Below are 72,089 nucleotides of genomic sequence, written 5' to 3'. Positions count from 1 at the left end.
TTGGGCCCCTAGGAGGTGAATTTGATGGGGGGTCTCACATTGATTGAAGAAATGAACGAGTGCTAGCGAGGACGCACAAGGAGGTTGAGTCCCGAAGGAGAGTGGACATGAGGCAGTGTGGCGACAAGGACGCTAACCCTAAAGGGGTGGATTTGGTGGGGAATCTCACATCGAGAGGAGGTTGAGCCCCGAAGAGGAGTGGACATGAGGCGGTGTGGCAACAAGGACGCTAGGCTCGAAAGGAACGAGTGTCAGTGAAGACGCGCGAAGAGGCTGAGTCATGAAGGGGGTAGACACGAGGTAGTGGATAGATTGTGACATCCCACGGTGAAGGAGGAGAAGAAATTCATCATTTTACACACATGTTTACCTGTCAATACAAATATTCGAAATTATGTTGTCACAACGATTTTTGTTATCTTGTGAAAATTTAAAGACAAAAATAAAAATATTCGAAAATGAAATTAAAAAAAATATATATATATATATAAAACACATCCTTATCGAACTTATATATAGAAGATTCAAATTAAGCCGTGTGGGAAAGGACGAGACCCTTTGTCTTTTTAACCTCGAGAAAATAACTACTTAAATTTAAATTTGGTCCCTATAATTTTGAAAATTTTAGAATTAGTTCGGATGAAATTTTACGAATTATAAAAATAAAATTTTAATTTTTAAAATTATAGACTTCATTCTAACTTTCTTTGAAGTACAAGAATCACTAGAATTTATTTTGCTCGGGTTTTCCTAGAATTGGATTACTTGAGACGAAAAACTTAACTGCATGGAGGGGTATTTATAACAGAGTCCAAATAATATAGACCAGATTTATCCTTAAAATACCGAAATCATTTTCCTAAAATATCTAGAAAATGTGTATATATCGAGCTTGACCTAGTTAATTAGTGATGATATTTTAATCTCTATAGGTTTGTTACTCTTAAGTTGAATCTCAATTTTAGACTGAATATCCATTCGGGTTTCATGGGTTGAATATCCATTAGATAAACATTAGATTTCATTTTAAATCCATTTGACGTGGAAAAATTTGAGATCCCACATCGGGTTGAGAGAAGAACGAATCATTCTTTATAAGGGTGTGAAAATTTCTTCCTAGTAGACACGTTTTTTAAATTGGGAGCGGACGGTTGTTATGAATATGGATTTTTATTTTTATACAATAATTCTTATTATTTATTTTTAGAACAAAACTTTGGAGAGATAGAAGAAAAAGAAAGGAAAAAGAATACAAAGTTGTGGTCACAAACTATTGTTTAGAAAAGATGTTGATCAACTAGAATATATTTGGTATCTTCCCTACAAAGTTGAAACTAAAAGGGATGACTTTTTTGCTCCTTTTATTTGGATCATTTTATAAATTTTTAACGTTCTCGAAAAGATGATGTGAAAATTTCGAAGGAGAACGAAACACCTTTTATAAGGGTGTGGAAACCTTTCCGTAGTAGACATGTTTTAAAAACTTTTAGGGGAACCCCGAGAGGGAAAGCACAAAGAGACAATATATGCTACTGTTATAAATGATATCAGAGCTAGACACCAAACGATGTGCTAGCGAGAAGGCTATTCTTCGAAGGGGGTAGACACGAGGCGGTGTGCTAGTAATGATGCTAGGCTCTGAATATGGGTGGATTTGATGGGGGTCCCACATTGATTGGAGAAAGAAACGAGTGTCAGCGAGAACGCTGGTCCTGGAAGGGGTGGATTGTGAGAATCCCACGTTGGTTGGGGAGCAGAACCAAACATCTTTTGTAAGGGTGTGGAAACCTTTCCCTCCCTAATAGACACCTTTTATAAGTGTGTAGAAATCTTTCCCTCCCTAATAGACGCGTTTTAAAAACTTTAAGGGAAAGTCCAAATAGGATAACATTGATCGGAGAAAGAAACGAGTGTCAATAAGGACGCTGGGCCCCGAAGGGGTGTGGATTGTGAGAATCCCACATTGATTTGGGAGCAGAACAAAACACCATTTATAAGGGTGTGGAAACCTTTCCCTTCCTAATAGACGCGTTTTACATTGATTGGAGAAAGAAACGAGTGCCAACGAGAATGCTGGACCTCAAAGGGGGGGTGGATTGTGAGAATCTCACATTGATTGAGGAGCAGAACGAAACACGGTTGTGCATAAGTGAGAGTCCTACGAAATTTTACCCTAACTGATGTGAATCGACACCTAGTCAATACAATACTGCCTAGCCTCACCCTTTATACCGCTTCATAAAATTAAATGTTTAATTGTCTCACTCTCGTGATTTATGTAAAAGTTCGGGATCTTATAAAAAAAAAAATATGTTAAAACTATAAGCGAAAATTTTATGATTTTACATTGAAATATTCGTAAGATTATTCGCATCAAAGCTACTTTAACATGAAACAATATTCTCGACTATCTCTATCTCTATAGTCTCTTTGCTTTGAAACGGCCTCATCACGCTCCAAATGTTATGGATTCCGTTACTTTTAAATATCATGGGTTCTTATCACTTAATACTTAGTGTGCCCTAGACGTTTGTTCACAACGACCTTGTAAAATAAATGCCATATTTCTTGACTTAGCTATATTAGGTATGCAATCTTATACGATATATACGTGGGCCAATCATAATAAACTACCGTTACAGGAGTTAGCTGGCGGCTCGTAAGTAGCTCCCACATAGTATCCTGATAATATCATGAACACATGAAACTACCCATGCTTGAACCACGTACAATACATATGTGGGCCAGTCATAATAACTCGTCACTACAAAGAGGCGCATGCATGGTCGATCAACGTTATATGCATGAAACATCAATCTATACCATAAATAGTTAGATACGTTCATTCATAATCACCATACATGCCATGATGGATGACAGTCAATGACGTTATGGCGGTTTTTTATAACTGCATTTTTCGGTCATTGTTGTTGGTCGTTTTTTTTTCTTTTGGCTAAAAAATATTTATATATTTTAGTTTTAACAAAACATATTCATATTATAAAAGTCAAATTGAAAATAAATGCAAATAAATGTGTTTATACTAATTATTGCAACCACTAGGTCAAACTATTATTTTCTAGTTGACTATTCTTAAGAATGTTCCAAATTTTATACCAATCATTTAAATTACTATATTTCTTAAATTATATTAATTTTTTTAAAAAATAATTTTGACACTAATTTTTATATGAATGAAAATTTAAAATTTTCTAAATTCGATCAAATTTTCAAATTTGTTATTTATTTATGTGTAAGATTTTGTCGGTTTACTCGTGTAATGGCCCGAGGCAACTGCTAGTAAATATTGTCTACTTTGACCTGTACCATCATTAGCTTCACAATTTTTAAAACGTGTATGCTAACGAGAGGTTTCCACATCTTTATAAGGAATGTTTCGTTCCATTTTTCAATCACAAGATCTTATAATCCACCCCCTTAGGAGCCAACGTCCTCACTAGCACACACTTCATGTATGGCTCTGATACAATTTGTAATATTAGTGGGTTAGGAAACTATTAATTATATATATATTAAATAAAAAATTGGAATTGAAAAATTATTTAAAAAAACAAAACTAACACATAATAAAATTAGGGTGGAATTTAGGAAGATGCGTTTATTATTATTTTTATTTATTTTCCGCTGTTTTTTTTTTTTTTTTTTTTTTTTTTTTTTTTTTTTTTTTTTTTTTTTTTTTTTTTTTTTTTTTTTTTTTTTTTGTTTTTCGATTTTATCATTTAAAAAAAAAATTGATTTTGCGATTTACTGCTATAAACTTCTTAATCACTTCGGATCCGCCCCCATCATCACCTGCTTCAGAGACTCTCCTCGTTTGCAATCGGTTTCATCCATCCTTCCGGCCGCCGTTAATCGGTTCTTATTCCATCTCGCCGTCTCGCAAATCGGTTGTCATAGGATCAAAATTCCACTCCAGATCACCACCATCACTTCCAAACTTCGATTTTCTCTCCTAATTTGCACCACCATGGTTGCACCATCGATTTCTGCTGCGCCGGCCTCCGGAACCGTCGGTCGATGTCGGCTGTGACCAATTCAGGTTTCGTATCGTCGCTGAAGCTTTAGTTCTTTCATGGGCGATCTTCGGTTTTGGTCGCTTGAACAAAATGGTCCCGTAGCAGAAGACAAACCGTCCTCTTCCTCATCGTTTTCATCGTTACTCCCGTCGAATCCGGTGGCTATTGGTGCTGATTACTGGCGGAGAGCCGAGGAAGTCACGCAGGCTATAATCTGGCAGGTTCAGCCTACTGTCGTATCGGAAAGGAGAAGGGAAGCGGTTATAGATTACGTGCAAAGACTCCTTAGAGGTCATCTTCAATGCGAGGTGAGCTTGAAGTTTTATGTAGTATGTGCATCGCAATCTTAATCGCCACACTAGTAGTTTGAGAATTCTGGAATTTTTATATCAGTGTTTATAATTACTGATGTTGTGAGTATTACGGCTAAGCATTGGCTTTCTTCATGAAAATTAATCTGGACAGTGTTTGCAATGTTTCTCTTTTGTTGAAGTAGCAATAGCACATAGGAAACAGTGTTATGATTCGACGTTGGGATTTTATCCCAATTTGTGCTTCTGTTCATTGTTTTTCAAGTGCTCGAAGGTTTTATGCATTCTGTTCATTCGTTGATGCCGACTATATTGACGAATAAAAGGTGGAAATATTGGTTTAAACTACATGGCTGTATTGCAGTAGACGTGGTTTTAGGTCATGATTTTCATTCATGCAAGTTTTTTTTACTCTGTCTCTCTCCAATGGTATATTTTATTTTTTTCTTTTTTTGGTAAGAGACGAGGCTTTTAATTGGATGAACAATTTTTGGCGTGGTTGTTCAGTTTCATCTTCACATATTTTTGTCAAATATATTACTCCATTGATTAATCAGGCATGGCCTCGTGGAAAGGTTTACTTTTTATACTAGATTACCTAATGTTGTGCATTTGTACTTTTTGCGAAGGTCAATCCAATTTCAACTTAAATCAACATCGACCTGCTACTTTCTTCATCTTCTATTAATTAGTTTTATTAATTTTTATTTTTACGAGAAATAGATCTTTCATTAGTTTGATGAAATATACAGAAAAATGGGATAATGTTTATCTACTTTCAAGATACCTAGTTTATTTTATGCCTGTGGGTACCCATTTCCCCCTTATGATACCATATTAAGTAATAATATTCAGTTCCATAAACTCTATATATGCACTTCCAACAAATGATAGTATCCTTGATAGCTTAGCAGTTTTGGGTTTTCAAGAACATCTGATATGGGAGTTCGTGATGCTAGATTTTTCAAGAAATATGAGAAATAAATGGACAAGTGGTCCTGTGAAAACATTTAAATTGAGGCAGTCATCGATGCTTGATGATTTTAATATAAATTTGAAGTTGTAATGTATGGGTTCTTGAGAACCATGATTTAGATAAGCGGATGGTACTTTTGACAAGTCCAAACATTTGCAGCGGATATTAATGTTTTTGGAAATTTACCGATACACTAATCTTATGGTTTTATTTTTCCCTTCAATCTGCCGACTACTTGTTGGTGTACCTGCTATGGTTGTATTCAATGACTATGGCTTGCCTTTGTAAACTAGTTTCAATGGCTGTGTCGCGAAAGCATTGTACAAGTTGAATCTTGTAAGTTAGTGTATGGTGTAATCCTAATATCATGGGGTCCATTAAAGTGTCTGGCATTGGCCTTGAATGTAGTTGGGCGGAGGCAAAAACTTTCGCTTTCTTTTGGTTTTAATCACGTCCAGATGTTCACTATTGGCCTGGAAGCTATATGCATTTCTACCATTTTTCTTCTAGAAACTTGTGCTCACATTCTGAAAATTCGATTGAAATTACAGATTTAATTGCAGATTTCTCACTAATTTATGATGGTACAGGTTTTCCCATTTGGGTCAGTGCCATTAAAGACCTACTTGCCTGATGGAGATATTGATTTGACGGCCCTTGTGGGTCCAAATTTAGAGGACACTTTGGCCAGTGATGTATGTTCGGTCCTCAATAGTGAAGAACAGAATGGGGCAGCTGAGTTTGTTGTAAAGGATGTGCAATTAATTCGAGCTGAGGTCCTGGCTTTAAATATTCTTTTCTTCTCTTTTAGAAGTTATTCTACTTGCAAACTATGCAAACTTTTTTAGTTACCACCAATGAGCTCAAGACATCTCTTCTTACAGTAGATGTTTGAAATTTTGGTTCTTCGTGGTCATCTTCCCATTTTTTGATGGATGGCTCATGATAATTGCTATGGTATCCTAGAATCCTAATTTCTTGCTTTCAGTTGGCAATTGGTCTTGGTAACGTAAAAGGAAAAGAAGATATAGGCAATAACTATAATATTTTGAAGGAATTGACTGAAGCTAGCCATTTTTTATATCTTTTATCGTTGCTACTAGTTTTTCTCATGTACTTCTTCCTGAAGTCTTGCATATCTCTGGAACTTCTGAGATTTATTGCAGGTTATTGTTGCCTTTCGTATAATGTGTGTTTTGGTAGAGTTCGAAACCTTGATTTCTGAAAATGACTTAGAGTTCCTGTTTCCAAGTCTTAATTTTCCATTTCTGTTGACATTTTCTTACGTATGGACTTTGTCTCTATGACTTCCCTGTGTCTTCCAATGAATCTTTTCCTCTGTATTGCTTGTGATTTGTTAGTTTATCTGTGAATCAATGATGACCTGGCTGATGAAACTGAAATTTTCTTACAGGTGGCTATTATGCCTAGTATATTTTTTGGATAATTTTACAGGATATTTGGGATTGTGTCATTTGTAGGTTCATTAAACAGGTGGTTGAACTATTTATGAACGAGTCTAATGAGTGATCTTTTGTGATTACACGCTGTGAATTGTGTTTACTTTATATTTGTTGTTTGTGTAGCATTGCAGAGTGCTACATGATCTTCTTGCAGTTAATATAATAGCCTGATATGTTTTTTCTTGTAATGTTTGATTTTTTAGAGTGTTCTGTTTGCAGGTTAAGCTTGTAAAATGCCTTGTACAGAATATAGTTGTTGATATTTCGTTCAATCAATTGGGAGGGCTTTCCACCTTGTGCTTCCTTGAGAAGGTATATTTTTTTTTTTTAAATTTTTAAATTTTTTTTTTTTTTTCAGTGAACTACATGCCTAAGTTTAGATTAAGTTGCATATGTATGAATTTGTGCATATATATCAACGATTGCATAATTCTGTAGTAACCTACCTTTTGATTATCCTGTTTACTTCATATGGTTCCGAACTCAATCATGGTTCTTGGTATCACTTAAAGCAAATTTCTAAATTGTAGAGCTTCCTGATATCTTGATTCCACATCCCGATGGATCATCTTCCATCTTCAATTGGTTTATTTCTTTGTGTGATTTAAAGCAAGAATGAAAATCTTGGGGATCTTGGTCGATCATTCTTCCATTCTTTTCTTGGCCCATAACTTTCCCTCTCTTCTAGCCTTCATAATATATATTTTAAATTTGGATCACTTGTTTCCGCCGTAATATATTTTTTTGTCCCTCTTATATGTATATACACACACATATGCCCTTGTATTAACAAATATATTTATCACAGAACCATCCAATTTTCTTTTATTTTCAGTCTTCAATAATATTTTTCTATTGTACAAAATGCACATTTTTTATTTGTTAGTTATACATGTACGTACATAAATTGGTAGTTCGTATCTTAAATAACCTAGTTTCAAGTTTCGTTTAGAAGTTCACAATATTTCTACAAGTATTCAAGATTTGCCTGGAATATTCTTTGATATCCAAATATGTGGGGAGATATTCGTAACTCTTGTATTGACATTGATATCAACATTTGCATCATTGATCCAAAGTAAATGAATCAGGAAATTGTGGCGTTCGTCTTATTTTTTGTATTTTCTTGAAGTAATTTAAACTTTAAATCTGTATGGGAATTCTTTGTTTCCCACTCTTTACTTGTAGTTTATCAAAATACTATGATTTACAGTTGTCTGTAGAAGAAGAAATAATGTTGGGGAGAATTTTTGTTCAATAAAGAATAAACACGACAGTGAGTGTGAATACTTTTGAGAGTCTTGGCCTTAGACTACGCCTGCCTTTCTCCTGCTTGCACACATTTGCATAGATAATAGCATGTGGTTGACTTGTCTTTGGCCCATGCATCCTTTACCAGATTGGTTATAACTGGCCATTCTTTTGGATCAAATTACACACTTTTTTAAAATAATTGACCAAATGTTTTTTTAAAAATAACTTTGCACCAGAGGTTCTTTTTCATTTAACATGATTCACCAAATGTTTGCTCACTGGTTCTAATTGACATTCTTTTATAAAATGTTGGGATCAAAACTTCTGCCTCTCTTCTTCTACATGTAAAAATGGCATATCATAAATGATGGTTTTAGTCCTACTATCTCTGACAGATTGATCGTCATATTGGCAAAGATAATCTTTTTAAGCGCAGCATTATACTGATTAAAGCTTGGTGCTATTATGAGAGCCGCATTCTTGGAGCTCATCATGGCTTGATATCAACATATGCTTTGGAGACTTTGGTTCTATATATTTTTCATCTCTTCCATTCGGCCTTAAATGGTCCTCTAGAGGTTAGTAGTTTGAGGAGCTACTCTTCTTTAACTCCTTCCTTCGAATATATATATATATATATATATATAGATATATATATATATATATATATGTCTTGCACATGCTTTATATATAACTATTGTATCATACATGTAACTTTCAGGTGCTGTACAAGTTTCTAGACTATTTTAGCAAATTTGATTGGGATAATTACTGCATAAGCTTGAATGGTCCAGTTCGGCTATCCTCACTGCCAGAGTTTGTTGGTGAGCGGCTTCTTTTGGCATACCTGAACCTTTTGAAGTACCTACATGCCTCCTTCTATTTGGAGTTCTAAATGTTTTTGCTTTCTTCTGGCAGTTGAGACACCTGAAAATGGTGGGAGTGATCTGTTGCTTGGCGCTGATTTTCTTAACAACTGTTTAGAAAGGTTGTCAGTGCCTGCAAGGGGGAACGAGGCAAACTCAAGGGCATTTCCCATAAAGCATCTCAACATTGTTGATCCACTGAAAGAAAATAACAACCTTGGTCGCAGTGTTAGCAAAGGCAAGCAACTATTCTCCTATATATGGTTTGATTGTCTGCCATTTTTTTTCCATCTATAAAGATGTGATCAGGTTATCCTAAAACTATGGTGAAGTGTTTTATCTTTGTGAAGAGCTATTATCTTTTCAATAATTTAGAAATTACTCGTAGCTTTCAGTTCCTTGAGCATGCACACTAGACGGGGAGAGGTCTTTTATTATGACATGGAGTAATAAATGTTTATTATGGAAATAAGTTATAATAACACGACTAAATCCTAAGTCTTATGCTTACTTTGTCTTGATCTTTAGACATCCAAATGATATCTGAACTGTATAACTTTGTCTTTAAAAAACCATTTTGGTGCTTAATTTTCTAATTTCGTTTTAACCAAAACTTGTTGAAAATGCCTTTAATTCGTTGTCTCCATTGACAAATCGTTGAAGCAACAAATTAAGTGTCCAATCATGATAAGGGGCTCAAGGGCATTTCCCATAGAAATACAGATAAAGTGTAGTTCTTTGGTGGATGAGCTCCTTTATCCGTTCTATTGTGATATGGGGCGCCTCATGTGGTTTTCGGGGGTTTGCATGATTTTATGGGGCCGTGAGAGGAACAATAGAATTTTAGAGGAGTTAGAGAGGTCTAAGTAGGATATGTGTGATTCCTTGGCAGATTTCACGTCTCTTTGGACTTCCCTACATTTTATTTTGGATGATTGAAGCCCCTTCTTATCTTGGTTTGACTCCTCCTGATTGGAGCTTTCCTTTTTGCATGCCTCTTGTATTCTTTTGTTCTCAATGAAAGTTTAGATATTCATTAAAAAAATCAAAATTTAGTGTCCAAGTTTTGAACTGAATCTAGGTTGCTATTAGTATGATGGTTGGAAAATTGACTGTAAGGACTAAAGCAAACTTTTATGTAAAGTATACAGACTAAACTTGAATATTTAAATACTAAGGGATCAAAATAAAAGATTTGAGAGTTGGATAGAATGGAATTAGGATAAAAGTTCAGACTAGAATGGGATTTAAACCTTAGAAATGATCCAATCTAGTTAACAACTAGCTTTTTGTGTCCTAGGTGGTACCCCTTAAAATATTTGACAGGCACTCCATAACGTGCAGGAAACTTCTACAGGATTAGAAGTGCTTTCAGTTTTGGTGCTCGGAAGCTAGGGTTCATCCTTTCCCGTCCTGAAGAAAATATAGTGGATGAAGTTTGCAACTTTTTTTTTAATACTTTGGATAGGCACGGAGGTGGGCAGCGGCCTGATGTCCAAGATTCTGTTCCAGTGTCTGGAGGCTATGAATCTTGTACAGCTTTACTCGCATCTGGTACAGAAACCCAAGAAGAAACCAATAATAGTAATTCAGGCTCTGTGTGTGACAGTGAAACTACTGGAGAATATAGCTGGAGTCGGGAAATATCAACTCATGGGGTAAATGGCAATGATAAGGCATCAGGTAAATATGATCACATTGGCAGTATCATGACTGAATCATCTCGAAGAAGATCTGTCCAAGTGGGACCACTATCAGTTCCTTCAGGTGTTGATAGTCTTGCAAATGCCATTGGTGTTTCAGATTATCGTCTTTCTGGGGATGCAAATGATCTTGCTAGTCTGAGAATTGAAGGTGTTACTATTTCTCACGATGCAAATAAGTCATCCCCTTCAAGTTTTGGGGAGGGTATACTGCCATTAGGTCATCAATCTCATCGTGCTCCTCATCGTTATTGCTCAAGACCGATCATGGAAAACGGGGAGCTAAAAGATGAACACACAAATAAATCTACTCCAGAGAACTCTGAGTTAATGGAAAAGGACTCATCTTGCCAGCATCTGCAATCACCTACTGTGTCAACAGTGTCTTCTGCACAAGTTAAGCAGGATGAGAACCACGTGATTGATGACGACGACGTGGCAAACAAATTTGAAACAAAACAATGTTCTCCATCTTCAAATTCAATTTCTTTCTCATCTGAAGACTTCTATCCTCGATCTTGTCGTTATCGGTTCCTGACTAGACCTCCAGAAACTAATGCCTTGTCAGATCTTAATGGTGATTATGAAAGTCATTTCAACAGTTTGCAAATTGGCCGGTGGTACTACGATTATGCCTCGAGTGCGCCCCTTTCGCCTATTCCTCCACCTTTGCCTTCGCAATATCCAAGCAAGAATGCATGGGATATAATTCGACTCTCAGTGCAGGTAAAGCAGAATCCATTTGCCCAGATAAACAGTAATGGACTTCTTCCAAGAACAGCATTCTATCCCATACGATCACCAATATTAACAGGGGGTGCAACATTGGGTATGGAAGAGATGTCGAAGCCACGAGGAACGGGGACATACTTTCCCAACATGGTATGCTCCTCATATTTTTAAAATTTACATTGAAATTGGTGACAAGTACTTGAGAACTGCTAATAAACGTGTGCATTGTTTCGGTCGTTGAAGATTTGTTTCTTCTCCTCATTGAGTATTTTTCTCTTTCCAGAACCATTACAGAGACAGACCACCATCAGCCAGGGGAAGGAACCAAGTGCCAGTGAGGTCACCTCGAAACAACGGCCAATCACTGACCCCCTTGGAAACAACTGTGCCTGAGAAAAGTGGTCAAGACTTGCACCAAGTACCAACTGCCAATCATGGTGGTGGTATATTGATTTCCTCTGGATCTCCTGTAAGGAGAGCTAACCATAATGGTAATGTTGCAATGCCTAGGCCAGACAGAGCTGTAGAATTCGGGTCATTTGGGCATCTTCAATTAGAGTCACCCGTAGATTGCATCGGGGAACCTAGTCAAGTATCTGCACTCTTACAAAACTCCGCAGCAGCTTTGAACGTATCAAGTCCCAAGATGCAGAAAGCCAAACAGACGTCGATTACCGACCAAGATAGGTACATACACTTCATAATCCTTCCAGGTACTTACAAGAGATTTTACATGGGACTTATTAAACTGTTTAAAACTTTGTGTTTTCTTCTGGATATGTAGGCTCTCTGTTCATATGCAATCATACGAGTTAAAAGATGAAGAGGATTTCCCACCCTTATCCAACTGACACGAATGGGAAATGGAGCTTTTATTTATTTGGTTAGTCAGTATGAAACTGAGTAGTAAGAAAACTGTAGTAGTTGCTAACTAACTAAACCAAGCGAGACTCGTCGACAACGGTTTCCTCCTCGACCCTCCCATCTCTGCAATTTAGATGTTCTGTTCTATTTGTAGCTCAAAAATTATTTTGTAAATTCTACCAATTTATTTTGCTTGATAGTTGTGTTTTACACCAAAAAAAGAGCTTTTTTTTCTTTTCTTTCCTTTTCCCTAGTAAACTTAGGATGTCTGTAACAATGGAAGCACAGACTATATTTTGTTGCCTATGTTTGTTGTAAGTTAAAAGGCTTGCTTTTGGAGCCAATCTCTGTTCTCTGCCTTAACCATCACCATGCATTAGCAGCAGTGTTAATTGCGCTCTATTTGCCTTGGTTATCTTCTGTTTTTTTGGCCAATTTTGATATGGCTGTGCTGCATTTTTTTCTCATTTTCATGTGAAGGAGGCCTTTTGGGCTTTGTAAATGAAAAGAACTCCTTGGAAAGAGGTTTGGGCTGGTTTCTTCTTTTATAACAATTTAGTCCTTTTATTGTTTAGTTGTCTCTAGGCATTTTACAAGCTTAACCTGCAAACAAAACACTCTTTAGACATCAAACATTACATGATGGGGGACACAGTCATTCCATACAATTTCTACTTTGGAGCCTTCAAATAGCTTATGATGGGAGATACACTTCCTCATGATTGACTACTAACCCCGATATTCTCACCTGGTCAGTCTCGACTCGGATTAAACCATCTTGTTTGTATGGAAGAATGTTATTGATGAAGAAAACTGATGTCTTGGTTCACACAGTGTTTGTCTTGGTACACCTTGTAGAAGACATGCGATAGAAGAATTTCTCTCGTTTTTTTCAAGAGATTTTCACAAGTCGCAAGATTTACTTGGGTTGGAGTTAAACTAAAGAAAATTTTTGAAAGTTTACTTATAAGCCCTACTAGTTTCTTTACTTAGCCAACCATTTCCTGAGGAAGGTTAGTCCACACTGGTATGATATTGTCTTTTATAGCTTTGTTTTGGGCTTTCTCGAAAGGTCTCTTACTAATAGAGATAATATTATTTGATTATAAACCCACGATCATTTGCTAAATTAACCGATATAGGACTTTCATCCAACAAAATGAACATCTCTATATAATTAGATATGTCTAGAAAATATTTCAACCCATAAACACTTCATTCTTGTATAATATGAAATATCTATTCAACCTGTAATCAAATCAATCCTTTCATAATTCATAATTAAAAGACAAGAATAAAGACATTTTCTTCTTTAATTTTTTTTATAGTTAAGATGTAACATTCTAAGGCTCCACATAAATCTTTATATTAATTGGTGTTATCAAATTTTAAAATGAACTAATTTGGTCTCATATGAAAAAGGAATGAAATGAGTGCTTTTAAATAAAAATATTCGAAAGCAAACTATAATCATTTTTCCTAAAGCATTTTATTCCTCCACCAAACTAAATACAATAAATAAATATACACATATAATTTTTAAAATCTAATGGTGTAATATTAAAATAAGATTTTTCCATTTCAGACGCGATTTCAAACGCGATCCATAGTAAACTACCTCGCTAATTTACTCATACTTTAAGTACGATAAAGGAAGAATCAACGTCAGAAGCGAGATTCACTGGTAAATATTCTAGTATTATTCCTCTCGTGATTTATAATGGAGCGTTTTTTGTTTGTGAATTTTAGATCTTACCTTAGAGTAGATGTTCTAAGTTTTTTGAAAATTCTTCTAGTGTAGGATGTAAATTTAGTAAAAATAACGATTGTGTCAAACAAGAATCCTTCTATCAAAAGTTATGTTATGATATGATTATGTCATGTTGTATAAAATTGTTATGAAATGATAATCTACGACACATAAATCTCCATAGACCATACCATTAAAGCTATGTTATGTATGAAAGATTATACTGGAATTATATATGCATAATTCACATACTTGTTATGTTGAGATGAGAGGAGGTTTGTCTTACCTCATAAATTATGTCAGGATTATAAGATATGAGAACCTAATATATATTTGTGTGTCATGTAACTGAGATACTTCCTCTTACATCATATTTTATGATTTAAGACATTTATGTTTGTCATGATGTTATGTGGGTCATTTTCCTCTATGATGTTCAACAAGAGACGGTTAGCGAGTGAGCCAAGCTTAGGAGGTGTGCAAGCCCTCTTAGTGGGTCCATGCTTGCACGCGGGCCATGTGTAAAGAAGTGTACGAGTACTATACATGCTATGTCACATGTTGTAAAAGGATAGGTTACACTATGTCACATGTTGTAACATTTTCTGACCCCAAAACTTACTGAGTATTTTAATTTTAATAAATACTCAAGCCACATACTACTCTTACATTTCAAGTAAAGGTAGGACACTCATGTACGGATGACGTCAATATCACATTGAAAGCCATGGAACTAGTGTTAAGGTAGTTATACTTGGTCCATTTTGTTGTTCTTAGGTTAGACCTGACATTGTTTTTATTCTTTTCTTCGTTTTATTTAAATTTCACGTTATTTATTTAAAACTTTTATTACAAACATTTAAGTCCATAACATGACTTTTGAAATATTTTAAATGAACGTTTTCATACTTAATAGTCATGCCATGCATGCAATGACGACCTTATTTTTAATAAAAACTCGAGTCATTACAAACATTATACTACATTTTTGAAACTGAGTATCACAAACGGTTTCTTCGAAAAGGGTGTGATACCACTATCTGCAAAACCGAACCCGAACATGGAAGGATGAGGCTACACTAATCCAAACTCCTCATAAAAGTTCAAATGCATTTGATAGTCCATATATTTTATGAAACTTTAATTAGAAGAAAATGACAAAAATTATTATTTAATAATAAAAAAAAGAGAATATATTATTACTTAACAAAGCGGCGTCGTATGCAACAGGTTATGGCCCAAAATATTAATTTCGTCCTTTCTACGTGGTTTAAATAAATAAATAAATTAGAGGCATGGGAAATTTTGTAATAATGGAGAAATTCAGGGATGTAATTTAATTTAAAAAAAATAAAGCAAAAGGACAAAAGAGCAAATAAAAATAAGATTATTACCAAAAGGGCACCCGTGCACAGCGACGGCTCTAGAGATTTTCCGAAAGATTCTTGTGTCCCCCTCACCCACACGTGCTATCGTCACCGATCAATTCTTGTCGCACCGTCATTGGTCGGTCACCGAATTCCTTCTCCACCTCATATTTCCTTTTTTCACTATTTACATGCATCCCTTTCTTTAACAAAATGGCTTATTCTTCTTCTTTATATATTATTGTTTTGTCCACAAACAAAAGGGAATCATCATTTATATATTGGTAATTTGGATGCATTAGGAGGAGAAAATAACTTTGTTTTCTTTTCCATTTTACATCAATCGGTTCGGTACCTGATCTATATATCGTGTCATATAAGTGGCTTATCAATTAGGATTTTTTTTTCTTTCGTTTTAGTGTATCTCCCGCTCGGGGTTGGAGATTGATTCTACATCAAGCTATTTGAAATGCTAATCTGATCATCTTTTCTAGTCGGTGTGTATCTTCTTCCCTGATTTATGAACAATTTTCCGAGTATAAGAAGTATTAACCTAAATATGTTACGAGCTCCAGAAATGATTTTTTATTTTTGTTATCAAAATTATTTTGATATTGAAAATGAAAAATAAATTTAATCATTTACAACTTAGAATATCATCATTGCTTTTTTGACAAATTTGGTGTGTTTCAAATAATCAACTTACTAATGATGATTTAATTGAAAATAAAAATAACGTTTTTAATTAAATATTTGAGTTAATTTTGAAGTAAATTATAAAAAATATTTTTATTATAAAGTTTTGAATGAGAAATGTTACTGTCTAGTTTTAATAAAATCGGGTGATTGAATGATTGTGTTCATGATAATTAAGTGAACTAGAATATAAATTAGTGCCAACACCTCGAGTGCAAAGGCAGAAGGGAGCTTGACTGCAACCCCCAATATAGTTTGCTAGATTTTCGACAGAGTTGCTAGAAATCTTGCAATCTCAATCACCCATCCACTTTGTTCTTATAGCTCTCTCTAACACTTTGTGCACTATTGTGTGATTGTCTTAGATCATCGATGTTCATATGGACCCGCCTATGAACCAACTAGTGATTCTTCGATTTGACCCTCGATTCCTTGATTTTTTGTGGAAGTTTTGCTCAAGATCACTAAGCCTTTAGTGGCAGCACTATTAATCAGTAGTCGTAACGTAATCGTCATCATGTCTCAGCTCCTACCATTAAAATGTTTTCTTGTCTGATGATAGAAAGAAGCAATAAATAGGAGAAGACTAAAATGCTGGCTAGCTAATAGGGGGAGCATTGTAATAGTCTCGAGGAATCCATCAATAGGAAAGATAAAGCACATTCTAAAACCAATCATTCCCTAGTATTGTCTATATCCTATTGCTATTATAGCTGGGACTGAGTTTGATCGGGGAGGACATCGAGATTGGAATTCTAAAAAACCAGTCTATGGCCCAGGGTGAAAGGAACGAAACACTAACGACGAGGTGTCAACAAGGGTAGCTCAAGAAGCGCTGCCAGAGGCACCAACAACGGCAAAAGTTCCGCACCATGAGGAATCCATATAAATAGACTTTTTGGCTCAGTGTTCGTATCAAACTCTAGTGTTTATGCCATAGTGAATCATTGTGAAACGCTAGAGAAGAAAGGGAGGAGAATGTCTCGGGATTGCTAGTCTATGCGAGGTTGAAGACCAATCCACCTTGGTTTAGTTTAGTTTAGTTTAGTTCAGTGTGTGTCTCAACCCATTTCAACCGTCAACAATTAGGTCGGTTGAGATTTAATCCTTAAAAGCTCGTAATTAATTATTTAATTTTTAATAATAACATTGATAAATTTATTTGCAATGTAATGTAATATATCGTATTAAAAATTCAAGTTTATTAGTATAAACTTGAACAATATGTTGTTGACATATGGGAAGATCATGTTCAACTAATAACCTAAATGGTCTATTGTATATGAATAAATTTAGGTGTCTTATCTTGGTAACACTGTGAATACGACACACTTTATAATTGTTACATAAGATTTGATTCAAATTATGGGATGATCGTATGCAACTTGATCTTAATTCTGAGTGAGTTATGAATCCCTACATGTGAGGGTTTATCCTTTGATTTGCATGAAGACTAGCTTTTGTAGTCAATTCAATATGACTACCATTTCGAGGACTTAACCAAATAGAAAGTTGGGAACATAATCTTACCGGATGAACATTTGATCCAGTTGTAATTATGAACAACTTGTAAATGATCGACTTACTTACCATGATTATGTAACAATCCTATGTTTCTTATAAAATAGAGACGTCACTATATGCATAACATGCCTAACATATGCGGAAATTCATTTAGAACAATCACATATAAGTGTTGCCATGGACTTAAACGTTTGTAAAATTCTTTTAAATAAAGATATACTGATATTGACCATAATACCGAAAATCAAAATAACAAGAGTTTTGAGAGGAATGAAAACAACATGATCTTGCTTAAGGGTTATAACGTTAAATGTAAAGGTGACTACCCTAACTTCATTCTCATGACCTCCATAATGACACTGTCGTATATACAAGGATGACTTACCTTTATCTGAAAAAAAAAAAAGTAACACGTGACTTGAGTTTTTAAGGGAATACTCAATAAGTAGCCCCAATGTTGGGGCCAAGAAATGCAATTACATGCATCATAGAGGGATCTATCTTTTTATAAAAACATCATGACCTTGAACTCTACCTTTCAGTTTGGGCGAAATTAGATGTGTATTACATCTCTACTCATGGCCCACACGCATACGGATCCATCAGTCGAGCTCGTATACGTACCCCATAGGCCTAACCTTCAGATAGTGCACACTCACGCTACCAAAGCTAAGAAGGAAAAGGAGCCCACATAATATCATGACGTACATAAATATCATAATGTATGCGTTCGTACTAATCACAACAAGGAAGTATCTCGACCCACGTGATACACACAATGCATAAGACCTCATAGTATCAAATTATGATATATATTTATGAGGTAAGTCATACCTCCATTCTTTTCATGACATAGCATTCATATGAGACATGCTCACGTATACTGAACATAAATATATGATACATGCTTCCTATTCCAAATATATCTCTCATGATTAACATACTTGGTTTATCAATATCTCATAGGAATAGAGTGAACATGCTGACATCAAGCGTACGTGACAGATGGAGGTTCAAGCAGCATACAACATTGATATCACAGCGTAATTTTATAACATATCATAATCATACCACAATATAATATCATAGCATAACTTATATCATAATATAACTTACATCATAACATAAGCAACACACATCATACGATCATCACTTATGACACGTGTAGGAGTCACAGGACAACATTCAAATCATCCATTCAAGCCCATGGGCGTCCATTAGTAGAACCATTTACTTGGTTAGTCTAAGCCGAAGTCACTACTCCTTAAAATTTAATTCTACCTAATGAATCCTAAAATCATAATTTAGAATTCTACTATAGAAATTGATGAATCTAATTGAATAAAACAATAAACTTAGCTCCATATAATTTAAATTGGCTAAATATTAGTCATATTGACCTCAAACGCTTCTGAAAATATCAGAACGTCTCCGGAAAGTAAAATATGGTAGAACGAACGTATCAGGCCTAAATTGGATCAGCCGAGAAGCCAAGCTGGAGCCGTTAGAATATGGATTCTCTAACCAGCTCTGAATCGCTAAAGTAAGATGAAATCGTTGTGACTCAATAAGTCGAGGGATTTCTCTAAAAATAAGAATGTTAATGAATGCTTTCTAAAAGTCGGAATTTTTTTAAAATATTTGAAAGTATTACCATCATACTTTAACATTTTCAAAAATAAAGTGAAAATGAAAGATTGAAATAATTTTTCACACAGACATATCATAGGAAAACTGTTTCTACCGCCCTAAAACCAACGAGGATCATGGGCTAGCTAGCTTAGAGACATGGTCCAAGGACATGCACGAGCCCGTATGTGTGGGTTCCATGCATATAAGTGACTCCTCACCACAATTCTAATATTTTATCGTATCATTCTTTTAGTCGTTTCAACGTCCAAAACTCAAATATCAAATAGGTCTAATCAAACATAAATGTTTATCTATAATAGCTATGATAGAGTAAAATAGTTAGACACCAGGGTAAGCTAAAACGGTAGGTTGAAAAACGATAGTATTAATGAGATGGACAACTCGAGTTATACAAGACAAAGAACTGCTCGCTTCCTCTCGACCACAAGTGATTTAATTATGTCGTGATTGACATTCCTACGGCCTCGTAAGGGCCTCCTATGAGTAGGGTAGGACAAGATACGAGCAAAAAAAAAAAAAAAAAAAAAAAAATGGCGTTGTTTGAGGAGGGTATGGAGCAAACAGAGAAATCATAATAAAGAAAAACAAAAGCTTAGGGATACTGTTGGAAAATACTGTTTCGATGATATTAATAATTCATGTTTTTTTGGACATGTATGGTTCCAAATTCCAACACAAACATACTTGAAAGGACCAAAGATTTGTGTACAGCTCCAATTATTGAGCTTTTTCATGGCTTTTAAAGTAAACAATTTAAAAAGTTTAAGAAAATTAGGGCAAAAAACTGTACATATATATATAGTTAGCTGAAATGATTGATTTGATTTGGATGATGATTTAATTTTCATGACTATATAAGCTATAATAACTTTATTAGATAAATCAAAAGGTGCTGGAAAATAATAATAAAGATAATTCTTTTTGTATACGTGTTTTAAAATCGTGAGGTTGACCGTGATATGTAATAGGCTGAAACGAACAATATATGCTAGTGGTGGGTTTGGGGTGTTACAAATGATATTAAAGCCAGACACTGGGCGGTGTGCTAACGAGGGCACTGGACTCCTAAGGGGTGGATTGTGAGATCCCACATCAATTGGGGAGAGGAACAAAGCATTCTTTATAAGAGTGTGGAAACCTCTCTCTAGCGACGCGTTTTAAAATCGTGAAGTTGACAACGATACGTAATGAGTCAAAGCGGACAATATTTGCTAGTAGTGGGTTTTAGTTGATACTGTAACCGAGATTACATCGGAATGAGAGTGAACTTAAGGATATGATTCTTGAGAAAAGACAGTAAGAATTGAAGTTATTATCCACTTTTTTAGGGTTTAGTCGTAGGAACTCTAAAATTAAACGTGTTTTTTATGAAAAAATTCTCTGTTTCTTGACCTCGAGAAAATTCTTATAGGAAACATATGTCAAAAGAAAACTTGTTAGTCTGTGGAGAAAGATTTCATTCTAAGAAGCGATAAGTAAATAACATAGCTATGTTGTATGGATGCAAGAGAATATCGAAGCCATAAAAGCAAGAAGTAAGTAACGTAACTATGTCATAAGGGATCTCAGAAATCTTAGGGTCATCACGTGCCGAATTCAGATTCCAAATCCCCAGCACGAAACGCTATACTAATTCAAAATTTAAAATAAATTTTAATTGTTTTTTAATGTTAAAAGAGGAAGGAGAATCCAGAAATATCGGGTTGGAAGGAAACCCGGAATCCACGGGTCGGGTCTTTTTTGGTACTTGTTTTTTACCCACGCCGACAACCCAACATCCTCCACTTATATTCCGCCACGTGGAATATACGAATACAACATAATCTGACGTGGCGGTATAGGGTTCACCAGAGAGTCAAATGTGTTGTTTCCATCAAATGGATAATGGATGAACATGCATGTACCAACTTACCAATTTTCAATATCTTTTTAAAATATATATTTTTTAATAAAAATAAAATATGAAAAGTATATATATATATATATATATTTAAGTTCAATTAATAAAAAATATTTTTAATCTAAAACTCAAATCTTCATTAATACCTCTATTTTAAATTTAAAAAATATCCTTAAATTTTTATTTTTTTAAAATGCTATTATTAACATTTAAAATTAACGATAATAGTATTTTTTTAATTAATTAATTAATTAATCAATTATTATATAATAATAATAATATTGGAATAAATATTTGAAGGAGATAAGTGAAGAACAAAATCTGACAAAGGAAGATTTTATAAATAAATAAGAGGAAAGCAACAAGTGATTGATGGATTTGAATGTGTTACCAACACAAAGCTTCATATTTATGGCTGTTTGATATATATATATATATATATATATATATATATATATATATATATTTTATTAAAAGCTTTACAAAAATGGTGGCTAGAAGCATAGATTTGGACATAGGTGAATTCTTTTTCTTCTTACTTTTAAATATTTTATGTCATTGATAAGTTGTGTCGAGTTATGTCGTGATGGAGTAATTGTATGTGGATTGATGGGACATAAATATCATTTATCATGTCGTTGTCGTGTTTAAAGTAGTTTCAATATTCATCCATATGGGTAAATTTGTGACATATTCAAATTGCTAGGATGACGTCAGGTTGGATGATCGAGGAAAGGAAATGAGAGACCTGGTTTGCGTGTTTTGTATTATCTTAGTTCATCTCGACTTTTAACTTAGTTTATTTCGTATCTTCGACCCCATTTAGTTAACAAGGAGAAAATTTTCCTCACTCTCTCTCTCTCGTTTCCTATTTAAAAGAGAATTCTTTATCTGGTTTGAAGGAGGCGAATCTTCAGGGGTCTCGACCATGTTGGTTTAGTGGATGTCTCAACCTTTTCTACACTCAAATTCTATGTACTAACTTAATAATCGATCATTATTAAACAAAAAAAAAAACAAAATGTTACATATATGCTAAAGACATTAAGAGGGTTTGATTCAATATGAGCGAATAATATCCACTCGGATCATAATTTTATCGAAGTTAACATGAACATAGCTCAACGAATTTAAAATAATATTAAAAAATAAAAACAAAGATTATGATTTTCGAAGTTTGAGTCTTCTATAATAACCGAGAATAAAACCAAAACATAGTTAAAGAACTTAAAAAGAGAATCATACAAAAATGGTAGGTTTTACTAAAGATATTCTCCTTCGAACAAAAACCACTCGAATAAACAAATTACCTAATTCGATAAAATTGCTTTATTGAATAAAACAATTTTCGAGACGTTTGGTTTATGAATTTGAAATGTATGAAATTGTGTAGTTTGAGCTCGAGAAGTCTAGATTTGCATTGTATGCTTTTCGTTTATACAAATAAATGATAATTTGTAAATAAGTTGTAGTCTAGACATACTGTTCGAAAAAGTCGAGCTAAAACCAAACATTCTCTCATTAGACCTAAACTTTGGAGAAAAACGAGAAAGAGAAAGCTAGAGAGAGAAAGCTTAAAGAACGAGGGAATGAAACGATTTCAAATCCATTTTACTTACTAAATTAATTATTTTCCATTTTTGTCAAGAATATATGTCTCAATAATAAAACATACGAACATACGAAGTGTGGACCCACTTATATCATACACCTCAAAATTGCCAATTTTATAACTTTCCAACAAAAATACAACTTTAATAATGTAGAAATGTGTTGTAAATATATTTCAATGACATATTGTAAAACACGTCTTTATAAGTGTCGTAGAAAGGTTTTCGACTTTTAATACCACCATTTAGTTCTCCTCCCCAACCGACGTGGGATATCATAATTCACCCCTCTTCAGAACCCAACATCCTCGTATGCACTTGTTTCTTTCTCCAATTGATGTGAGATCTCCACCAAACCGACTCCCTTCGGAGCCCAGCGTCTTTACTGGCATACCGCCTCATGTCTACCCCCTTTGGGGAACAACCTCCTCGCTAACACATCGCCTGGCGTCTTGCTTTGATACCATTTTGTAACGGCCTAGGCTCACCGCTAGCAGATATTATTCTTTGGGCTTTCCCTCAAGGATTTTAAAACGCGTATGTTAGGGAGAAGTTTCCACACTCTTTAGGGTGTTTTGTTCTCCTCCCCAACCGATAAAATTTTCATTTATGAACCAACCCAATCCGATAAAATTTTCATTTATTTGAACCTATCTCAACTCAAATAACTTTATAATCCAACCCAACTCGAATTGGGTTAACCAAAATTTTCGGGTCATCTAGTTTTTTAGACACACCCTTAGTCCATCCAAAGTATTATTCTTTACTGAGTTTAGCGGCATACAACGGTGTAGATTCAAACCTCTAACACCAACTAAAGAATGTAATCAAGAAGTCAAATAATCGAACATCAACCCATCTCGAAAGGGTATAAATGGTATAAATTTTAACTGCCAATCTTTTTGCCTCCTCAACCAAAAAAACACATTTTTTTTTTCAATTTCCATTAAAAATGTGTGTGTATAATCAAATAGTAATATCATAGATTCATAACACTAAAAGATTAAACTAAAAGTTCTATTAAAATTTGTTTCGAATTGGATTGAAGAACTGTACAAGAAATTGAGATGGGTTTTGGAATTTGAGTTGGAAAAATTCAAACAGGGTCCGTAAGATCAAACCAGATCTGCTTGAACACTTTGATTATAAGATCGTGATATTCATCGGCGTTCAAGCAGAGATAACATGCAAGAAGATCTTCCAAATCCTTCGAACCTCTAATGTTGTTCTCCACGATCATCTCCACCATTGATTCTTTGAAGTCCTTTTGTGGATCGTATGATGATTTCATCACCGCCAGGCTGTCGGACAGACTCCGCCGTGACGACGTGCTTTTCCGGCTGCCGATTTTCCGGTGTCCGATTTTGGGGGAGTGAATTCGGAGCCGTACGCTGGGGGAATTCGCTGCAAATTTCTTTGTTGGACTTGCTGCCGTTGTCGCTCCCGGCGTCGTCCTCTGTTTTCTGTGTTTCTTTTTGTGGTTTGTAATGATCGGCGGGAGGTCCAGTTCCGACAGGGAATCGAAGGAACCGATGACGACATTGTCGGGATACTTCGACGACACGTCGATTACGATGTCGCGATCGAAGGATTGGGATTTCGCGGCGGGGATTTTGTCGGTTTGGAATTTGGGTATGGGTACAGGGGAAGTGTCGGAGGGTGACGTGGAGAATTCCGGTGGAGAATTTGATTTGGTTGAGATGGACTCCGTCGTAGTGCGGCAGCTGCAGCCGACGGAGGACGAGCTGACGAATTTCCCCGCAGACAACCGGGAACTAGTTCGCCTTCTTCCGGGGTTCTGCTGTTTTGATGACTTTCTCAGCGGTGGAGGCACCGGCTGCAGCGGCGGCGACGGCGGAGGGGAATTAATGCCTAACCCATCGTTGGATTCAAGCTCTCTAGTGAAATAATAAGATTTTCTCGAACGAGACTGCGGCAGCGGTGGCGGCGGGGGCATTTGTGGCTGTTTCTGTTTTGACGGCGGCGGTGGCTGCCGGTGCTTTTTCTTAGAATCTAAAGATGATTGGTTGTTCGAAGATTTTCCTCTGCCGCCGCCGCCGCCCATTTCTCGTAGCTTGTATAACCAGGAGTTCGGAATCATATCCGATAGGTGGAACTTGTGATTTCCCATCGGAAAAGTTTCTCTCACTAAAAAGTCTCTGTTTTTCTCTCTCTTTCTCTCTGTTTCTGTGTGTTACAGAGTCGCCGGTGGGAGAGATAAAAAGGATGGGTGGAAAGAGTGGGGCCCACTGGGGAAGGAAAAAAAATTGGGTATAATGGCAAAACGGTGGGGTCCACGTGGTGATTTTCTTTTATTAATATTTTAATTCTTTTGTTTTATATTAATATATTTTGGTTTTAATTATAAAATGAGAAGAGAGAAAAAAAGTGAATCACTTTTTTGGGTTAAATTACAAAATTCGAAAATTTAATTTTTTTTTAGTTTATAAAAATTATATTTAAAATTTTTTTTATTAATTAATTTCTTTACCTAATTTCAAAAAAAATAATTTAAAACTAAAAATAATTTTTATTTCTAAAATTTAACTAAAAACTCAAATATTTTCTTCAAAATTGGAAAAAACAAAACACGAATTTACTAATTACTATCAAATAATTTAAGATAATTAAAAATATATATATATATTATTATTATCAAAATTCAACCCTACTTTTTTTTTTTTTAATAATTATTAAAGGCTCAAAAACTAGATGACTGGAACTCGTAAGGTTTGGGTTGGGTTGGGTTACAGACTTATTTAAGGTTTGGGTTTGGTTGGGTTACAGACTTATTTAAATTGGGTTAAATTTAAATAAATAATGGTTCATGAATTTTAATTTTTTAATATTATTTAGTCATAAGTTTTTACCTTTTTAAATAATTATATTTTTTTATAATAAAAAGTTTAGGTAAAACAATAAGGCCATTTATTTCTCTTTCAAGGACCTTTCTACGTGGCTCACATGCCATAAACGCCCCCATACACCAAATAAATATGTTTTAAAAAAAAATCATAATTAATTATTAAAATATAATTATTTATAATCAAATAATTTTATTTTAATTAGTTTATTAAATAATCTACCAAAGTAATATCTTTAGAGCATAAACATCCATTATTAAATCAACTATTTTAATATTAATTCATTAATTAATATATATTTAATCAATTATCAGGATAATCGTTATAATTAATTGTTCATGAATTATTTGTAATACATTAACTATTAATTATTTTTATTTATTTTTTATTAATAATTTATAAAATGTAATGAGAAAAAATGTTGACATAATAGAAAGGTTTATTTTGTCTATTTAGCTGTCATGATATTTAATTTTGAAAAATAATATGTTGAATTAATTTATATTAAATTCTTCGAGAGATACATGAATGAATCGAAACCACATTTGAATGAGTGTGATCATGAGGATAGGATAACTAAAAAATGCTTAAAGAATTGAAAGTCACGACCTATACTAATAATGTGCGCCTCTCTTTTCGGTGGCTTAACCATAGGAACTCCATAGTTATTAAGCTTGGTTTGTTTGCTTAGAGTAATTCTATGTCGGGTGACTTCTTAGAAATTTTACTAATACATGTGAGTAAAGACAAAACATGTTTGAAGAACTCGTGTTGGTCTGTGAGGATAGTTTTCACAGCAAAGGAGTAAGTAACACAACCATATCATAGGAGAATGTCGGGACCATTAGGTACCGAATTCGAATTCCAAATTCTGATCTGAATCCTGGGTATGAGTCATTATATCATATTTCGAGACATCCTATTATCATGTATCTAAGACAAAATCCCTAACCAAACGACCCTTTAGAAATCTATTAAACATGAAATTGAAACAATTTCCAAAGGTTACATAATAGAACAAGTTGTGTGTCCATAAACATATTCATTATAGACACATTCTTTCATGAGTTGTTCGTAACTACAATTGGGTAAAAAATCCGTCGTATTTGTACAATTACCTCTTACATCTTAAATATCATTGATCCAAGAACTGCTTATTTACTTACCCTATATAAGATTCGATGTATTATGTCTCGTAATATTATGTTTCCAGTTTCTATATGATCAAGTATCCAAAATGGTAGACATCGAATCAGTTAAAAAAGTCATTTTCACTCATGCAAATCAAAGAACAAGTTCTAACAAGTAGGAGCTTACTCACTCGACTTAAGATTAAGTTGATCATTTTGGAAATATTAATCTTCTCAATTAATAGATTCATTGTATAAGATGCACTCACTCACACGAACGATTTGAGTTTGAGTTGTTTGGTTGAATAACCCTTATTTCACCCGAACTAAACACATTTTGATGACGTAGCGACAAATATATGAAAATCAAACTCACATTCTCTCCAAAACCCTAATTTTCTTTCCTTTTCTCACCCATTTTCCCATCTCCCAAACAAGAACATGTTTTTCTATAATAAATTATAAAACAAAAAGACAAGAAATGTCTTGATGAGTTTGTCCCTATTCCCAAGTCCAGCCCATACTTGAGTAACTCCTCCATATATACCTAAACAAACCAACGGCAAGACAAAATCTAATATGAACAACAAGAAGGAAAAAAAAAAAAAAAAAAAAAAAACACTCATGATCTTATCTCTTCATAGATGAATCGACAGAATATTAGCTTCATTAACGGTTGAAAAATAGTTCAATTAGTTAGTACATTTGCTTTCGGTTCAAAGATTAGAAACTCATCATGCCATTTTGTATGTGCATTTTGTCCGTCCATCCGTCCTGTACCAACATGCTTAGCTTTCTTAGCCAACATCTCCGCTTTCCTCGAACCAAGAAGCCCTGTTTATCCATATCCAACAATCATACTGTTTTTCGACTGAAAGACTATGTAACGAAACACCCTTTATAAGAGTGTGAAACATCTCCTTAGTAGACGCGTAATAGGAAAGCCCATAAGAGAAAGCCTAAAGAGGACAATATCTAGATGAACACCAATTCTGCTGTGTAACTCTCAAAGACACGTTTTAAAACTTTGAGAGGAAGCCCAAAAGGGAAAGCCCTCGACTTGAGCGGTTACAGACTAACTTTTTCAATAAAGTTCGTTCACAAGTCAGGAAAGAATTCAACTACTTACAAGAACGATTATACTACACGTTTTTTTATAGATTTTTACATACGTCATTACAAACACAAAGTAGGGTAAGTGGATCGAAGAGAAGAGGAACAATAAAGGGTTTGTAAAGGTTGGGCATTGGGATTGAGTTGAAGATAGAAAATCTAAGTTAGAAAGGATAGGGTTTTGAGAGGAGTTTAAATGGGTTGGAAGAGACATTCTTTGTTACCCTTAAAACCATGTATTTGCCCCACAATTTGCAGGACACAGTGCCTTACAGACCTCCCACAACCTCTGGTCCCAAACAAGTTTAGGGTAGTGAGTGCCTTAGCGTGTTCATCTTTCTCACCTTCTATTCCCACAATTCACATATGGAATAAATGGCTTAACTTTGTGTAATGTTTTGCATTGTCCTCTTCCTCCTACCATATCATAAATGATGTCTTATTTAAGCCTTCAATAAGGCTTCAATAAGAATACGAAAAAGAACTTAAATGTCGGCTCAGTTCAAAACCCTAATACAATAATTGTATCGTTACTAGTCGCCTCTTTAGCTTTAGCGGTAAAGCATGACAGTCGACTTGCTATAAAGTAGCGTATTCCACTCGAGTTTTAAGACATAAGTATTGTCTATTGATAGACAAATCTTCTATGAGGTACAACAATTGCCTCCCTACCAAAGTAGTTTCTTTGATTCGAATCTCGTACTATAAATCTGGTTGGTTTTGATCTAAGAGATTTGTGAATGCATTATTTAGTGGTTTTTTTTATTGATATACTTTAGAAGATTATGAAAAATACTACTATGAGATCTCACTTCGGTCAGAGAGGGGAACGACCCATTCCTTATAAGGATTGTGAAAATCTCTCTAGCATACTCATTTTAAAACTTAGAGGAAGCCCAGAAGAAAAAGCCCAAAGAGGACAATATTTGTTAGTGCTCGGCTTGAGCTGTTACAAATGGTATCAAAGCCACTCACGGGGCGGTGTGCGAACGAAGATGTTGAACTCCGAATGGGGGTGGATTGTGAGACATCGACACCGGGCGATGTGCCAGCAATATCTAGAGCTGAGTTTGGACTGTTATAACTATTTTTGGTCGCTTAGTAAAATAGATATATTTTATTTTTTAAAAGTATTGAAAGGCATGCAAATTTTAAAAAGAAAAAAGAAAAAAGATGTCGAAAACAAAGTAAAATTATTACACCTACATTTGCTAGTTGTGTTGGGTGTTGCTTTCCTAGAACATAAGATGGTCCAAGTGCTTTAAAGTAAGAGGCCCATCAACCATCATAATACAACCAACAACAAGACCATAGTTTTGTTGTGTTTGGACCATTATGGGCCATTAAATAGCTCTTATCCCCTTCCCATAAAATTAAATATCCAAATTCCTAACATCGATGTTCGGGTTTTTCACATCGGATGACTCTAACATTTTCCTACGACATGATCACATTACAAACCGACACAGCTCATTTCAACATGCTTTGTCCTAACTCATATGTTTCTCAGAAAAAAAATTTAGACAATCATCTAACATAGAATTGTTCGAAGTAAAGCATTGACCTATAAAGAGAGAGGAAACAAAATTTGACTACAATATTTCTTTCGGAGACTCTCGTTAACTTGAACGAATTTTAAACCCTAAAAAATAACTACTTTATGTGTTTATGAAGATGTTTAGGAAGTCCTAGGAATTGCCCTAAACATGAGTTGTTTCCATGTTTGGTTCGATGATTCCTAGATTTAAATTATCAAACGTTGTTGTATAATCTTTTAGTGTTGGATGATGTTCTTCATAGATAAAGATAGGATTTTGATAAGGTGCAAAAAAAACTTGGTTGTTTTCCTGTTTGTGGTGGGTCAGCAATAGGTGGATCCATTAGGGTTTCCTACAAAACTTTCTTCTACACATTGACTCTAGTTGTTCTTGATTTTCAACATCGATGAAAAGTTTTCCTCATCTCGGGATCAAAACTAAAAGGATAAACCCATTTACACATGTACATCTACAAGAAAAATTCTCTCCCGATACAAGAAATTCGTCGAGAGATACAGTTTGCTCCAACGAAATGACCTCTCGTTAGTTTTTTATTGCTATTAACATGCACGCTGTTGTAACGTACTTAAGTGGTCAGTCTAAGAACTCTGGTCGTTACAGTGCTAAAAACTTAGTAATTCAAAACGTTTGTGCTTGTTTGAAAAACTTTTGGGTGAGAAGCTTCGGTGCTAATACAAGTGCATGCCAACAAGTAATAAAATATTTGAATCTAAAGGGAGTGCTTGTAGAAAACAAATTAGATATAAAACAAAGATGTTCCCGAGAGTTACAACTTACGTAACGAGTAAACATAACTGTTGGGATGGTTGTTGTTCGATAAAATGAGAAATAAGAATGATAAAGGAGGGTTATGTTTCAGACGTTCTCCAACCCTTTAATGGAGATATAACCTATTATGTGATCATAAAGAGTTGCACGACAATACTTATTTAATCTTATGTTTCTTCTGCAGATGATCTTATCGTCGTTGTTATGACCAAACGCGATGTCATATAAATGGGTTTGTTGCTTTTGTCGGTAGTGATGAAATCGAATAGAGAAACAGAGAAAGATTGAAAAAGATGTCGAACGAAAAGGCAAAGCAGTAAAAAGACGAAGGGATCGGGAGGAGAAGAGAAGTGGTGTTGCACCAAAAAAACCCTAAAAATTGTCTATTGAAACCGAGACACGAACCAAATTGAATCAATTCTAGATCAATATTGAAATAGGAGGCAAAAATGAAAATGGGAAAACACTTTCGGGGTTCGTAGACATCTCTATTTACGAATTGAATTATGTTTTAAGTTGATTTATTGTATTGTATAAATGAATGGGTATTTTATGAATTGAACTACACAACATTACAACTAATGACGTGTTGGTCATTTTCTTCAACAGAAAAAAAAAAAATTATAAAAATAAAAGTAAGATACATTAATTTACAAACAAACGTGTGGGTAAGAATTTGGATGAAACCTTCTCTTCTAGCTATTAACAGTTGCTCCTCTCGATGGACTAACAATGGTGGTGGAATCGCCGACCATTCTTGAAGAACTCACCATCGTCAAGTCTCCTCCGCCCAAGCCGCCGTTTCTGTCCAAACCCGCCGCCCATCGTCGGAGTATTCTCAACAGCGACGCCGCTTTCCGCCGTCCCCTCATCGTCCCACTCCCCATCATCTCCCAAATGACTCTCTCAATTCCAGCCATCGATGCCAGCTCCGTCACCATGTCCGACCCACCTTGCCGGCACATTGTTACCAGTGCCGCCGCGGCGCTCTCTCGGGCCCTATCGGAGCCCTCTCTCAAAACCGCCCCCAATTTCTTAATCAGATTGAAAGCCGAAGCAATCGCCACAAATCCCCCTTTCCTCACTACCATTTCCAGAATCGTCACCGCCTCCTCCGGCAAACTGTTCATCACATGGCTCACCGTCTCCATAACCCCACCTTCAATTAACCTCCCGACGGTCTCTCGATCACCGGCTAATGTTAGAATCGTCACCAGAGCATCCCTCTTCGAACTAATCGGCCCGTCTTTGGCCAAATCAAGCAATCCCCTTATGACACGTGTCTTCCTTCCTAATCTACGCCGGTAACTATGGACACTGGATAGGCTGAAGATCGTGGCAGCGGCGTTCCCTTTCGCCTCCCACGTGGCGCCGGACCGGAGCACCTCAATCACTCCAATCAACGCGCCGTCGGTCTCCATAATCAGAGACTTGTTCGCTTCAAGAATGGAGAGGTTGAGCACCGTCGTGACGGCGTTAACTTGCAGAGTCGGGTGGTCGGAGATGAGGTGACGTACAAGCAACGGCAGAGCTCCGGCTTGCGCGATGAATCCACGGCTGCCGGAATCTGTTTTGGCTAAAACGCGAAGCTCGTAAACGACGCCGTTCGCGTCGTTTACGGAATCTAATGGCGTTGCGAGTTTGTTAACAAGAAACGACGCCGTCATTCTCATTGCTTCCAAAGCCGCTTTGTTTAACGTAACGCCGTTAATGCCCCCCTTGTTACTTTCCGTCACGTCAAACGGAATTCTCTCTTGACGGCACCACATCGCTATCAAATTTTTCAAAGCCCGGTTCGGAATTAGGTCCGTGTGGGAAAGAGTCTGACCTGTCTTGGGACACGTGTTATGCCCAGATTCAATCCAGAGCGTAATGGCCGCACGATCGTACGTATGACCTGTTGCCACGACTACAGGATCGTGCATTAAATCCAGACTAATCGGACACCTGAAATCCGCTGGTAAAGCCAAATCGGAGATCGAATCCTTCCGCTGAAATCCAGATTCCGGCGTCGATGCGCCGTAGAGAACGCATTTCGCGTAACGAACAAATCCGATCAACGCAATCACATCAGATCTCGATTTCTCATCCGTTTGATTCTGTACTTCGTCTTCCAGATTCTCGATTTCCTCTCTGCAACTCGAAGAATCTCGAAGTTCAATCCTCGAGAAAATCTCTGACAACTCGGTATAATCCGGAACGATTTCGTCTCTAATCCGATCGATCGTTTTCAAAACTCTGAATCGGAGATCTTCATCTCTCGGATCGACGAAGGCGAAGGATTCGGAGCAATGACTTCTCAAGAGATAGAACAATTCCTCAACGTCTTCCGTTAATCCAGCGTCCTTCACAGGAAAAACATCAAGGAGAGTTGATAAATCCAAGGTGAGTTCATGAAAATTATTAGCAATAGATTGGTTCTGTGTAAGTAGCCACATCTTGCTTCCATTAGAACAGTCTTCAATCAAGGTCTTGATTCTCTGCAAAACGATATACATTTCTTCGAGACAGAGCGAGGCAGAGGCCGAAAGAGAAACAATCCGATCGCGGCGGAAATCCTCGAGAATAACCTCGAGCAATCGCGATTTACGAATCATGGAGTTGGAGTAGCGGTTGAGAAGGAAGTGAAGCGGTTTCATGGCGGAGATTTCTTGGCAGAGACAGAGAAGCGAGTCGAGGAGAGCTTGTGCGGAGAAATTTGGGGAGACGAATGCCGCCGCCGACGGCCGGCGCTTCCTCGGTGGAAAAGAATGAGGAGAAACCGCCATAGATGGAAGAGAAAGCTTGAGGAAAGGAGAAGGAATTGAACAGCGAGTTGTTTGGATGCCATTTTTGTTGGTTTTTCCATTTAATTTATGTTTTGAATTAAGAAAAAAAAAAAGTCTGTGTCCAGATTCCAAGTGGAGACTTAGGCTCACGCGCAAACGAATATAATAAATAATTGAAATAATTGCATAACAAAATTATTTTATTTAATTTTAAATTTATGAACTTCAGAATTAAAAAAATGGAATTTTTTATTCGTTTAATAGGAAATTGAAGACCGCAATTGCACAATAGCTGCCGCCGATTTTGAATATATTAATGTTCTTATTTATAATTACTAATTTTATTTGTAATTATCGATTTATTATTACTATATATATATATATATCAAATTTCAATTTCTTGAGTAAAATATTAAGATTATAATTAGTATTATTATGGCGTTCAAAAAGGGAGTAAAAAATGAAAAATGTTTATTTTATTTAAAATAAAGTTAATTAGATAAATCAAATACAAGGGGCAGTTTGGGAAATTCGGTGTTAAATTGGAAACGACAGCCACAATGGGGTTGGAATTGTCGGCGGTCGCCCATATGTTTAAATGATTAATTAAATAATTTTTTAGGGTATTTTCCAGCGAGGATTTTGTATTTTTTTTTTAAAAAAAAAAACTTTTAGGATTTATTTAAAAAAGTTAGAACGATTCTGTTTGGGAGGCTGGAAAATTCCAGACGATAAGAAAAGTATTTATATCGCGAATTTGACTTTATATTATACATATATATATATAAAATATTTGTTTTGTAATGTCAATTTTATACTAATCATAAAATGTCAATTTTCACAAATATTTATACCAAAATTATAAATACAAAATATTTATTCATTTTATATTTTATTTTAAAATATATTTTTAATTTTCAAAAGTTTTAATAATATCTCTAAAACTCTAAAAAAAAAATTTAATCTCATTTTCTTACCCTAATATCTCATTTTAAAAATATTATTGAAACTGGTTAGGAATGAAAACTAGAATTAGAATCGAAAGTCTATATTCTCATTGATATTTATTACTAAAATACCCTTAGAGAGGGAAAAGGGACAAGTCAACGAAAACAAAAAAAGTTTTTGTTTTTTTTTTATGAGAAGAAAAAAAAATATAAGTCCCATGAAGTTTATGGATAAGTGATTGACGGGTACTGATCAAAGGAATGAATTATGTCTTTCTGCAAAATAGATTCATGGATGGGAATGAAATATTTCAAGTTTAAGAATTACACCCGTCAAATTTTAAAATCGAGAAGTTTGAAAATTATAAGGGAATAAATATTATTTAAGATTTAATAATTAGAAAGAATAAATTGGTTGACCAAAAATAATATTTAAAATAATTTTAGATTAATAAATTTATTTCATAAAAAAATCCATTAAGTCATTTAAATAGATAGAAGTTCAAATTTACGACATTTATATTTATTTTATTGCAAAATAAAAATAATTATTAATAATAATAAAATTCAAAAAATTCAAAATTCATAGTAGAAGAGGTTGAATTTAATGCTCAAAATAGTTTTATTAATTTTATTGGTTTGTTCCATTTAATTATTTTTCTTTTCTATTTCTTCAAAAAATAAAACAATAAACCGTGAAAAAAAAATTATAATTATATTAAAAAAAACAAAAAACAAAACACTCGTCATTTATGTATTTTTTGTTATTTTCCAACTAATTTAATTTTAATTTATTTGTTTAATTGTCTTATTCAAAATTATATTACATCTAGTTAAATTAAATAATTATCTTTTTAATTATCAAAATCTAAATTCAACCCACCCATTTTCAACTATTAAGAAAATACAACATTTTAATTTCTCACCTAATATATATATATATATATATATATATATATATATATATATATATATCTCGCTAAATTAATAAAAATATACTTTATCTTAAAAAATATTCAAAAGTTTCAATAATATTATTAATATCATATTTAAAAAATAAATTAATACCTTAAACTTGTAGGGAAAAGAATTAAAAAATATATTTGGAAATGATTTAATGAGTATTTTTTATAAATGTGTTTTTCAATTTTTTAAGAAATTGAAATTTTCTAAAATTTGAGGGTATTTTTTTTAAATAAAATAATAACGATAAAATTATTTATTAATTTTTTTAAAAATATTAGGAATATTATCTAAAATTTATAAAAATATTAGTGGTATTTTCTTTTTATTAATTTGGCCTATTTCTTTTATTTTAATAATAAATATAAATATAAATAAAAAGAAAAAAGAATTAATTCATTTTTGAGACAAAGTGATTATAATACCACCAAACATTTTCCCAACCCTTATCATCTTTCCTTCTAACCACTTCAATTTGTCCCTATCTTCCCCAATACCCTTATATTTTATTTCATTTTATCTAATACGACCTTGTTTTCGATTGAAAAACAACAGAGCGGATTACTTTAAGTCTTGATGATCCCGTGAGTAGTTGAAATACTACCATAGTCGTTTTTGACGATCATGTAAGTAGTTTAAATACTATTACAATAGTTGTTTTTAGCACGTCTCATTGTAAGTGATCGTGTAACTTTTCTAAACATTAATGTTCTGTCTTTTCCGTCAATCTAAACGTAGTTTAATAGATAAGAAGTGTTTTTCATCTCAGTCTTATCTCCTACTTCAAAATTGTTGAATTAAAAAAATGTTTGATTGTTAATTCTTGGTTTTGTGGTACTTTATATGTTTTTTTTACAAGAATATTGTAACAATTAAGGGTGTTCATGTGACCAAAGAACCTGTCCAACCCATATTATTTAAACACAAACTATAAAATATTGGGTTAGGTTATATATTTTTTTTTCTGGGTCGGGTTGAGAAATTAAAAATTCAGATCAATTTACAAACTAACATTTTTTTTAGTTGAGTCAACCAGACCAACTAATAAATAGAGTTACAATTTGACTCAACCCAACCCTACTTTAAAAACAAGATGAATGGTTTGTAACTAATGATTGAGTCAACCCGATCAAACCAACCAAACCTAAAAATAGAGAGTTACGTTGTGTTGGGTTGACTGGTTGACTCTATTCGAGTGAATTCATAAAATAAATCATCATTTCCACGTGGAATTTTTTTTAATTTTAAAAATATTTTGTTTCTCTCTAAAAATATAGAAAAAAGAGAAATATTCTCTAAGTAGTAGTTGAGAGGAGAGTGGATGCTTTATAATTTAATAATAAAATTATAAACACTAAAGTTGAATTGTCGTAATTAAAATTAATTATTTTGATGTGATATCTTATCTTTTTTTTTTTTAAATAATCACGTCTAATCTTTATCCACAATGGCAGTTGAGCCGATTATTTTGGAAGTTTGTTATGTTTTTATGAATTTAATTTACAAACTTTAATGTTATGATTATTTTATGTCGACTATTTTCTAAATTATAAAAACATTTTACGCTCCGACATTGTTAAATTACTAATCGTACAAAAGCCTAAGCAGTTTTCTTGAGTATTAACGCGATCGAGAGTATTTGTCGCAGACTCCTGTGCATATCCAAAAGTGATCATCACCATATGTACCATTCTATAAGTTACGCTCTTCAGATGCTTCGATTAAATCTATTATCAATGCTAGCAATCATAAAATTTGTTTACTAGTAAAATGTTTCCACACCCTTACCAGAAATGATTCGTCCCCTCTCCAACTGATGTGAGATATTGCACTTAAACTAATGAGTTGCTGTAAATTTAATGTCATATTAAAACTCTGACACTCCTCTTCACGGATGGGTAGGCTTCATAAGTTAGAAATCAATATTAATTAGGAAGGAAATGACAATATTCCATCTTAGACTTCTAACTCTGATACTATGTCAAATGTAATAGTTACAAAAATAAAAATAAAAAATTATTGTAACCAATTGCTGATGACCTCGAGAATTCCAGCGAGTCATTGGAATTCTCGGGAAACCTCTCCCAAGAACACGCTCGTCCCCCTCTCATTAAGTCCAACTACCTCGTTCTACCTACCAAAAATAAATAAAAAAAAACACGGAAACATCGAAAACGAGTGGGAGACGAACTATTGCAAAACCAAACCACTTTTTTGAATTAAAAATTAGTTATTAACAACTTGATTTATTTATTTATTATTATTTTTTTTTTTTTGAAAATTAAGTTTAGAATTTAAATTTTATTAGGTAAAAAGCTTTAAAAAAATGTGAAGAAAAGTATTAATTTAAAAAGCAAAAAAAAAAAAAAAAAAAAACAATATGGGAAGGGCTTTCTGGGAATCAATCGTATGATATAATTGGGCCTAGTGAATTAGTGGCCCAAATTAATGGGCTATGAACACCATCAATAATCCATGGGCTTGGGCTGTTTGTATCCATGTGAGTTCGGGCTTTTTCTGATGAAGTTGGGCCAGATATGGGCTTGGGCTTACACTTTTTCTTTTTTATTTTTCCTAAAGAAAAAAGTGGCTTTGTTTTTCTCTCTAAATCTGCATATCATTAAATATCAAAATCTTTTGATAATTCAATTTAAACTATTTTTTCAGATATTATATTTTCATTATGTTAGAGCCATGTTCTTTAAATGGTCATTTAAAAATTTTGTTTAAGATACGTGAGACTTGAATGTTAAAGAATAAGATGTCTCGAAATTTACGAATAATTACACAGTTATCTAGTGATGATTGACATGACCTCTTTCGAAGCTTTTTTATAGGAAAATGAGCGAATTCCAGAGGTGGTGGGATGAGCGTGAGCAAAGCAAGTTGTTAAGTCTAACGGTATACATTGTGTAGAAATATATATATATATATATATATATATATATATATATATATATATATATATATATATATTTTTTAACGAATTGGGTTGTGAAACAACCTCGGGTTGGGTACTAATCTGACCAACCCGAATTTTTGAGTTGGTCTAAAAAAATTCCTCAACCCAACCCAACCCAATTTGACCCATGAACACCTCTAATCCATATTACCTTATGGGTTAGCCTCAACTTTAGTGAATAATTTTGTGAGAAAGGGTGCTTGGATAATTAACCACGAACGTCACCAAAAAAGTGTGATCTAAATTACCGGTGAGACTCAATTTTAGCAAAAATGATTTTGTGGAAAGATTACACGTTGTTGTATGGTGGGTAATTTAAGCTGCAAGGTCACCAAAATGGGTGATCCGTGGGTAATTTAAGCTGCAAGGTCACCAAAATGGGTGATCCACGTCACCTTATGAGGTGAGCCTAAAAGAAAAAATTGTATGCTCTATTATCGGGTAATTAACGACCAAGGTCACCAAAACAAGTAATCTAGGAAGGGCCAGAAGTAGGTGACTACACGTTTTGAAAGAAAATTAATCCCTTGATTATTTTTATTGTTGAACTATGTTACAATTTCTTGATGATTTTTTTTTAATGATTATAGATTGATTTATGTTTGTTTCAGAACTTTTAATAATTTTTTAATAGAATTGCATAAAGTATAAAAGTTAAGAACGGGTCAACCTAACTTGGAAATAGAGGATTGGATTGTGAAATTTTTTAGATTGAGTTGCCAATTCAACCAACTCGAACTTCTGGGTTTGGGTAAAAAAAATCCGTCGACCCAACCCGAATCATATACACCCATAATATCTAGCTCCAATAGAAGAGTGCTCGAGAGTGCTCCAATATGATTTTAGATAAAGACAAAGCCATGACACAAAAAGTGAAGAGTCGGGTTGAAAGAACTAACCCTGAGATGACTCCAGTGTTTGTACGTCGTTTCTAAATAAAAAAATATATAATTTATGGAATTTTTATAAATATGAAATAATTTGAAACAAATAGAGAAATTAGGATGTGAAATTTTCAACAAAAAGCAACGTTACGTTCCATGCCCTCCATTCCATACACAAAAAATCAAACATACCACATGGTTGGCCACAATTTTTTATGTTTATGTCACCCATGGACCCCACTCAAAAGTTTTTATATTAAATTAAAAATTAAAATATAAAAATTATCTTTTCCTATTTAACTTTCAAATCATATTTAAAATTTACTCTAAAGTAATAAAATAAAACATATGATTCGAGAATTCGACTACCTAACCAAAATTATAAAAGTTGGGTTGGGTTAGATTTTTTCTCTCGTTAAATTTTTGGAAAATAAAAAATTTGACTTTTTTTTTTTTCTACCAATCCAACCTAATTCTACCATATTTTTAAATTATTATGAAAATTAAAATATTTTAGTGATGTATTGTGACTCGTGAATTGTGAGATCTCACATCAATTGGAAAGGGGAATAAAACATCCCTTGTAAGGGTATATAAATCTCTCCATATCAGACACGTTTTAATAACCTTGAAGGAAAACTCGAAAGGGAAAGTTCAAAGAGAACAATATCTACTGGTTGTGGGTTTGAGATGTTACAAATGATATCATAGTTAGACACTGGGCAGTGTGCTAACGAGGACACTAACTCCCAAGGGGTGGATTTTGAGATCCCACATTGGTTGTAGAGGAGAACAAAACATTCCTTATAAAGGTATGTAAACGTCTTCTTAGTAGACACGTTTTAAAAACCTAAACCTTGAACGGAAACCCAAAAGGGAAAGCCCAAAAAAGACTTATGCAACATGTACAGTAGAGAAACCCAATTGGGCTGGGTTGTAAAGAGGTGCTCGGGTCACGAATCCAACCAATCCAAATTTTTATAGAGGGTCGAAATGGTCTTTTCCATTAAACCCATTTACTTCGTTAATGAATAGTCAAATATATAATCCAAAACAATTTAATTCTTTTCCCATTATGTTATACGACTTGACTTTATAACTTTCCAACCATTGCTCCTAAACTTCAAACGCGGTATCTACACACTTCAATAAATGTGGGTAAAATATTAACCCTAAGGTTTTAATTTAACAATCTTTTTCAATTTTTTTTTTTTAGCCTTTTAAATAAATAAAAATTAAATTAAATTATCATAAGGTGGACCCCACCACTCCCAAAATCCCCCCCCTTCAAATACCAGAGTTCGATCCGGACTGGCTGTATCAATTTCCTCTTCCCTCACCGATTTCCATGGCTGAAATGCGGTTGAAACAAATATCCAAAACCAAGCATTGAATTAAAGTACCTTCTTCGTTTTGTACTGTCACCATGCCGGAATTTGACGGCGGCGACTCTTCATCGGAGGGGATTCTGTTCGGAAAATATGAACTCGGGAAGCTTTTAGGCCGTGGAGCCTTCGCGAAGGTGTACCATGGCAGAAACGTTCATACAGGACAAAGCGTTGCGATTAAAGCTGTTAACAAACTCAAGGTCTTAAATGGCGGTTTCACGGCGCACGTTAAGAGAGAAATTGATATAATGCGCCGCCTCCGCCATCCCAATGTCGTTCGTCTTTTCGAAGTTCTTGCAACGAAGACGAAGATTTATTTCGTAATGGAATTCGCCAAAGGCGGAGAGCTTTTCACGAAGGTTTCCAAAGGGCGATTCAGTGAGAATCTCAGCCGTCGATATTTTCAGCAATTGATTACCGCCGTTGGATACTGTCATTCCAGAGGAATTTTTCACCGCGATTTGAAACCGGAAAATCTCCTTCTCGATGAAAATTTCGATCTCAGAGTTTCGGATTTCGGACTCGGTGCTTTAACGGATCAGATTCGACCCGACGGATTGCTCCATACACTCTGTGGAACTCCGGCGTACGTCGCGCCGGAGATTCTCGCGAAGAAAGGCTACGACGGCGCGAAGATCGACGTCTGGTCTTGTGGTATAATCCTCTATGTTCTTACTGCTGGATTTCTTCCGTTTAATGATTCGAATTTAATGGCGATGTATCGGAAGATTTACAGAGGCGATTTCCGGTGTCCAAAATGGACGTCGCCAGATCTCCGGCGGTTTTTATCGCGGCTTCTGGATACGAATCCGGAGACGAGGATCACCGTCGATGAGATTCATCAAGATCCGTGGTTCAGAAAGGGATTTCACGAGGAGAAGATTCAATTCGAGGATTATTCGGTTTCAGAGCTTTACGGCGATATGAACAATGCGAAATGTTTGAATGCTTTTGATTTAATTTCGTTCTCTCTTTGCTTCGATTCAACTGGATTGATCAACGAGACGGAATTTTCGTCCGATGTTGAGAGGTTTCTCTCCGCCGAATCGCCGGAGAAGATCATAATGACGGTGGCGGAGGTTTCGAAGTCGGAAAATGCGGCGGTGGAGAAGAACGGTTGGGGAGCTAAAGTGGAAGGGCACGACGGCGGATTCATCGCCGTTATAGAGATTTTCCGGCTGACGGAGGAATTAGTGGTGGTTGAGATCAAAAACAGAGTGCGAGAAATCGATCAAATTTGGAAAGAAAAATTAAGACCTCAACTCGATTGTTTGATCTTCCAGTCGGAGTAATAGATTCCGGCTTCCGGAATTAGATCGGAATCTGATCGACGACGACGGTGCAGTCGACTGCCGGGTTTCTTGTAAACGGTTTCTTTTTTCCCGGGTTACTTTTTTATTTTTTTTTCCCTTTAATTTCTCTTTATGGGCATTTTTGTAAATACACTAACTTTCATGCTTTATACATATTTACTTTATATATATTTACAGTTTTAATATTTTTAAAATTAGAAATTTGTTTATTTACACAACTATTTATGAAAAAATTATTAAATTATTTAAATAAGATTAAATTAAATATATTCATATATAATTGTATTTAAAGAAAAAAAAATAATTAATTACCACTAAATATTAATTGTTTCAGTTCCATCTAAATTAATTTTAAAGAAATTAAAAAAATCAACCATCATAATATTACAATAATTATTTGGATAAAATACACTTTTTAATTTCATTTATAATTGCAAGAAAATAATTTAAATGATAGGGAATAATTAACCAAAAATTAATGAAAATAATAATTATGTACCCTAAGGTACCTGCTTAAATTGTAATTAACCAATGAACTCATTTAACTATACATTTTTAATATTTCCATCAACTTATATTATTATTATTAATATTTTATGCATTAAACAAAAAATTACTGAAAGCCTAAAATGGTCAAAATAGGTACTATTACCGCTTTTACGAGTAGATTTATTACCTATTTATTAAATTCAAAATTTAAAGTTAAACAAAATAAAAAAATAATTAAACATAATTAAAGTTATAATTAAGTAATAAACTGCTAGAAACCTAGTTGGTTTCTGTATATTAATAGCTAATAATATCCCATCTTTACTAATTAGGTAATAATTACGCATGGAAGTTTAAACCTAATCACTCCACTTTTCTCCGTTAATTTATTCAATAAAAAACTTATTACCTTTTAGTGGTTAAAAAGGACCATTATTTTCTAAATATTATTCATTATTCAATTTCCCATTAACATTTTAAAAAGTTAATGGACTGTAATTTTGCAATTTTTAAACTAAAATAATTGTTAATTATTTAAAATATTCAACGTGCATGTATAATATGCTAGGTCCTGTAATTGCATTCCAAATCGATTGGTGGGTCATGTGTAGAGTATAAAGTAAACTCCCGAGTTGTCCGTTATGATAGTACCGTAAGAAAATAGATTGTTATAATGATCCGGTCACTGCATTCACATGTTTTTGCATGTCACTTACGGAGTATTTCTTTAAATACTCAAACCACATGCTACTTCTATTTCAGGTTAAGGTAAGACATCTATGTACGACTGACAATAATATCGCAAGTCGAGACCATGACACATGTATAAGGTAGTTGCATCTATATATATATATATATATATTTTTTTTAGAAAATTAATTTTTGTTGCTCCAGACCAAACTTGATGACGTAGTCCTTTACTTTAAGTAATAATTCACATTGCAATATACACGTCGGATTGGAAATCGAATTTGTTTGTATTATTTAAGAAATTATTTAAAATATAAATTTAAAATTCATTTGGATTTTTACCTAAAAGACAAAGCCATGCACTTAAAATATGAACGTTGAATGGCCCACCGGAAACGTGTTCTATGGGTTAAGATAATTTAAATTTAAAAGTGAAATAATCATTACTTAATTAACTAAATAATATTTGAAATGTTATTTTCTTATTTAAACAAACTTTGTCTTATTATTATTATTAGCATGCTTGGAAATGTGTTTTATTAATCATGATTAATCTATTTTTTGTCGATATACTACCGCGTTAGGATTAGTATGAATGTGTATCTTACGACATTTATGTTTATCATGATGTTATGTAGGCCATTTTCCTCCGTAGTGTCCAATAGTCCATTAACAAATGCTAGTCCGACAAGTTAGACCTAGGGTACGTATACGAGCCCAACTGGTGGATCTATGTGCGCGTGCGTGGATCGTGTATAGAGAAGTACTATACATACAACCTTACCCTGATTAGAAAGTAGACTAATGTCATGCCATGAAATATTTTTATGAAAGGATAAGTTCCATAATGATTGTTTGTGTATACATTTTATGATCTCAATAGTGGAGTTACTCACTAAGTATTTCTTAAAATACTCAAACCACGTGTTATTCTTAATTTTCAAATAAAGGTAAGAAACCTAATGTAAGGATGACCACGTGCTCTTATTATGATTATCGATCTTTTGACTTTCCATTTTTCTTGCTTTTCAATTTAGTTCGGGAGAAAGATTAAACTGGACTTAAATGATGACACCATGTGTCGGGAGCATGAACGGTGTCACAACCATTATATGAACAGAGTAGATTGTAACTCTTACGTCGAGACAAACAAAGTGACGACTCTCAAGTGGCGCTCATCCAATCACACGAGGGCCAAGACAAATGAGTGTCATAATAAATACCATATAGTACGTGTATTGAAGAGAAGACGAGACATGAGCAAGATAGAGCAACGAGTAGGCAAGAGTGTTAAAGATAAGCTTGTTGAAGGGTAGGGTTCCGGGCCTTAACCTCAAAAATTGGGATTCAGACATGTGGTTCTGGAGTCAAGTCCGTCCATATGAAATATGAGAGCTCACCAAATTTGGTATCAATTGAACACCGGACAGGCACTCCACGACACCGTATGTCCGTTCTCCAAAATCATTTCTACACCCGCCAATTGAAAATGTCTCAAAATGTATTATTCAGGGAGGCATGGTGTCAACTCTCCACCACCCTTGAGTCATTGAGGCTTAAGCAAGCTATCCTGTGGCACGTACGTGTGTCACAGTGAGGGCGAGCGGTGAGACGAGTGTCTTAGACGACTTCCTTTAAATTGAGTTTTTCAAGGACAGTGTCAAATGACATAGGTGTGCTGATATTGCACCCCAGCTTTGGTGTCAGAGGTTGGATCATACATCTGCTATCCACTACGGAATCCATAAATAATATGGTATGCACACGAGAGGGTCCACTGCCTTGATAGAACTCGGATGGATGTCCCGATATTATGAATGTCAAGTGGGCCCGTTTTTGATGGCTGACAACACCCCGTGACTTGGGATGGCATTAAGGCATATGAACCATGTTAATCGGAAACCGAGATGACATTGAGATGCAACGTTGCATTGAGAGACCTTGATCTCAAGTAAAGACAAGGTAGAGTTGTATGACTTAGTCTAATGTAGAAGCAAGTCAGTTGAGTCGCAAATGATTGAAAATACAAGTGTGCATGTGTGGCCAAACAAGTTTAGATTTCACACCAATTATGTTTGGTGATCGAAGACAAATCTTGCCTAAAGTCTAAAGAAGCCACAAAGTTGGACAAAAAATGAATATGTAGCTTGAGTTTTCCTTAAGGTTAATTGTGAGCATGTCAAGATTATGACGTTGCACGGTTGAAAAAGTACGACCATGACACACGACATGTAAAGGGCCCATGGTTAATTCTTATCCCATTTTCTATTATCACACTAATCCTAAATTATCTAATATTGTCTAATTTTTAAGGGTATTAGGTGGAAGGAGCCTTGGGAGTATAACCCATTAATTGAAATTTTCTTTTTGAAATATTGTTTTATAAGGTTTTTTCGATAATGTACTATTTACATCAAAACCCTAGAAAACTTAGAGTTATAGTAGAACAAAACAAACGAAGTCGAGTCAAGAGCATCTTCATTCCTATCTAATATAAAATGGTGGGGTGTAAGAATCCACAGTAGATCATGTCGTTCAAGTCGCACGTTGCTTTCTATCACATCGTTTTAAACGAAGTTTTACCGTAACCTCTAATTTCGTGCAACTGGTATGTAATTGATTCCTTTATGGAATCATGTACAACAATGATTGCATGGGAGATTGACTCATCAACGTGTAAGAGGGTGATTATTGTCTTATACTCTAAACTAAGTTTTAATAGACTAAACCGGTAACAGCTCAAGCTCACCACTAGCATATATTGTCATCTTTGGACCTTTCCTTTTGGACTTCCATTCGAGGTTTTTAAAACGCGTCTTTTAGTGAGAGGTTTCCACACCCTTATAAATGATGTTTCATTATTCTCCCCAACCGATGTGAGATCTCATAATCCACTCCCTTTGGGGCTTAGCGTCCTTGCTGGCATTCATTTCTCTTTTCAATCTACGTGTGGATCTCACAAAACCTATTGTTATCTTTGGGCTTTCTCTCTCGAGCTTCCAATCAAAGTTTTTCAAAAGAATCTGTTAGAGAGAGGTTTCCACATCATTATAAAAGATACTTCGTTCTCCTCCCCAACCGATGTGAGATTTCATAATCCACTCGCCTTCGAGGCTTAGCGTCGTCGTTGACATTCATTCCTCTCTTCAATCGATGTGGGATCTCACAAAACCTATTGTTCTTTTTGGGCTTTCTCTTTCGGGCTTCCACTCAAAGTTTTTAAAACTCGCATGCTAGGGAGAGGTTTCCACACCATTATAAAAGATGATTCGTTCTCCTCCCCAACCGATGCGAAATCTCATAATCCACCCCCCTTCAGGGCTCAACGTCCTCGCTGACATTCATTTTTCTTTCGAATCGATGTGGAACCTCACAAAACCGAGACCCAAAATAAACAATATCATACCATCATTCTGAATATAAAAGACCTCAACAATACAAACTACATCACAAAAGTCATTACTTTTTGTTAAAGAATATAAAATTTGTAGAGGATTCCATCCACAACACATTCATAATAACAATGAACTACAAGGGCTTAATCCAAAAAGAAATTTGAATGGATAGAATTGTAAGAATGATAGTGGAGAATCAATAAACTTATGGTGGAGTTTATTTGGAGGCACTTTGAGGAAGATGATGAACCACATGGAAAGTGATAATGGGATTGAGAATAAGATCACCTTTAGCTTTCACTCTTTTATGTGTTCTTTTTGGCAATTCTTGTCAACCACACACACATAAATATATTGAACATATGCCCCGAACAACAACCTCTCCTATTCAATTGGAACTGTTTCATTATTCAACCCTATCTCTTGTTTTTATTTTCTTAGATGTGGATGTGAACTCGAATTGATTTTAGATCTATATTAAGGAAAATACTCGCTTGTTGTCTTAACATATGTCGTTTGTAGATCACACGTACAGACTGAGACTTGACTTGTAGTGCTTTGATTGCATTAAATTATGGGTAAATGTCGTTGTAATAGAGAAAGATTTGAAGGTCGGTTTTTCTTAGCCATAAAAGTAGGGGTATTCAAAAAACTTTATAACTCTGGAAAATTCGACCAACCTAACTTATATAGTTTTGGTTAAGTTATGAACTTACGCTGATTGGATTGGGTTCAAATAAATGAGTTTGGTTCACGGGTTCCCCTCTAATTAGACTGAATTAAACCAAACTAACTCGAATGTACAATTAATTTTTTTAAAGAATATGTTTTTGCCTACAACAAAATTATACGTACATATATTTATTTTTATTTTTATTTTTCCAATGACTATTAACTTTTCAAAATATTGAGTTATAAATTTTAATTAATTATTTGAAAATAAATAAATAGATCTTTTATGAACTAATCATGAGATCCACATCGATTATAGAGAGGAACGAATGCAAACAAGAACGCTGGCTCCAAAGGGGTGGATTGTGAGATCCCACATCTATTGTAGAGGGGAACGAAACATTGTTTGTAAGTGTGTGGAAACCTCTCCCTAGTGGATGCGTTTTAAAAACTTTGAGGGGAAGCTCGAAAGAAAAAGTCTAAAAACGACAATATCCGCTAGTGGTGGGCTTCGACTGTTACACTAACATTTTACTTTTATAAACAATACGCACAACCTAAACTAACCCAACTCAAACCAAAAAATTAATGGTTGGGTCGGGGTCAGTTCATTAATCAATAAAGTTTGTTTGGACTAAAAAATTTGACAGCTTAAACAATCGAGTTAAATCTAAAAAATGTCTCATCCCGACTCAACCCATCTCATGAATACTTCTACCACAAGCATCGAATCTTAAAGTAGATTATTGGAGAGTATAGAGTGTGTTCGGGACCCAAAACAGAAAATGATATATGATATAATCATTAATTTTTGGAAAAAATGTTACCCACAAATTAATAATTGGAAAAAATGAATTTTCAAATAGACTAATTAATATGAACTTATAAACGTGTCCACAAATAAATTATGCAAGAGATGCATTATTTTAGGGATGTTGAGTGAAGATGATAGTGCATTGAGACACAAGATGCGTACAAGAGGTGTAACATGGATACACATAATTAGGTCTAGACATGCACTCTTCTTCTATATGATATGTCCTTATCTCCTTTCTTTGTGGTATCCAAAGTTCATGGAATTTAATATTGTTTCATGGAATTTAATTATTAATTTGAGCATAATTAAATTGGTTATTGCATATATTCTCGATCAAAAGGGTCGAGAGTTTGAGACGTGGACGCATTCTAAAAAAGTTGGGTAAATCTCTTCTTAGTAAACGCGTTTTAAAAAGTTTGAAAGGAATCTCAAAGAGAACAATATCTGCTAGCGGTAGGCTTAGACTATTACATTCATGCATCATACGACATTAATTCCATAACATACTGTAACCCTATCCTAGTATAACTTGAATCATGTCATAACTTATATCATAGCATAAACCTACGTTAAACAATCATAAAACATGACAAGTGTAAGGATAGAGCACATGTCATTCATATAGCAAAATAGGTCCTCTAATCAAACCAAAAGTAAAGTCACTTACTTGGTTAGCCTAAATTGAAGTCACTGTGCTACCTTGATGATAGTTTAAAGCTGGTTCTTGAAATCTAATTCCACTTAATGAATCGGCTCACCTAATTTGCCTAACATAATCTACAGCTTAGCTCCAAATAATTTAAATTAGCTAAAAAGTAGTTATACTAACCTTAAACGCTTTTGAAAGTGTAAAAAATCCCTCTCGAAGTGTCGAAAATGGTAGAAAATGGTCTGAACTTATCCGCCTTGAAAGGGTAAAAAAAATATCAAATCTGAGTATGATAATTTTAGTTTTTAATCATTTATCATAAATTTGTAACCATCTCAGGATAAATGAATCTCACTTGAAGTATCTTTAAACATTTGTTGCATAAACCAAACTTGATTCTTCTTGACGTGCCATTAGTTACAACTGTTCAATTTTAACAAAAATTGACATCACTTATATAACTTGACTTTATCTTACTTCACAACTTCCTCGAACTCCCTCAAAATTTCTATCATTTGAGTGTCTATTGTTTAAGTCGATTTTCTTCGTTTGGCTAGTAATAGTATGCTTCAGGCACCAAAAGGGTCAAGGTGACGTTAGATTGTGGAGCTTGATGTTTGCTTATTGGTTAAGTAACTTAAGAGCGAAGAAAGCTTAAAAGTTAAGTAATTTAAGAAGAACGAAACATTTTTTATAAAAGTCTGGAAACCTCTCCCTAGAACGCGTGTTTTAAAAACGTTAAAGGGAAATCTAAAGAGGACAATATTTGTTAGCGGTGGGCTCTAACTTTTACAGTTATCACATCTACTCTTTACATGTTCTCTTTTTTGTTCTTCGTGTTCTTCGTCTAGATCGAGTGTGTGATTTGTACAATTTGAACAAATAATTCATCATGCGTTGGTTGGAATAAAAGTATGGTTTCACATTTTCCCATTTTTGTTCGTACACAATGTTGAACTCACATCGGGGAAAATATATGGTCCACAAGATTTTATAGAATAAAGTTTTTAATTTTCTTTTTCATATTCTTTTTATCTTTTTCAAATGTCCCAACACTTCACCATCGTATCAATTTTTGTTTTTTGTTTTTTTTTTTTTTTTTTTTTTTTTTTTTTTTTTTTTTTTTTGTTTTAAAATAATAATATTGAGAATTTAATTTTAATAGTTAAAGGATGACCAGAAAAAGAGGAAATTTTATTTTTTATGATTTTTTAATTACTTTTGTTTTATTAACTTTTTATATTAAATTAATTACAAAATTATTAAATATTTTTAAAACTATTTAAATTAAAAATGTTAATCTATCATTAAATTATAAATACTTCAAATATATTTACTAATTTTTAATTGTTAAGGATAAATTTGGTCGGAAGTATCAATTTGAAAGTTAGCTTACACTAAGTTGAGTTGATCAGTCTAATCATGCCTCTTAAGTCAATTTTAGCTTAGGGAGAAAGGTTATCATGCCAAGCCCAGTCGGCCACCTTGGTTTAAGGAAAGGCCAAGGTGGGCTGTGGTAAGCTAACCCTTCGAGTTAAGTACACTTGGTTAGGTCACAACCCAATAATCTTGTCACAATCTAAGTTTCGAGGTTTCGAATCTTAGACTGTGACTAAAAAGATGTAGTCTAAAATAAATAAAAATAAACGTAAAATAAAATGAAAGATGAAAATTTGATAAAATTTAAATCGAAATAAACAGTGTTGTTCAAAATATTATGATCGCGGAAACAGTTTGGGATACATTTATAAAATATAATACAAAAGACTCCAAAATGTAAAAATGGGTTGACTCTCAGTAATGACTCCTTCCGTATCTGCATAGCTCTTGAACGCTCCTCCACCTCAGCTACTAAAAGGGAAAGTGTGAGTATATAAATATACTTAGTAACCAACCTATTTGTAGGCTTTATCATATTCTTATCTTAGTAGATATCCATGAGCTTTACTATGGACTCTAGAATGTTCGAGCCTATTTTCTACTACTATCTAAGTATCTGGGAGTGCCTCGAAGTTTCGAGTGGTACTTTAACTGCTCACGGACGTACTTTGGATATAGAGGGGGTAGTTCACCCATTTCTAGCATTACAGGTCTTCTAGGCAACAAATTTCATCTTTGGGATGAACTACTTTTATGTTCTTAGAATTAGGTAGTTTGCTCTACCTAAACAGTGTGTAACCGGTGTTCTGGGTCGAGGCGCTACTTTGTAAAACTCTCGCTAGTGGGGACAACATGATGTGTACTAACCTACTCTAATCATCCATGGGAGGTTATCTGGCAAACCTACCCACAGGACCATCTAGTCACCCAAGTTTGGGGGCACGACCCCTCAATACATGCCAACTTCACTAGTTACTTGTATGGTCAACACCCTCCCATGGGATGAATCCTTTATGCATAGTAACTATAGACTACCTGCATGATCAACGCTCAACCATAGGATCGATCCACTGTGCAAGGTAATCCAACAAACCATCGAGTCACACATCTCTAACCAGCCTTACGCCTAGCTCAACGATATTGTACTACAGTGGAACAGAAAGTAGGTTGCAATCTACATAAGAGACTACCTTTGTCATTTTTCGAATACCTTGGAGGTCTATTAGATTTTTAAGAGCATCTAGGTGATTTAAATCTCATATCTCGTTTATAGGACGTTTGGTGTTAGCTCCTTGGGATAAACCAATGTTTGGGTACACACACGTCTAAACATTTGGTAGCTCACAAATCTGGGATACATAGTCTACCAAAAATGTATTGACCTAGGTCAACATGGAAACCACACTAGCTGAAGCACCCTAATCTTAAATAAGTCTCACACGCATGCTTCGTAAAGGAGATATTTTTATCGAACACCTAAGCATGTAATCCATAATTTAATTTTTACCTTAGTCAGATTCTAGGAGTGGAAGAAGTCTATTGGATTCCTATGGAAGCTAGGTAGCTAAACGCGGACTTCTAATCTCAACCTCTCTGTTATGACTCCTCAAGTCTTTCTTTGTTTGGGAGCACTAGGATTTAGACCCTCTAACCATCGCCCACGATCCTAAAATGCTCAGTTTACTGGAAGCATCTTGACTTAGGTCATCGTCTAACCAACGTATGGTAGAATCGTAACCTTTAAATTATTTTTTTTTAAAAATTCAATTAATAATTTATATATATATATATATATATGAGAGAGATTCAAACACTATAATTTTTTTTATGAAAAATTAAAATAATTGTAACAATCATTTTCTACTTAAAAATATGCCTTTCAACAAAATATCTTCTAAATAAAATTTTAAAAAACCAAATTGTTTTTTTTTTTTTTTTTTTTCCCATCATTTGGTGAAAGAGCACGCCAATGGATGACGTTGGTTCATCCAATCCACCGACCAACAGAAAATAGTTTGTTTTATTTAAGATTAAATCTCATTTTAAATTTATTGTTAATTTTAAAATATATTTATTATAGAAACAATTGGGATCTATAAAATATATAATAAATGAGAGATTGGTATCATTTTAATATTAAAAAATGGAAGGAATCGTGTTTGATGAACTTAGAGCCTCAAAATTTGATATGAAGATATCTAAATATTGGATTGTAATGGCTTAACCCATAATATTTCCATTTAAATATTCTCCATACTTTAAATAATTCATTCAAACTTTATTTTAAAATTTTATAAACTTTTTTCCACAAACAATGTAATATGTAACTTTTAAAGCTCCCCAAAGGGTAAATTCAAATTTTTTATTTTAATTCCAAAGTTTGAATCCAAACAAAAATGTCATGTCCTTTCGAGTTCATCATGGGGTGGATCAAACCTCTTTTCAAATTATTTGAAGAATGTAAATTTTTATTGTGAAATTCCACGTTTGTTGGAGAGGGGAACGAAACATTCTTTATAAGCATGTGAAAACCTCTCCCTAATAAACGTATTTTTAAACCGTGAAGCTGATAGAGATGCGTAATGGGCCAAATTGGACAATATTTGTTAGTGGTGATCTTAGACGGTTACAAATAGTATTAAAGTCAGTCACTGGAATGTGTGCCAACAAGGACGCTATGGCCTCCAAGGAGGGTAGATTGTGAGATCACGCATCCGTTGGAGAGGAGAATAAAACATTTTTATAAGGGTGTAAAAATCTCTTCCTAATAAACACGTTTGAAACCTTGAGAGAAATCCCTTGAAAGGAAAATCGAAAGAAACCTCTCGCAAGCGTGTTAGTAGACATGTTTTAAACCTTAAAGGGAATCCCTTAGAAAGAAAGCCCAAAAATGACAATATTTACTAGCGGTGAGCAAACCTCTCCCTGACCGACGTTTTAGACCTTAAGGGAATCCCTTAAAAGGAAAGTACGAAAAGGACAATATTTGCTACCGGTGGGCTTGAGCCGTTACAAAGTCTCTCAATCAAATACATGAGAAATAAAAACTTGACTGTTAATCAAATTTTTTATTAAAATATTAATTCTTAAAAAAAAAAAATTGATTCAATTACTGATCCTTTTAGTGTAAACACTATCGATTCATTCTACTTAACTACATAAATTCATTTTCCATAAGGGTAGAAATATATTTGATATTTACATATATGAATAATATATTTAGCAATATTAAATGTCGATATTATAGACTATAGTATATTCAATTCATAAAATTTAATATATGATCGACTTTTGTCAAGTAATTTAAAACTAATCATGACATTGAGTGGAAGTTGATGTCACACTACTTTAGATTTGTATATTTGTTTATTTTAGGATGTTACATTATGAAAAAAAAATATATATATATATATATATCTATGAATTTCAACTATGATATAATTTATTTAATGTATTTTTATTCTACATTTTGTTAAATATGCTTAGCGCTTAAAATATCTACTCGGGTATTTGACTTTTTTAGTTGTAAAAAATCAAATAGATAGCAACGGTAAAATTTACCTGATGGGAGATAACGTGACCTATAAAATAAGAAAATTTTGCACTCTTCAATAGTGTTTGTCACACAAGCTTCGATGCTAAGTTAGTATAGAGAATTTTAGTATAGCAAGAGTTCTGGAACCGGGAAGAGAGTACATTTTCAAAGTTGAAGAGGTGTATTTATAGAAGAACCCGGTAGAATTTGTTACTGTTCTTTTGAGAATTAGGTTACATATAAACCAGATTGGATTGAACTAAGAAGTCACGAGCCTAAGACATGCCTGAGGTCGAGGCATTGAATTTGGGTTATGACACAAATTCTTCGTATCTCCTTGACCTCATCGAATTTGTCTTAGATGTTTCAATATTAATTTTGCCTATTATTTACTTTATAACTGAGAAACTTGTTCGGTTTATTTACTTTGTTGACTCACATACTCTCAATAAATCTAAATCAGGATGTTTCCACACCCTTTCCACGGATGTGAGCACTCGTTTCTCTCTCTAATCGGGGATCTCATAATCCACTTCCCTTTAGGGCATAGCGTCTTCACTAACACACCATCCGGTGTTTATAACTTTGCTACTATTTGTAATAGCTCAAGCCCACCGCTAGCAAATATTGTTCTCTTTCAGATTTTTCCTCAAAATTTTTAAAACTGGTATATTTGAAGTAAACTAAATAAAATTTTGAAGTAAAATTATGGGGTTTATGGGAACACAATTAGCAACTAAATACATGACTAATAACAATTCATTAACTAATTAACTTAATCAAAACTTAATCAAACCCATACATTAATGGGCTAACCATTCAGAATATGGGCCGGGCCTCCAGTCGTAAAATTTGGGCCGGCCCGTAAAGACCGAAATAGCAGACCAACTTTTTGTAAATTTACATAGATACCCTATATTTAGGATTTATTTTTTCTATATAACCCTTTCCTTTAAACTTATTTCATTTTCGCCCTTTGTTGAAGAATTGTACCAACCAATTATATATCATATATTTATTTTATTATTATTATTATTAATTTTTCCACTACTCTTAATCAAAAAGAAAATTTTCAAAATATATATTAAAATTAAGTTAATAAATTTTAATTAAATAAACGAGAAGCAAGTTACCTAATTTGTCATAAGAGATGTAGGTCAATATCAAAACCATCCGGTGCCGAAACAAAATTTTAATCAATAGATTCCATCACAAAATAAATATAACCGTACATTATTCTATCACAAATGAAATTTCGATTAATTAATTAATATATATATATATATAAACGGAGTTTAAAACGTAATACTAATATGAAATAGAATACATAGTTAACCACGTTATCATTATAGCGAGTCCTACCCAGAAATTAAATTAGGATTTGGAATCCAGATTTGACATTTGATGATCCTGACATTTTCGTGCATGCTCTACAATATGGTCATGTTACCTATTTCTTGCTTCTTAAGACAGTGAAGAATATCTCCACATATCAACACGAATTTTTCTAGCATGTTTTATATTCACTCACATAGAATTGTCAAGTAAAACATTTTTAACCACGTGATTCCTACAATTGAGCCACAAAAAGGAAGGTGCATTTTGTTAGCACAAGCTAATAACTTAGGATCACTCTCATTCGGATGTAGTCTCGTTTCATTCATATACCCTTCATTTACTTTAGTATCATAATCATTCACTTATTTCATTGGCTACTTTTGGTTGCATTAGTGGAAGGATTTAAACCGAGTCTTAAGTCTACATACTCTACGAAGAGATTCAACTTAAGCTTGACTTTTTCAGCCGAGCGGAGTAGGTAAATGACCTAAAAGTCCTTGGATCTTGTTTGCTTCCCCCAAGTACAAAACACATCAACTCAATTGAAAGGGGACAATATCTCTTTTGACAATACATTAATTTTTCATTATAGTCAAAAAGACAATCTTAACCTAACCCAATTTAGTTGCTTCAAATTTCCTAGACCTAAATGCATCACCTTTTATCCAATGTTTGCCACTAACCCATTATTAGCTCCAATTAGTGAAACTAAACCATTACATTCCAATTGGTCCCTTCCAAAATCGTGTCTAATCATGTACACGTCACTTTTTTTTTTTTTTTTTGCCGAAACCATATATTTTGTGTTGAGATGTTCTATTCTGACTGATTGTATACGTCGTTTGTCTATTGCAGAGTTTTGAAATCATTTATTCTTTTCGTGTTCCTTTGATCGACCAATTTGGGGTCGTGTACTTTCTTGAAGAGGTTCTACTCACTGAATTTCTTCATGGACATCCTATGTGATACCGTTCATCTTCCCAGTAGACGCGTTCTAAAAATTTGGAAGCCCAAAGATACAACTCATTTTGCAATTGTTACAAATTATTTGATCTAAATCATTTGGGTAGAGATATATGAGTTGGGGTATCTTATACAATGAGTTTGTACAGATTGTGACCCGAATAAGTCATCGAGGACAATGACTAAGTTAAGTGGGGGAGAATGTCACAACCATACGATGAAGAGAGTAGGTTGTGACCCTCACGTTGCAACATATATAACAAATCTTTCGCATATTACAGATTTCGAGACGCTACACACGAGAAGGAGCAATGTAGAGAGGTGTAAGCAAATTTTTGCAAGAGAAATGATGATTTTCTTTAACAACTAATAAGAATATTATGAAAAAAATCATTGAACTAAAGAATAACGTGAGAACGAAAGATGAGAACTCGATAAGTATTAGGTTAGAACGGGATAAGAATAAAAGAATAAAAGAATAAAATGTTAATATTTTCATACAAAATTAAAAAGATATTTTTAAATATTTTTTAAGTTTAAGATATTTGTTTTCAAATTTAATTTTGTTACAATATAAAAGGGTAAGTTTGTAATTAAACAAAATAAAAATCAAACTTCTAATGTTTTTGGACGTTCCCGTGGCGAAGCATTGGAGTTTCCACAGGACAACGGAATCTCTTTTCCGCCATTATTTCCGTTGGAACAAATTTGACGAGCTCGGAGCTTCTCCAAAACGACGCTGCACCAGTCCCACAAATGCAGCACCACGAACGTCCCAATCCCTCCGATCAATCCGAAAGCAATCGAATATGTCAATGGCATCAAAATCATCGTCAAAAATGCCGGAATTGCTTCTCTCATATCCCCCCATTCGATCTCTACCATTGATCTCGCCATCAGAACCCCTACCAGAATCAATGGCGGCCCCACCGCCCACGGCGGAATCGACGCCAATAGCGGCGTAAACCAAAACGACATTAGAAAGTATCCCGCCACCGTCACTGCCGTCAGCCCTGTTCTTCCGCCTTCTCGGATTCCCGTTGACGACTCGATATACGTCGACACCGGCGAGGTTCCGAGCAGAGACCCAACCACGATTGAAAAAGCGTCTGACATAAACGCGAAATACTGCCCCTCGAAGTCGCCGGCGGCGTCGGTGAATCCGGCGAAACGGGCGGCGGAGTACAGAGTTCCGGTGGTGTCGAGAATGTCGACATATAGGAATGTGAACATTGCTTCCCAGAAATGGGGTTTCCCCAAATCCCGGAAACTCAAAGCCCCGGCGGTGGTTTTAATCCAATGCACGTCGATGACCTTCTTGAAATAATTAAACGCAGAGTCGCCGGCCGCCGTGTCGGGAAATACCGTTACGACCGTGTTACGGAACCACGAAACCGCCGTCACGAAAACGACGCCGTATATCATTGCGCCTTTGATGTTTTTCACCAAACAATACGCAATGATGGCGAATCCCACCACGCCGAGCCAGAACGTGGGGCTTTGCATTCGGTTGTTCAGGCACAGAATCTGATCGGAAACGGCGCCGTTCCGGAGCAAACTGACCGTTCCATTCGGGGCAGTTACGACTGCAGCTAACGCGGCCCGGGAATTCTTCGGGCAGGCTCCGATGGTGACGAGGGTCGAGGCGTTGTACCCGATTAGCCCAATTCCTTGATTGCTCTGTAATCCGATGAAGGCGAGGAACAATCCGATTCCGGCGGAGGATGAGATTCTGATGGGTTTTGGGATTAATTTGGCGATTTTGGCTCGTAATCCGACGGCGGAGATTAGAAGGAAGATTAAGCCTTCGATGAAAATGGCGGCTAAAGCACTTCTATACGGTAATTGACCCGACCCGTGGAACCCGACGACGGCGAAGGCGAAGTAAGCGTTGGTGCCCATTCCGGGAGCTAAGGCTAAAGGGAGATTTGCGAAAACGCCCATTATGAAACTCCCGATGAGCGACGAAGCTCCGGTGGCGATTATAAGATCTTTTCGGGTCGTTTCCAGGCAGGCGGCGTAACCCGGGTTGACGGGTCGGAATTTGCAGGAAATGTCCGGTTGGATGACGTGGTGGGTCGGACCGGTGCAGGCGGATAGGGGGACGGTCGGGTCGGAGCAGAGGGGTGTGCAGTCGGCGGCGGAGCACGTGCCGCCGGATTCGGTGAGGATGCTGGCGTTTACGGCGAGAATGTAGGCCATCGTGAGGAAAGTGGCGGTGCCGGCGCGGAGTTCGGTTGTGAAGGTTGTATTTCGTTGGGTGAGTTTGAATCGCTTTCCGACGCGGGTGGTGGCGACGAAAGAGTTTAGCCTCATCGGTAGTGATGGTTGGTATTGAGTAGGTAGTGGTAGATCCGCCGCCGCCGCCATAGGAGGTTGCCGGTTTCGTAGGAAGTTGCGAGGAAGAAGAGAGAGTTAGAGGTTTTTTGTTCCGGCCAATGAAACAGCTATTTATTTCCAACTTTTTTTTCTTTTTAGAAAAATCAACAAAACCACATGTTTTCTACTATCACTCCACTTTTGAAATGATTTTTAAATTTTAAATTTTATAAAAGATGTTTATTTGATCCACCCCAAACAAACTCACCATTAGCCGATATTATTATCTTAAGTTTTTTCATTGAAATTAAAGAATGTTTTGATATCCTCTCTAACCGACATGATCGAATAGGACTAAGAATCTCGAAATGGGAGAGAAAGTGAGGAGAAACTTTTTCTAGCAAATTGTATTGAAGACGGGATTATATTCCTGTCCTCACTCCCACTTGATCTCGCCCAAATGTGCCCCTTTTTTCTTCATATATATATATATATATATATATATATATATATCAAAACCATAATACTAAACTAATTTATTTTATATAAAAATAAATTTAAGTTTTTAGAAATTATATCGAATATTATTGGGTTTGGATTTTGTAATAGCCCAAATCTACCTATAGCATAGCTGATATTGTTTGTTTTGGCTCATGACGTATCGCTCTTCAAGGTTTTTAAAACGCGTTTACTATATAAAAGCTTTCACACCTTTATAAGAAATGATATGTTTTCTCCAACTAATGTGGAATCTCATAATCCCCTTGGGGCCCAACTGGACTTGCGCAGTTACAAATGGTATATCAGTGAGAACGTTGGGCTCCAAAGATGGTGGATTGTAAAATCCCGCATTGATTGAAGATGGGAACGAAGTATTCCTTATAAGGGTGTGGAAAACTCTCTCTAGTAGATGCGTTTTAAAAACAGTGAGACTGACAACGATATGTAACGAGTCAAAACGAACAATATCTATTAGTCATGGGCTTTATATTTCGAATGGAGAATTATATTGAAAAATGAAAATTAAAAATTAAAAATTAAAAAATAAATAGCTATCAAATATGACTGTGTTTTACGTGTCGAACAAAGAAATTGTGATACGTGAAGGTGTAGTTAAGAATGACTCAAGTATCGAACAAAGGGTGTACTTTAATCGACGATGAGGCTCTATAGTATACTTTTGTTACATTTTAAACTAAATAATATTAATTATAAAATTATAATAACTCATTATTCACCTAATTATATAAACAAAAATCATATGGTATTGTTCACTTTAAACATAAACTCTCATAACTTTACTTTTGATTTCTCAAAATGTCTCGTTGCCACTAGAGATGTATTCCTTACTTATAAACTCATAATCGTCCCCTTAATTAAACAAAGTACACTATACAGACTTCCTTGAGGCCTATGAAGCTCTCGAATAGTCTCTCCTTAACCAATGCTTAACTCCTTCTTTGGAACCCCCAAATAAAATGCCTCTTTTATTCGAAAGTTGTGTCACTTTTGACTACATATTCGAGACTCACAATTTTTTTGTTCGAAACTTAAGGATTCTACTGACATAACTAAGTTAAGGGTATGACTATAATACTATGTTAGGAATTTTGGATCTCCACAATGATATGATATAGTCGACCTTTGAGAATAAGGTCTCATAACTTTGCATTTAGTTTTATTAAAAGGGCTCATTACGAATGGAGACGTATTACTTATTTATAAATTCATGATCATCTTCTTAATTAGTGAATATAGACAGTCTCACGACAATCCTTAACAATTAAGAGTTAGGGCCCGGAGCCCATCGTTCCATCCCTATAATATGAAGCTGACCCTGAAATGGCACAGCCGGTAGGGTACATGGTCCTACAGCGTACTCCTGGTCAAACTCTTTTAATAAATGTGGTCTACGGAGAGAGAAAGTGGGGGTGATTGGACACAGGTTGAAGCTATCCCAACATATTCCGGATTGGGATGAGATTTGATGGGAATTGGGACCCATTTTTAATATTGCATTTATGAGGATGGTTTTAGTATAAAAATTCTTTTTTTCTTCTTCTTTTTTTATATTCTACATAATTTAAAATTGATTGATGGATTACTTACATAAGTGGTTCATATTTAAACTAATGAGAATGCCACTTCTACTTTTCATATAAAGTTTTTATTTAATTTCTATTTTGTTTTTGTTAGTTTCTTTTATCGCGACTACTTAGATTTGTTTAACGATGAAGCTTTGAATTTCTTGTCGAGATAGTCAAGTATTGGTGAATGATCAAAGGTTTGTGTGATACCCGAGTGAAGGGGAGGTATATAAATAAACCGAAACTACATTCAAATAAGAGCAATCCTGAAAATAAAGTTATTATATATACCAACAAGGTTCACCTTCTTTTTCCGTAGCTGAACTCTAAAATTAAGCATATTTGACTGGAACGTTGCCCTTTGAATTTTTTTTTTTTTTTTTTTTTTTAAGAAAAAGTGATTCATTTATGTAAGGCCCAAATGGAGTTATAAGTAAGGTCAAATCAAGAAGTGGGGGAGGGGTGGTTTGGTCTTTTCATTGGGTTACAAATAAACATACCAAATTTTTTGCTGCTTTTTTCCATTTTATGTACTTATTCTTAAATTATTCCTTTCTAATAAACTATATGATATAATATATGTAACAAAAATAAATCAATTTTTGGTGTCATACTTGTCTTCTTAGGATATAATTAAAGGATAATATATATATATATATTTCTTTGAATTTCACTACTAGTCTAGGGTTGAAGAAGTTTAAGAATGGTCCTCGTTATGCAATAGGGGGTTGGGGTTCACAACGTTCTATACCAAACTCATGTACAACTTGAATTAGCGAACAACCGAACCCTAGAGACCTTCTTCAATTCTAGGATATAATGAGTCGACATCAAGGTGTCAAACAACTTTATCAATAAAAACTCTTGGGAGTGGGTCTTATGATGGGACAGGAGACCCTCAGACACATTTTTTAAAATTGCAATGGGTTAGAGTTGTCATCGACATGTTAGTCGTTGCTAGATTTTAAGCCTATGAACCTACACATTCTTCATGGCTCTCCATGTGACTACCAGATCGTATACAAATATGTGATTTTAGCTTAGCTTGATACATTCTCGATTAAACTCCGACTAAAACACAAGAGAGTAATGGACACAATTGAAATATTGATCGTGTGATTTTTAAATACATTATAATCAAACAACTTGTAGGGATCGAAATATCTATCGAGGTTGAGAATGCGAGATACAAACGAGAAAAGATGAGTGATTGAAGTGACACGTGGGAGGCAGAGGTAGAAGATGTCTGGTCCAATTGGACCAATCCACCCTAGTTTGGTTAGACCAGTCCTTCGGTTCAATCAAATCGGCTCCCTATTTTTTTTTACACGGTTTGGCTAGTTCAGACCGAACCTTTGATTCTATTTTGATGAAACTCATATGTTCTCTTAATTTGGATGTACATAAGGAGTTGGGAGAAAATTGGAGTTATTTAAGGACTTTAGCCTAAAACGTATCACATGTACCAAGTAGCACCTCAAAACTTCACATTAAAATGAGCTTGAGCTTGTAGTATGTATGGAAGCGTGCTATTGAAATACAGAACTGAACTAAGCTGATTTGACTAATATTAAGCCTATTGAACCATTATTATGCTTGATGGTTACTAAAAACATCCTTTTTAGGGTATGTTCATGCATGAGATGTCTACGCTATTATACAAAGATGATTAGGGCTTCATCATCTAATTCCTCATTAGAACTAACTATTAGGAGATTACCAGTTAATTTTCTCGAAGTAAATTTGCCTAATCGGTAGGAGTTCACAAGAATATTCTTATGAGTTGATAAAATTAGGATTGAGCTCTGAAAATGCATAAATCATATGAAAACTTTATAAGCGTCATTCACAAGAGTATTCTCATCTTATTAAGATGAGAGCAAGAGACTACATAAAAGTAGATGAGTATTAGCTAGATTGTGGATTGCAACCTCCTTGACGAAGTTTACATTGTGGAGCTTACTATAGAGATGTCAACTAAACCCTATTAGAGAATCTGAGAACAGTATCCATAATAGTATGATGAGAATAATGGGTTGGAATCTACGTTGGAGTCGCCTCAAGTGCCTACAAGATATAGATCTATGATGATGATAACAACAATGATGAAAAGGGCTAGTACAACCATCTAACAAACATATCTTAAAACCTTAAGAACAAACCTTATGGAAAAAATGATCTCAAAAGAACTCAACCTTGCGAGAATCGACCGTTCAGATAGGGTCATGAAAAAAAATACTTGATAATTTCTACTTTATAGGTGAATCAAATAAACCTAGGAGATAGCTTAGGTAGGAACGTCTAAGACTTAAGAACAAACTCTTAAGACATTGAATAAACAAATGAACGAATAAAAAAAAAATTAAGAACAAACTAAGAGCTACAAGCATACAACTTAATGACTGTACTAATTCATGCTACTCTAACTCTTTTCAGATGAGGCTTAGATGGGGCAACTAAAGCGAGGACGTATACAAGATAAAGCGCTAAAGAGATGGAAATAGATCGATATAGATCGATATTATTTTATTTAGACCTTTTGTTTTATGAGCTTAGTCGTCTTATTTGATGTCAAATCAAAGGTTAATTCTTTGAAGAAAAATAACAATTATAGTAATTCATATATGGGTAGGGTATTTGTTATATTGGTGGACAATAAAGCCTAAAGAAACAAAGATATATTAGTGGGCTTAGAGGGGCAACAGGAATGGCAGACATGGTGTCGGATTTGCTTTGAATTCAGACAAGGACATGCCAAACATTGGAGCAAGATAAATTTAAATGTCCTCCAACAATATTTTCTTACCCATTATGCCCACAAAGCAGTGTGAAATATCTTATCGTACCATATGATGATGTTTGATATTAATCTTATGATTTAGTCGATGTTTCTTAGGAGAAAATGTAATCATTAATTTATATACAAAAGATTAATAGATATTTTATGGATATATTTGTAGAGTTAAAATCTTAATGTTATGTGTGTATTATAATGGAGTTAGGTTGGATGGAAAATTTGTTCTAAGGTAGCTTTAATTTAGAGAAAAATACCATGTGTTCAATGATATGTATGAGATAAGATACGAGATGAATGAACTAAACGTAATGTAACAATAATTGTAAAATATACTCATAAATGTTAAGATTATGTTATATATTGAAATGTTATGGATATGAAAGATTGATAAAAACGATATAGTCGAATCAATTAATAAGATAATGTTATAACTATGTAATGTGCATAAGAATGTTAAAGCTATGATAAGAAACGATATGACCCCAAAGTGTTTAAGATATAATATAATTATGATATGACATGTGAATGACAAATATATATATATTTTGTCATATGATATGAAATATGTCATGGTACGAGATATGAGATAAATGAACATGTTTATGATATGATATATTGTAATATCATAAAATGATAAATGACATGAAATATAACCAGTTAGACTTACATATAATAGGAGATATGATATGAGGACTGAAAAACGAGAAATGATATGAATGAGACATTAATAATGTTAAAAACAAAAAAATATTAAGACCTCATGCATTATGTGTGCTCTTCCATCACGGTATGGACGCATACACCACTAGGCAAGTGAATACATAATGCCGTAACAATTACTAATTTTAATCAGTGTCCAGTATAAGGAGCTACTAAAGAAGGCTCGCTCGACAAGAAAAGGAGCCCAGTGGTATGCGAACTGACTGATGAGCTCATACTCGCACGTATGGGATATGTGTAGAGTATATGGTACACATCCAAGCTGTCCACTAAGATAGTGTCGTAGAAAAGAGACTAAATGATAAGTCTCATCATTGCATGCGCATATTCTTATATTTAACCCCCAACAGTGGGGTCACTTGCTGTACATTTCTTATAATAAAATAAGAAAGTCATGGGCAGCCTCTATTTCAGGTCAAGGCAAAACATTATTGTAAGAATGACAATGGCTCGCAACTCGAGACCGTGACACATGCTTAGGAAATACTAATTATTCAATACAAAATATATATATGTGGAGAAAATAACTTCAGAGAAAGGAATCCATAAAAATAAATCATACTTAGCTGTTATCATCAATAATTAAGCAAAACCCATAACTACAAAATGGTCTATTATAAGCTAACCTGGATATAATAACACACTAGATAAAACTGGAAAAAGTATATTACCTCAAAGACACTGTTGTAGCACTTCTTGTTCTTGCTGTTGCTGCTCGCCTTGCCAGGTCCATACAATATCCTTCAGAGCAGGTCTTATATCCTCTTTCATGATCTTGTGATATTCCAGAGTATCTCCGTTCGATTTCTTCATTTCGACTACATGGAATGATTGGGCAACCTCAAAAATCTCAGCGTCGATGCATACAGGTCCTTTTCGACCTTCCTTACACCCTTCGATCTTCAATACGCCTCTGTCTTTCTTCCTTATTTTCAATTTCATGCACTTCGCGACATCCTGCAGTTTCGAGATGATGGTGGACGCAGGCTTGTTTGATGTGAATCTTACTTCTTTCTTTTGATCAGTAGTCTCCTCGAACAAACCTGTCAAATCAAAACCTGCTGACAAGGAGATAATGTCAAAGGCATTCAAATTCGATGGCTTTTCCACTAATTGCTTCAGCTCTCTAACAGAATGTCTCTCGTCCATTGTAGACCCGAAAACTGCATCGACTTCAGAAGGATCGACTTCTTTCACTTCTTCTGCATTAATTCGGGGTTTCACATCCAACCCCCTCCTTGACCAAGAACTTCCCATTATTTTGGCAATAGATATCCTAGTATTTGGGTTAGGATCCAAAATCTTCGACAATAGCCTGCACGCCTCTGGCGTAAACCAGTTGGGGAATTTAAATTCTCCTTTTCCGATCTTCTTATACATTTCCATTAGATTTGAATCATGAAATGGGAGATAACCAGCCAGTAGAACGAATAAGATCACTCCGCATGACCAAATATCAGCTTTGCATCCATCATAACCTCTCCTGTTAATGACTTCTGGAGCAACGTAAGCAGGTGTTCCACAGGTAGTATGGAGCAACCCATCTTGGCATTTAGATTCAACAAGAGCACTCAACCCAAAATCGGAAACCTTCAGATTACCATGTTCATCCAGTAGTAAATTTTCTGGTTTCAAATCTCGATGCCATACACCTCTACTGTGGCAATAATCAATAGCACTGATCAGCTGCCAAAAGAATTTCCGTGCAGCACCTTCTTTAAGCTTCCCTTTGGATACCTTATTGAATAGCTCACCGCCTTTGACATATTCCATGACAAAGTAAATTTTAGTTTTGCTTGCCATAACCTCATAAAGTTCAACTACATTCGGATGCTTAACTATTCTCATGACAGAGATCTCCCTCTTGATTTGATCAATCATCCCAACCTTCGAGATCTTCTCTTTGTCAATAACTTTAATAGCCACACACAAGCCAGTTTTAATGTCTCTGGCATAGTAAACCTTGGCAAAGGTTCCCTGCCCCAATAGCCTTCCTAATTCATAACGTTGCATCAAGATAGCCCCTTTCTTCTCCATGACAAATCTACTACCGCAGAAAAAAAAAATAGTCACAGCAACTGCCGCTGGACGGAATAATGAATTACTAATATTTAAACACAAAACTCAACCATCTTCATTATCACTGTGCTTTGAGTATATATGTTCTTTTGCATTGCAAGCTGCAGTGGGTATTTGGCATCCCAATCTGTATGGTTGACGAATTAAATAACCAATTTCATGAAGTACGCAACAGGGCATCCTTGATGGATAAATGACCCCATCAACCTCAGAGAAGAAAGCCTTGACTTGCATGCACATGTTTCAGCATTCCCAGGTTGCTTTAATCAAACTACAGAACATGAAGCAAGTCAAAAAGAATTCCCCTTACAGGCTAAAATTAAAAAATGAGAATAGCAGACACTTAATTGAACATTTTAAGGATTATATTAAATATCTAATCAACATGGATATAACAAGGTCGCAAAGTTCAAGATAATCATGTAGAGTAAAGACTGAAGAAGTCATCCAATTCCATATATTACAGTCAGTACATCTAAAGAACAGAGAGAAGCTTCTTAGAGTTCAATAATTGTAAGATAAAAGCTTTTTATTTTCACTCGCAATAGTTACAAATATCATGGCTTATAACACAAACTAAACAGTAAAGCCAACTCTTAGCAATTAGAGCGAAACCAGCAAAAACAATTTGTGATTAGAAGCCAGCCGATGATAATATTAACCTAGAAAAATCCCGTCATGTAGAAATTAAGCTACACGGTCAAAAAAAAAAAAAAAATTCCAATTAATGATAGACCAAAAATGGACATATTAAAAATAATAATAACTCTTAAGCCAAATTAGCACGTACTGTGAGTGACTTGAATAAATCAGGAGAGACAAAGATGAAGAAAATCCGTATCCTTTAAATGTAGGAACCAAACAGACAAGCGGTGGAAACGAATCTCGGTAACAAAAAAGGAATAGAAACATACACGACAAGAACAAGAAATATAAATGTCGATTCATAACTTCATCATTACACACCATTAATCAGAGTTTATCGTCTAGACACAAATCGACAGGGAGTAAACCGACAACGAAATCATATAATTACAGTGGTTCAAAAAATAAAAGAGGAAAAGGAAAATGAAATTTCAATGACTTACCAAGAAATTAAAGAGTCTCACTCCCTCCCTCACTCGATTAATCTCACAGAATTACTTAAACAAATCTCTCTTCTACCTCTCTAGAGACCAATCGAGATCGAGACACAGAGAGGCAAATCAAGAAAATATAAATCCTCTCATTCTACTAAACCAAACAGAATCGAGCACAAACAAGAAATAGAAGTATCGACTCATAACCTCATCGTAACAAACCACAAATCAGAGTTCAATGCCTAGAAACAAAATTCACAAAGAGAAAATGGACAATAAAATCATCCAAGAGCGTAAAAAGAAATGAACATGAATTTTCAATGGCATACCAGGCACCTGAAGAGGAATTGCGAAGAAACTGATGAAATTAGCTGTCAAAGAGCAAGAAGACTGAGAATGTACGCAAAGGAAAGGAACGGAGCTTCAGAGAAATTTCGAAGACCCAAACCCTAAAACAGAAATGCAAAGACAAAATTGAATGCAAGCTTCGATTTGGCCGCCTGATTTCTCCATTTTAATGAAGGATACCATAACGGCCGTATATCATTACGAAACTACCAAAATACCCTCCGACCTTCTTCAAATTACATATTCTGCTATATCGTTCATTATTTGAATTGTGAGGCGGTGATATTAAGAAATAATAATATTTATAATTAAAAAATAATAATAAATAAGCTAAATTAGATATTATTTGAATAAAAATAAAAATTATTCAATAAAAATTACCGATAAAGCACATTATATATTTATTTATAGTTACGAACATAAATCTTCTTTCTTATACTAGAGGAAAAGTCGTACTTTTTTTTCTATATTTTAATAACTCAATAAAATATTAATTGAAGCAAGTCCTATAATTGTTATCCATATAAAAAAAAAAAAAAAACTATGTATTATAATTATTTTTTATTTTGCATCTAACAAATATATTTTCTTGCTCGCTCAGAAAAATTATAATAAAATAATTTTAAACTTATAAAAAATCAAAATGAAAAATTTAGTATTTGTAAAAGCTTTAATTATTAAATATATTAAAAATAATTAATTGTATATTAAATAGTTGGTACAATCACGTGGCCAACATTTTTTACAATTTATTTCTTAAAAATAAAAATAAATAAACTTGTTTTTGTTTTTTTATTTAGAAAATGAATTAAGACACGTGCTTCATTTAATGTGAAGCAAGCGGGGTGGGGGAAGGACACGTGCTTCGATACGAACGGTGAATTGTACTCGCTTGAACAATCACTGTCTGTGACCTAATTACCTGTCTGTGACCTAATTATCTGACTCGCACCAATCACCGAATCACAAGTAGGACTGTCCAGCATTCGGTAACAAACACTGCCACAGTTCCATTCCAGCCACACGTTCTATCTGATTTCAGATTTCTCTGCTGTTTTTCTTTTGTCGTTTTGTATTACTGAATTTACTTAAATAGCCTTTGTTGGTCCACCCATGGACCAAGTTATACTTTTATTACTTTTTTATATTTAAATTTAAAATCTAAATATAATTTAATTGATTAAGCCAACTAAGAGACTAAAAATTGAACTAAAAAAAATAAAAAATAACTATCGTTGTTAGAGCATTAGTGCTCAAAATATGCTATTCTAGCATTTTTATATGTAAGATCTCATATCGATTAGAGAGAAACGAAACATTCCTTATAAGAATGTGAGAACCTCATCCTAGAATACGTGTTTCAAAATCGTAATAGAATAAAGCAAACAATATCTACTAGCAGTAAGCCAAAACTGTTACAAATGGTATCAAAGTCAAGTTATCCCACGATGTGAGACACTGGCGAATGAGGGCTATACCCTCCCCATATAGTAGACACATTTTAAAACTGTGAAGCTGAAGACGATACGTAACGAGCCAAAACGGACAATATCTACTAACGATAGACTTAGGCTGGCTACAAATCATTGACCTTTGAGATAATGACGTATTAGTATAAACAATGGAGGTACCAGTGTGCTCAAATGCGTACCATGGTAAGAAAAATAGTTTATTCATTGAAACACATTGCCTGAAATGCAATCTTCAAACGATCTCTTGGAAGGTACCATGATGTATTATTAGTTTTTTTTCCCTTTATCTCACTTCATTTTTTATCCTCCTTGCCCAAAGTTCAAAAGGTTAAATTGCCAGAGCACCAGACAAAGGTTAAAAGCAAAAGAACATAAGCTTCCAATTCAAGCAAAGCATCATCAACAATTCAAATTGAGTAGCTACAGCGGACTGAAATGGACAATTCCAAGTTCCTTAATACTAACAATCGGCTCGAAATAGCAATAGCCAATCACATATATATCCACATATCAATGTAAATCATGTACATTACACAGACCATCCACGGACAAGGATTGTATCATATTAGATTCATAAACAGACAGAGAAAGGCAAGGAAGATGTAATTTTTCTTACCCATTTTCATTCAGACACGACGTGTAGATCCCTCCCTCGTGATTGTGTGTGCATTCAAGCGTCGGCGAGCGAAGACACAGTTCCAACAGATGATGTGGTGTTGTCACCACCAGCTACTGCTGGACAAGCATGTATTGCTTTGCAAATATTTGTTTGTTCTAGAACTTTCTCCGAATTGGCAAGGATCAGAGGCCCATATTCAAACACTAATTTCTTGCACTGCTCATGATGGAAAATGTCACGATATCAGAATAACATATTGAACACCGCCCAAAAGATTACTGAGGGTGGTCATTAACTTAATGTAAGGCGCTATCCTAAAGCAACATAAGAGAAGAAGTTGGCAGAAAACAGTCACCCAAGACTGGATATTATAGAAAGGATAGATCACTTGGTCAACCTCAGCTAGTTACATTTTGGATATATTAAGAGGTGAAAGAGAGACTAATTGTTTTAGACAGACTTCAGGAATGGAAAGAAATAAAGATGAAGAATCGACAAGGGGATATGAATCATGTTTTCTTTTCACTATTCACGAACAACGAAATCAGAAAATATGTGGACAGGTAACTAAAAGCATTGATATCCAAGTTTTTCGTACCTGTTTCACACGATACCCCAAGGAGTCGCACATATTCAGAAGCGTCTGGAGTATCTCTATCTGATACACACAAAAGAAAATAAGCCATATGCTCAGAAGGAAGGTTCAATACACGTCCACATTAAATGATAAAGTTTATTTCATATTCAAGAAAATGCAATACGTTCACGAACATAAGAATTTTCTAAGAAACTACCGTCCTCGAGAGAGATTTACATGCTTCTTAACAACTACAGAATTTGTGGTAAGTTTTGACACAATCAAAAAATACACATACGTATTCCTGCGACCTTCCAATCAACAGATATTCCCAAAATAGTCATCCTGACAAAAGATCTGCCCAACAGTTTGGCAAGAAAGCAATATTCTCCATACAGACCACACAAGGCCCAACATCCTAGCTCAACCTCTCAAAATGGCAAAGGATTGCACCAAAATTATCCTGCTTCACCATTCTCGAACTCTCAATCATTCCATTTCATACTGACCATACTATATTTCTTCTGATATCATCTCATCCATCTTAGTTTTCAGATTCCTCCTACTTGCATGAATTTCGTTAATTCACCCACCCAAATCCATATTACAATTATTATTTACAATTTGCAGATCATCTCCATCTATATTGCCTTTCCCTGTCTATGTAAATTTTATTTCCTCGATATAATTGTTCCATAATTAGAAATTCATTATAAGCATAACTAGCAGAGTGTAATATGAACCTGTGTGTCGGGATCTTTCAACTTATCCAATATTTTTGAAATAGTCTCTTGACAGAATCCACAGCTATTATCCTGAATCTGCGAGGAGATTATAGTAACTTGCTCACAGATGCGGGCTGATTGGCAGATGCTAGAAGGCTCAATTGAGGAAATCTCTGAGAAGAAGAGAGGAACATAGTTGTCCACCAAACTGACGCACTGAAAGTTGAAACAAAGATAAACATAATATTAACAACAGCAAAGTCTATAGTTATTTTCCTTCATTTCAGACAGTTACATATTGTTTCAAAAGCACACTCATACAGATTCATGAAATAAAAAAGTTGTATAGGGACACTTAAGCTGTCATACCTCCTCCTTGAACACGCCCAATACAGCGCACGTTTGCTGGAGAATACCAGTAATCTCATTTTGGGTATTGTTATCTGCAAGGTATTCAACTGCCTGACTGACCAAGCTCTCACAAAGTTTACATATCTTGGGATTGCTGGAAGCTTCAGATGAAGCCTCCACGTCCTTCTCTAGCTCCAGGTAGCTTGACACATGATCTGAGAAGGCAGAAATTGTAATTTCTCTGATAAGATAAAATATCATTCAAATCAGAAGATTGAATGCCTTTTCAAAATTAAATAAAAATCATCTTCACACAACACTTGAATTTGTTGGAAGCTTTAAGACAAGTAATAGGGAAAGGACCGAAAATCAGGATACATAATCAGAAACATTGAGTCTCTAACATTTCAACCATTTTTCAATTTCATCTTTAATGTAATTATTTTTCTTCAATCAAATAGGGTTAGGATCCATCAGACATCGTAACAAAAATATCCTTTATTTTCCTTATGTTGCACAACAATTTTCTTTTAAGCATTAGTGACGATGAGGACTTGATGCGATGAAATTGAAGTTTCTAAAAGATTAGAGCCGAAACTGAAGCAAGACACTTACGTAAATTCTAAACAACAACCAGAAACGTTGATCAAATTGCCAATTTGGTAGGAAGAAGGTAAGCAATAAAGAATTACCAGATGATGCCAATTTTCTAGCATCACAATTCCAAGCAGCACCCACTACAAGAAGGAAAACAAGTCCAAATCTCAAATCCATTGCACCTGATGCCTGTAAAAGACAACGAAAAATCAACCGAGAAATGGAAGGGGGAAACGTACTATAACTATACGGCGATCTTTTTTAAGTCAACGTTTATCGATTCAGTCAAGAATTTTAATCCAACCACAGCAAGGACTCTACCAACGAACAACGAGGATAAAAACTACAAGATATTTGCATATTACAGACGTCAATGAAATAAGAACAGATCACAAATAGAACAAACAACAGAGGAAAAATTGAAGAGAAGCAAAGAAGGTAAGGATAGAAAAGAACCCTAGAACATCAATTTGGCAACCAAGAAAACGAAGGAAAAAGATAACGATTCTCGGAAAATTGAACCATGGATGATCGTTAATTCTCCTTCCCGCGGTTTCTCAGCACGCAGGATTAAGAATTGAGGATTGGAAACAGAATCGAATTCAGATTGCAGAGAAATACAGACCTTCGATGAGAGGCTCAGACAGCCAGGCTCTGGTTTCGTTCTTCGGTGGGCGTACGAAAGAGAAGATGGAACTTGTTCCCGTCCTATTGGGTTGGAACTTAAATATTAATTAAATGGAATTTTTCAATGCTTATCCATAAATTTTGGAGTTATTAATTATTATCAATTTTCACCTTAATTTTCCTCCACTAATTTTCGCAAAACTTCTATTAATCCACAAATTAATTCGGGAATGATTTTAATAAAAACTCTCAAATTATAATTTTTTTTAATATTAATATCATTTTTCTTTAAAATTTTATCAGTTATTTATAATTTATAAGGTAATTTTATCAATTTTGTTTTAATTTTTAACTTTTTAAAATTATTTTATAATGGATGAATTTAAGAAAATGTTTGAA

At 34.6% G+C, this 72,089-nt stretch overlaps 7 protein-coding genes across 8 annotated transcripts; 2 read left to right on the top strand and 5 right to left on the bottom strand.

Moving 5' to 3' along the window:
* The first annotated feature begins 3,774 nt into the window (after positions 1-3,774).
* LOC111465922 lies at positions 3,775-12,604 on the top strand. Its single transcript, XM_023110394.1, has 9 exons — positions 3,775-4,345; positions 5,915-6,100; positions 7,007-7,099; positions 8,437-8,619; positions 8,763-8,865; positions 8,960-9,145; positions 10,252-11,492; positions 11,626-12,029; positions 12,127-12,604. The coding sequence occupies exons 1-9, from the start codon at positions 4,094-4,096 to the stop codon at positions 12,191-12,193; spliced, it is 2,715 nt and encodes a 904-aa protein (XP_022966162.1). The 5' UTR covers positions 3,775-4,093; the 3' UTR covers positions 12,194-12,604.
* An 11,098-nt stretch (positions 12,605-23,702) lies between these two features.
* On the bottom strand, positions 23,703-24,896 carry LOC111466045 (transcription repressor OFP1-like). Its single transcript, XM_023110612.1, has one exon. The coding sequence runs from the start codon at positions 24,835-24,837 to the stop codon at positions 23,803-23,805; it is 1,035 nt and encodes a 344-aa protein (XP_022966380.1). The 5' UTR covers positions 24,838-24,896; the 3' UTR covers positions 23,703-23,802.
* Positions 24,897-30,669: 5,773 nt separating this feature from the next.
* Positions 30,670-33,089, bottom strand: LOC111465978 (U-box domain-containing protein 16-like). Its single transcript, XM_023110498.1, has one exon. The coding sequence runs from the start codon at positions 32,906-32,908 to the stop codon at positions 30,836-30,838; it is 2,073 nt and encodes a 690-aa protein (XP_022966266.1). The 5' UTR covers positions 32,909-33,089; the 3' UTR covers positions 30,670-30,835.
* Positions 33,090-39,991: 6,902 nt separating this feature from the next.
* LOC111466020 (CBL-interacting serine/threonine-protein kinase 14-like) lies at positions 39,992-41,533 on the top strand. Its single transcript, XM_023110567.1, has one exon. The coding sequence runs from the start codon at positions 40,091-40,093 to the stop codon at positions 41,342-41,344; it is 1,254 nt and encodes a 417-aa protein (XP_022966335.1). The 5' UTR covers positions 39,992-40,090; the 3' UTR covers positions 41,345-41,533.
* Positions 41,534-55,848: 14,315 nt separating this feature from the next.
* On the bottom strand, positions 55,849-57,749 carry LOC111465968 (adenine/guanine permease AZG1-like). Its single transcript, XM_023110481.1, has one exon. It carries the CDS (start codon positions 57,661-57,663, stop codon positions 55,903-55,905), a length of 1,761 nt encoding a protein of 586 aa, XP_022966249.1. The 5' UTR covers positions 57,664-57,749; the 3' UTR covers positions 55,849-55,902.
* A 5,976-nt stretch (positions 57,750-63,725) lies between these two features.
* On the bottom strand, positions 63,726-66,873 carry LOC111466007 (CBL-interacting protein kinase 2-like). Of its 2 annotated transcripts, none has more exons than XM_023110544.1 (2): positions 66,704-66,873; positions 63,726-65,566 (listed from the first exon to the last, which is right to left on the bottom strand). In XM_023110544.1, the coding sequence occupies exon 2, from the start codon at positions 65,251-65,253 to the stop codon at positions 63,889-63,891; it is 1,365 nt and encodes a 454-aa protein (XP_022966312.1). In that variant the 5' UTR covers positions 65,254-65,566; positions 66,704-66,873; the 3' UTR covers positions 63,726-63,888. The 2 variants fall into 2 exon arrangements, with proteins under 2 accessions (XP_022966312.1, XP_022966313.1); XM_023110545.1 differs by lacking the exon at positions 66,704-66,873 and adding an exon at positions 66,384-66,676.
* Positions 66,874-68,590: 1,717 nt separating this feature from the next.
* On the bottom strand, positions 68,591-71,789 carry LOC111466139 (proactivator polypeptide-like 1). Its single transcript, XM_023110739.1, has 6 exons — positions 71,689-71,789; positions 71,159-71,252; positions 70,485-70,681; positions 70,134-70,331; positions 69,412-69,471; positions 68,591-69,029 (listed from the first exon to the last, which is right to left on the bottom strand). Exons 2-6 carry the CDS (start codon positions 71,238-71,240, stop codon positions 68,865-68,867), a joined length of 702 nt encoding a protein of 233 aa, XP_022966507.1. The 5' UTR covers positions 71,241-71,252; positions 71,689-71,789; the 3' UTR covers positions 68,591-68,864.
* Between the last annotated feature and the right edge of the window lie 300 nt (positions 71,790-72,089).

Source organism: Cucurbita maxima, unplaced genomic scaffold (assembly GCF_002738345.1).
Source record: "Cucurbita maxima cultivar Rimu unplaced genomic scaffold, Cmax_1.0 Cma_Scf00030, whole genome shotgun sequence".
In the NCBI taxonomy this organism is placed as follows: Eukaryota; Viridiplantae; Streptophyta; class Magnoliopsida; order Cucurbitales; family Cucurbitaceae; genus Cucurbita; species Cucurbita maxima.
The sequence above is the reverse complement of the archived record's forward strand: the minus strand, read 5'-3'. Positions and strand labels throughout refer to the sequence as shown.

Excerpts from the sequence above, each read along its gene's own strand:
- LOC111465922 (XM_023110394.1), top strand. The coding sequence starts at position 4,094 with ATGGGCGATCTTCGGTTTTGGTCGCTTGAACAAAATGGTCCCGTAGCA. Across the intron at positions 9,146-10,251 it reads TGGTCGCAGTGTTAGCAAAG|GAAACTTCTACAGGATTAGA; the intron begins GCAAGCAACTAT and ends CATAACGTGCAG. Across the intron at positions 11,493-11,625 it reads GGACATACTTTCCCAACATG|AACCATTACAGAGACAGACC; the intron begins GTATGCTCCTCA and ends TTCTCTTTCCAG.
- LOC111466045 (XM_023110612.1), bottom strand. The coding sequence starts at position 24,837 with ATGGGAAATCACAAGTTCCACCTATCGGATATGATTCCGAACTCCTGG.
- LOC111465978 (XM_023110498.1), bottom strand. The coding sequence starts at position 32,908 with ATGGCGGTTTCTCCTCATTCTTTTCCACCGAGGAAGCGCCGGCCGTCG.
- LOC111466020 (XM_023110567.1), top strand. The coding sequence starts at position 40,091 with ATGCCGGAATTTGACGGCGGCGACTCTTCATCGGAGGGGATTCTGTTC.
- LOC111465968 (XM_023110481.1), bottom strand. The coding sequence starts at position 57,663 with ATGGCGGCGGCGGCGGATCTACCACTACCTACTCAATACCAACCATCA.
- LOC111466007 (XM_023110544.1), bottom strand. The coding sequence starts at position 65,253 with ATGGAGAAGAAAGGGGCTATCTTGATGCAACGTTATGAATTAGGAAGG.
- LOC111466139 (XM_023110739.1), bottom strand. The coding sequence starts at position 71,240 with ATGGATTTGAGATTTGGACTTGTTTTCCTTCTTGTAGTGGGTGCTGCT. Across the intron at positions 70,332-70,484 it reads TGGGCGTGTTCAAGGAGGAG|TGCGTCAGTTTGGTGGACAA; the intron begins GTATGACAGCTT and ends TTCAACTTTCAG. Across the intron at positions 69,472-70,133 it reads TGAAAGATCCCGACACACAG|ATAGAGATACTCCAGACGCT; the intron begins GTTCATATTACA and ends TGTGTGTATCAG.